The sequence below is a fragment of the Protobothrops mucrosquamatus genome, unplaced genomic scaffold (assembly GCF_001527695.2).
Source record: "Protobothrops mucrosquamatus isolate PMUCROS unplaced genomic scaffold, P.Mucros_1.0 scaffold164, whole genome shotgun sequence".
Classification (NCBI taxonomy): domain Eukaryota; kingdom Metazoa; phylum Chordata; class Lepidosauria; order Squamata; family Viperidae; genus Protobothrops; species Protobothrops mucrosquamatus.
Genome location: NW_015386527.1, coordinates 505,963 through 578,051, shown reverse-complemented (window position 1 = coordinate 578,051; position 72,089 = coordinate 505,963). Strand labels below are relative to the sequence as shown.

The following is a 72,089-nucleotide window of genomic DNA, read 5'->3' as shown; positions in this document are numbered from 1 at the left end:
TTTAGCCATCAAATGAATCACGGAGAGTCTAATCCTCCATAAATCTGTTCAGTATCCTTTTAGAAGGCATCCACTTCACCTGAGATTACCAGGTAAAGTCAGTAAATGACATGAGTGGCTTGCCAGTAATGAGAAACAGATACTGAATTAGCAGGAAGAAGAGAAAGCTGAATGCTTCTGTAAGACCACTCTGTGGATATCAGCTTCACTTCATTTAAATGCCAGAGACTTCTGTTATAAAACTTTCCCTGACCTGTTTTTGATCAAGCTTATTTCATTTCTTGATTGTAGGGACCCAACCACTAACATCTGACCTTTGCATTTCTAACTAAGAGTTATCAGAGGGGAGAGGAGGGGGCAGTTAAGAGGGGAAGGTGGTTAAACAAGGAATGATACCCAGTCCTGATGTATGCGGAGCTTATTTATTAGAAAGCATATATACTCTCATTCAAGGGGCTCATGAACTTTCATGAAACTTTCAGGCATTAAGGTTCCCAAGGAATAATATCCCCCCCCCCCTAGTAAATGAGAATTTGAGAATTTTTTGCAAAATATTCTCTTAAATTTTGAAAACATGAATAAAATGTAAACAAGCAAGAAGACAGGAAAAAAAGGAAAGGCAAAATGCATGAGAAAAGTGCAACATAAAGAGGAAAAGTCAAGACAAAAAAAAAGGAAATGACTTTCTACTTTTTTTGATACAGATATAGATGAAAAATACACCCAACTCTAAAATTAACAATAGTTTACATTACTTCTACAATCCCATATAATTCTAATTATCAAATCCCAAAATCAAAATTACATTTCAGTTAGTTACTCACACAAAGTACCAAAGTAGCTTCATTAACAACTCATGACTGAGAAATTTTTGACTGGTCTATATGTTCTGGTTGAACCACTTTTTTTAAATATGTAATAACTAGTATAATGAGAGCTGGTTTGGTTGAGTAGTTAAGGCATCAGGTTAGAAACTGGGAAAAAGAGAGTTCTATTTTCCCCTGAGTTGTAATATAGGCAGCATAGAAACTTCTGAAAATATTGGCAAGAAACCTGCATGAAGTAGTCCAGGCAATCATTAGGAATCAACACTAGCCTGAAGACACAAAAATAAATAAAAATGAAAAAAATAGTATAATAGAACATTTCTTTTGTATACCTATGCTTACCAAATATTGTTATAAGACCAATGATTGTTGAAAAACCAATGATCCAAATATGGCTGGGAAGGGCAGGAATCAGAAAGCATTAAAAGGTGATTATATTTTGTGCTATATAAAAAGCAAAATAAAATTTAAAAAGCAATCACAGTTAAATTGTCTTTAACCTCCGTTCCTCTTTTTGTATATCGTCATAATAAATCTGAAACTACAGTGCTTCAGAACTTTAAGATTTCTAGTCTTTTGAAAAAGGAATTGCACTAACAACCTGCTATTTTGGCAGCTTTTCTATTTTCAAAGTAAAGCCAGAATGGAAAAATACTAGTCTCTATTAGCTGCCATTTTGTTCAAAGTGAATTGCATTGGCAAACAAATAATAAAGTCTTCTTTAAATTCAGCATGCCTCCTATTGCTTTCCTAATGGACATGTCATTTTCATGGTAGGAGCACCAAAGTGATTTGCCATTGCCTTCTTCAGTGATATTTTACAAAGTATCTCAGTAAAGCTTCTGGTCCAAATATTATTTAGCGGTGCCTGAATCAAATACTAATCAGCATTGCTTTTTTGGAAAAGCAAGCACACTTTTCTAGCATTTTGTTAGCTGAGCAGATGAAAGAATGTCATTCTTAAATGATCAAGTCAAGCAATTGGTGGAATCAATCCAATCCAGTTTATAATGAATGAAATTCAACTGACAAAAATCCAACTGTTAATTGGGGATGAAATATTGCTTTCTTTTGCTCATTGAGAAAGTCCTTATGACACTTTTCTATTGAGTTGACAACCGTGACGAAGCAAACAGTCATTTAAATTGAAAAGAAAAGCCCTGTCATTGTTAAAAGACTCAACACATGGCTCAGGCAAGGGCATATAGATTACACTATGTTCCTTTCATATTACCATATTGATCAATTGTCAAGCCAAATATTGTTAAATAGCATACTTTCTATGGTTGAAGGTACCAAATATGGAGGAATAGTAGATTATCTATCTGTCTGTCTGTCTGTCTATTTAATTTTATATATATTTATATTATATATATATATATATATATATATATATATATATATATATATATATATATATATATATATATATATATATATATATATATATATATATATATATATATATAATCTTGAGTTTGGTGCACCCTGTCAGCCCAAATATTCTCCCATATTTGGGCCGACAGTGTGCACCAAACTCAAGATAATTCTTCTCCCCTGTCTCATAGCTGACAAAGTGAGAAAGAACCTGTGGCTTAGAGGTTAATACATCTGCCTAACATGCAGACAGCCCAGGTTCGAATCTCAGAAGGGTATGTCTGGTTGAAAAGAACTAAAAAGTTCGAAATGGCTATTCCAGTTCTCCCTTAATTCTTTGTTAGCAATCCAAATTTTGAAATATATATATATATATATTTGTTGAATTATTTGTTGATGAAATGAATTATTGTATCCTAATCAATGGAAATACAGCAGCACAGAACGTATTGTACTAATTATATAGTGTAATTGGATATGTATGATGGAAATGTAAGGAGAATCCAACTGCCAAGACTTCTGCACAGGATTACCCATTACTTTATATTTTGTGTTTAAACTATCCTTCTCTGTGATCCGGATAAAATAATGACTCTGTAATGACTATGTGTATTCAATAAAGTCAATATGCTATCTTGAGGCTGATGGGGATTCGGTAATGAGAAGAGCTCATGTTGCCTATGACTGATTACAACATGGACACAGGCACAGATTTTCCAAGCTATATTTTACCTAAGGATATCCCTGGTACATGTAGAGGTTAAAATGAAATCTGCCTGGAATCATGTTGGGAGAATATTTTATGCTTTGTTTCCAGTTGATGCCAAGGCTGATGGACACCAGCAGGAACAAATTTCATCTTCTGTCTGTTCTTTTGTATGGGGGAAAATGTGGAGAAGGCATGAAGTTATTTTGAAAGTGGGATGGCCAAGAGGTTTTCAAATAATTTAATACTTTAAAATTTATAGTGTGATGCAGAGCAAAACTAAGCCTTTTGAAGAGGACAGTTTCTTTTTTTTAGAATTTCTGTATGACTGGGCTTTAAAGAATTTTTTCTGTAACGCTGGGCTGATGGATATTCAGAAGATTTTTTTTTTATGTAAGCAGGAAAGCCAAATTCAAAGCTTTAACAAGCATCTTTTGTAAAGCCAGTTTAGTAAATTATTCAGGTCACTCTCTTAGTTTGTTATTTGTATATCCCTTTTAATTATTAAGACATCAGCCAGTTTCTTTTGTATGTCCATATTATTCTTTTAGCTTGTCATTTTTAACTCCATTTTCAGATCAGTCTCATTCTTGATAATAAAACTTGTTTCTCTTCCATAAGACCTTTTAAGCACAGTCTATCTATACAGACGGGCACTTTTAAAATTACTGTAGCTTCTGGGTCTCGTTGTTCAAAAATATTTTTCAATATGTCCAATGTTAAAATAGTCTGCTCCATTCTATATTGGTAAGCAAAATGTAAGTGTTCTTCTAACCTTGAGTTTCTTCTAGTTCCATCTAGTGTCCAAACTTCAAAGTCCCATCATATCACTTTTTTTAAAAAAAAGAAATAAAAATAAAAGCATTTTTCCACAGGAATGTTTCTTATAATTAATTCTAAATTTTATTACAAATTTATCTGGATCCTTAGTCTATCCAAAATCAAAGTTTTAATCATTCTTTTGCTGTTTATTCCACATTTTAAAAAGATCCTTAAATTTGTATTTAAGACTTCCTTCACTAAGGATTGAAGGGAAACTCACCAGGTGCTATAAAACAGGTGTATCCAAAGATTCCTAATGGCTGAAAAGCAATTATCAAGATGCTTCCAAAAGTGATTAGAAAAGAAAGTATGTGATCCAGGTGTCTTTTGGAAGGTGCCAATTGTGGGTTGAGTAAATTGGCTATTCCCTTGACTTCTAGAAGTCTGAAACTGCCAGAGTCAACAATCTTGTCATTTTCTCATGGGAAGCAATTTTATGGAGCAATTGTGGGTGATCCTTTTATTCTGGCTACCAATGAACTGGAAACTTTGTTGGAAATGCAAGTTACCCCTAGTTGCTTTCTACTAAAATGGCATAAACTAAATGATCTGGGATTGTTTTCTTCTTTAAAAATGTATCATTTATAATTAACGGTGAAACAATGTTGCAAAATATCATTTCAAATTCCTATAAAACGGAGAACTGATAATTAGGTTGCCTTGAGCCCCAAGATGGGTGACATATAAATTTAACAAATAAATAAATAAAATAAAGAGGTTAGCAGCAATAGAAGCAAACAGTTAATGGGGATAAAATCTCCCCCTCCCAGTTTTAGAAAAACTGTCCATCTTCTAAAAAAAAAAAAGGGAGGGGTCACAAGAAGAGAAAGACTTAAATGGGAGAAATGGAACCCACAGTCAATTGACTCTATGCTACTAGCCTAGATTTAAAACCAAGAAGAATCATGAACTAAATAACATGTCAAAAGTATTACAATTGCCTGTGATGGAATATTCAATAAATAATTTGTTGATGACAGAAGTCAGAAGGATTTTATTGTCTTTTTTTCCCTTTCTGTCCACACTCTTAATTACTAGTTTTGTCCAGGCTTTAATTGCAAGAGTTGATGAACAACATTATATCTATATCCACATATAAAAACAGAGTACATTATCTATTGAGCAGCCTAAATGAAAAAAAAAATATTGATATTTTCCATCTGCCAAATACATCACATAAATCACTTTCTTTGCTTTGAAGTACACAAGTTCAATTTACCCACTTCCAATTTATACTAAAATTATTTGGAAAAGATTTTTTTTCTTTTAAAATTCCAAAAGAGTCTTGACACCAGCTAGAATTTTAATGAAAATAAATATGGTTTCAAAACAGAGATACTGTAGCTGTTTATCCTGAAAGCCTAATCTGCTTTTAGATCTGCAAGAGCCTCAAACAAGATTATAAAATTTCCACAAAGCTTCTACTTACCAATCACTGGAAAGTCCTGATCTTTCCTTTGAACAGCTGTGAGTTCATTCTGCAGGACTTCCCAATCAATATATAAAGAACAATGCAACAGTAGTCTTAAGGCATATAGCACCTTATATTTTATAGTCATATGTGCCTATCTAGGCCCAGATCTTCCTAAGAGCTTTTTTATTAGATGATAAGCAATGTCATATGTAATATGCATTTTTACAGTATGTTATAAGGATTCTTGCACTGAGCACCCTATGATTGTATGACCTTGATGGAGATAGGAGAGCTACATTATCAAAACAACAAGGAGGAAAGCATGGTTTAAACATCTCAGAACCCCACCCATTAATTGACATTAGTACAAGAGGGAGAGCAGAAAAAGTACAATCCTACTTGTAACTGTAGTCCATGTTAGTAAAAGTAGGTTTTAGTTTTCCATATCATTTATTTCTTGGTCTCATGCACCTCTCAGTGATGTTTTTATTGAAATGTAGAACCATAGGAAAATAGTGGCATTTAAAATTACACAACATGGCGTTTCTCACAAAGGAGGCTTAAAGCAAAAATTGAGCCTACTTTCACAAGGAATTCCTGTTATTGATAGTTCTGCATTCATCAAAGGGTAGAAATGTACAATCACGAAGCTACTGGAACTTCAAAGCACTATTGTTGATTTATTGATCTGATCAGATCACTTTGATTCAGCCAGGAAACAATGCTACACAGTAACTCCCCAGTATCCATCAACATTACTTAAATTCTGTTATTTCTTTAGCCTTTACTATTGCCATTTGCTGTGTCAAGCACTTCTTCTTAACTATGTACATTCAATTTGTGATTTATTTCTAAAAGATAATCTAGCAAACATTAAAGTCATACTCAGAATTCAGTGCTAAACATAGAAATGGTAAGGGAAGGAAATGAGAGACAAAGTGGCATGGCTTTAGGTCAGCTTGATAAGAACCAAAATGTCACTCTAGTCTTAACATTAATATTCTCCAGTGCACATTCTTCTTGACTGCAACTTAATCACAGTTTGTCCAAAAGGTGCTTTTTCAAAAGGCAACTGGGCTTTCTTTGTTTTGCTTGAAGACGTTTCGCTTCTCATCTGACAGAACTGAAGAAGCTTCTTGGATGAGAAGCAAAATGTCTTAAAACAAAAACAAAGAAAACCCAGTTGCCTTTTGAAAAAGCACCTTTGGGACAACCATGACTCAGATGACTGAGAATCTTCTTAGACATTAATCATAGTTTATTGCAAGTATTTTCCAGTGATACTTTTCTATCGCATTTAAAATTACAAATCAAGAAAACACCTGAGGCGGCACCAAATTTTTCAAGCTTTGGATTCTGGGGCCTCAAGTCCTCCTTTAGTTAGACAATTATATGGAACAGGGAAGATTAATTATGAAATTTATTATTGTTATTGTTATGTTTATTTGCCACCCTTCTTATAGTTCGAGGCAACTCTGGGAGCAACATGCCCTGTTTCTTCTTGCCGATGATCCTGTCTCTATGATCAGCCTTTGCTTGACTGGCATTCTTCAGTTGTGACTGACAGTTCATCAATTGTTTCATCCCTTCAGAACTCTGGGTAGTAATTTCAATTACTTTCTTCAAAGATCCCTGAAAAAAATGATACCTGACTAAGAGGGCTGCCATTTTTAATTCAAAATCCCAACTAAGATTACAGAGAGTGTCATTCTGAACATTACTCTCCAGAAAATTAACCTCAAAAGTAATGAGTTCGATTCAGTATTTGACATTTACTTTGAAGCAAGTGGGAATTCAATTACAGATGTAACACCTTTGCTTAGCCATTAGGTTCCAAGAATGATACATAAATTGCATCATTTATTACGATGCTAAAATACTGCTTTATCTTAGGCAAAAGAAAGATCTGACCCAAAGTTAATGATCTGTAATTAAGACATTTGAATCTTAAAAGAAAATGAGGGGCACGTGTAATCTGAGATACTTTCTCTTGTAATAAACATATTTCCAAGCACAGGAAAATCAGGAAGTCTAGGCAGTTCAAATGAATACAAAGGTTTATTGCAAGCTTATGCTCTCTACAAGAATCTGAACTACTAATAGTCAAAGCAAATTGGCGGTAGATAAGAGTCAATGGAATTCAAGATGGGCTGGACTTAGATCTCTTATGGGAGTGAAGGGACTTGAGACTGATGACACGTTTGACCCCATCCTTGGGCTCAGTCTGATCATCTCCTACACATATCCTCCAATGAGATACTATCATATTCAGTCTAGCTTGGAAAACGTGTTCATTAAGAAATAAATGAGACATTACAATTTAGTTATCCCTGTATCATCCCTATATACGTAGCATCTACTTATGGTCTCATTTACACACTCATAAATAGCTGCTATGTAAATTAGCAGTTTACTGAAGGCTGAGGAAATAACAGCAGACAAAGAATACAAATCAAAATGAAATCTCTGAAAAAAGAAGCTTTCTTAAACGGTTATGTTTTTAACAGGAGCATGCAGAAGAAGACTCAACATCTAGATCAATTTTCAAGAGTCGTGTCATGGTGGTCAAAATTTCATGAGCCTAATCCACACCAATGTCACACAAATGCTGGATATCAGACAGTTGATTTCAAGGAAGGATCATGGATCAGGACTCCCTCTTAAATCAGGCTGCAGCCAATTGTCTTTAATCAAGGGATTTATTCCCTTGCTTGGCAAGGAGCCTCATACAATGTCTTTGCTCTTTGTTCTACTTGCTGGGGTTGGGGGGATGGGGTTGGGGGCTGGGAGGGCTGACATTATTGCCATCTGATGATCCAGTTGCTCGGGTGATGCCTGTGTTTGATCAGCCTCAGATGATTCTTGGTTTTGTGCCCCTGAGGCTGATATTCCACAGGTTTTACTGGAGCCTATTCTTCAAAGTCAGTGCCAGCATTTGAGTTCTGCCCCAGGATTTATAGCTCAATACTGAATTGCAGGAATGTCTTTTGCTTTACCATGTTTATTTTTCCAATGACTGCCTCTATTTTTTTTCTATTTTCTCCTTACCTCTCTGCCTTCAACCAAAGATTATCCCCCCCCCCATAACAAAACTTACCTGCTGAGAGTTAGGTGGCCTGTCCTTCTGAGACATCTTGCTATCTTAGCAATCAAAGCAAAAAGAATCAGGAGAGGAATCTTGCAGTTCAAAAAGCCTTTACAGCACATATCTTGCTCAACAAAGCCTGATGAATCACACTAAATGGAAGTATCCAAGCAGAAAAACAATAGCTCTCAATACTACTTGCAAGCATGTAATTTCTAAGGCAAGTAACATGGCATTATTCCAACAAGTTAAAAATAAATTCACATAATCACCGATAACTGGATTTCCCTTATAAATCTTTCCCATGTTGACTAAGAATTCTGGCAATAGTGCTCCAGTATATCTAGAGATTCTCCAGTAAGGGGAATGGGACCCTATACATACATCTATACCACACAGGGATAACTTCAATCGGGAGATATTTGTGGAGAAACAATCCAGAGTTTAACTCTGAGGGGAGGAAAGAATCATCTTGAAGATACTATTTGTATATCAGTATCTTAAGTGATCACATGGGATGTTCAGCCAAAGGAAGGGGTTTTTTTTTGTCTATGGTTGTCTACTATTCCTAATGTAGAGAATTTAAAGGTGAAAGCAGCTTGCTTCCCATACATCTTCTGTAATAATTCCAACCTCAAACCTCCCCATGAAACATGGGAAAATAATCAGCCCATTTCTTTCACACTCACCAGCTTTCCAGAAGGTCACCTGTGCTCTTCCAAATAACTGCAGGAATTATTACATCTTGGGAAAATTACATGCATTTTTCTTTTTCTGGCAATGTTCAATGTTTTCTATTCTGGTTTTGTTCTGAGGAGGCTCTAATATTCCCTTGAAAGTAAGACTAAGATTATTCCCCACTGTATCTTTGCAGTGAGGAAAGCCGTATTAGATTTGCTGAGAATATAGTAATGGAACATCTATGTAACCCCTCTGGAAGGCTTGCCACTTCCATAGAAGTGATGGAACCATAAGAAATATAAACCATTCTGAAATCCATATTAGACAGCTGGCATGTTAGTATCATCTGAAATTCAGAACTGCTCAGCCACCTTGTTCTTTTGAATCTTTAAACCAAATCCTTGGTCTTTTATTAGACTGTATATAATTAATTTCTTGCCTAAGGCATTCATTTCAGACCTTATTCTCAATAAAAGCTGCTACCATTTTAAATATTTAATCTTGACAAAAAATTCATTTTAATCATATAGTGGTCAAAGTACAATGACCTTCCCTAATTAATAATTTAAGGCTATCTAAAGGATGGATATATGGAATTTCTTTGTAAAAGTAAAGGGGAGGGCAATTAATTTTCCCAAGAGGTCACACAAGAAACTGGGACTGTTGTGGAGGGCTGCTCCCCTGGCCCCCTACTGCTGTCCGGCTCCCTCACCTCTACTCCTATTGATGCCACTCTGCCCCTGCCACTGATGCCCTGCTCCTGGCTGTGGATGAATTCCTGCTCTTTCCTGATGCTGGCCGGAATGGGACAATTTATGGGCTGGATGTCTCTCCCAGGGTCCCCCAGACTGGAGGCTAAAACATGTAAGGAATGGTTGCTAGAATTGGGTATGCCTAGTTTAATGAAGAGAAGGACGAGGGGGGACATGATAGCAGTGTTCCAATATCTCAGGGGCTGCCACAAAGAAGAGGGAGTCAAGCTATTCTCCAAAGCGCCTGAAGGCAGGACAAGAAGCAACAAATGGAAACTAATCAAGGAGAGAAGCAACCTAGAAATAAGGAGAAATTTCCTGACAGTTAGAACAATTAACCAATGGAACAACCTGCTTCCAGAAGCTATGAATGCTCCAACACTGGAAGTTTTTAAGAAGAGACTGGACAGCCATTTGTCTGAAATGGTATAGGGTTTCCTGCCTGAGCAGGGGGTTGGACTTGATGACCTCCAAGGTCCCTTCCAACTTTTTATCACCATCATCATCATCATCATCATCATCATCATCATCATCATCACCACCACCATCATCATCATCATTAAATGTCTCATAAAATTAATTAGAATAAATATCTACAAATTGGACAGTAGAATTTCCATATTTAGAACTTCAAAGGTATTCAAAACAGATGTCCTTTCCTTTTTCCATAACTTGGGCAATTTACAAAAAGTTTCAACATACTATTTACAAAGCAAAAAATAAATAAAATTGAAAAACCTTGCCAAGAAAACTTCAGGGACTTGTGCAGGCAGTCTCCAAGAATCGGACATGACTGAACGGAAGGGAAAAGAAAAATATTCTCATAGTGTTACACTTTTTTGTGCCAAAGGTCAAGCATAATCTTCTATCCCTGGAAATTAGAGAGCTGTGTTTCTCAGAGGGATTTATTAATTTAGAGCCAAATTCCACTTTCAAATTTTCTTCATTCAGCATTAGAAGGAAGCTGTTATTCTGTGAAATAATAACAACAAAAACATTTGGAAAAGTATCCTTTAGCATCATTAGCGTTGGTGCAGTAAAACAGAATGTGTATCTACTTTAGTTTCTTTTAGCATATGATCTTTTCCTATAAGGAAGTGTGTTGATTGGGAAAAAATGTTGAACGAATAGAACAACTGAAGTATTCTGTGTTTGAATGGAACAAAGCTCAAAACATTTTAGTATTCTGGTCATATGAAAGAATGCCATCTTGGAACAAATTCAGTACCAGGTTTGGTACTGAAGGACCGCAAAAATAGATGGAATTGTAATCCATGTGGCTGGTACATCCATCAACACGCACAAAACTGGCCAAACGTGTGATTTTTAAAACAGTTAGAAAATAATAAAATAAATCCCCCTTAGGAGACAATAGTAGTTCTGCTGTTCTCTCACTAACTGAAAAATCTGTTAGTTTTTTTTATTAGAATCAATTATTGGAACTCTTCTTAACTTCAACACAACCTTTTCTATTTTTAAATAACCCTGAGGCACTGAGACAACATATTAACAGGGCAAAAAGATAAGTAGTTTAAAATTCCTTTCATTTAACACCTCTCCCAACCTGTAGATAAACAAGCCATGTAGGTAGACATAATGTTTTAATGTTTTCCTTTTTTTAAAAAAAAAAACCTCTTATTGAATTTTTCTGTTGGTACTGTGCTCACTTTCTAGCAGTTTCAAGCAACAAATTCAGCATGTGCTCCCCCTCCTTTTTTCCCCACCTATTTGGCAAAGCCCCATCAAAAACAATCTTGCATACAGAGATGACTGCTACCTGTAAAAAAACCAAACCTTTGTGCTGCTAACTTTCATGAAAGGAATTAACATATAATAATAGCATTAAGTACAAAATGCATGCCTATAATCAGGAATCAATCCAAGCTAGTATATTTTCATTTTTATTTATTCCTCAAAGGTCAACAGCCACATTATAAGAGTAAACACAAACTCACACAAACAAATCATCAACAAACTAATCAAATCAACATTACATTTTTTGCATCTGTATTTATCTTTGTGTTTATATAACCTCATGAGTGAAATGCAGTAATGCATGTGTACACCTGTTCTTTAAATTATCTGGCTTCAAAAATAAAAAAAACCCCATAAAACAAATGCAAAGTCAACTCAGCCATATAGAGGAACTAATCTGCCGTAGCAATAAAAGATCCTAGTGGACGATCACTTAAACATGAGTCAGCAGTGTGCGGCAGCAGCCAAAAAAGCTAATACAATCCTTACTTGTATAAACAGAGACATAGAATCAAAATCATATGACATATTAATACTGCTTTTTAAAGCCTTAGTAAGACCACACTGGAATACAGTTTTGGTCATCACATTACAAAAAAGATGCTAAGACTTTGGAAAAGTGCAAAGAGCAACTAAGATGATTAAGGGCCTGGAAACAAAAACATGAAAAATGGTTGCAAGAATTGGGTGTGGCCAGTCTAGAGAAAAGAAGGACTAGGGGTGACATGATAGCAGTATCCCAGTATTTGAGGAGCTGCCACAAAGAAGAGGGGATCAACTTATTTTCCAAAGCACCAGAAGGCAAGACAAGAAATAATGGATGGAAACTAGTCAAGGAGAGAAGCAACCTGGAATTAAGGAGAAACTTTCTAACAGTGAGGACAATCAACCAGTGAAACAACTTGCCTTCAGATGTTGTGGGTGCTTCATCACTGGAGGCTTTTAAGAAGAGTCTGGACAGCCACCTATCTGAAATGAAATAGGAACTCCTGCTTGAACAAGGGGTTGAATTAGAAGATCTCCAAGGTACCTTCCAGCTCTATTCTGATTGATTGATTGATTGATTGATTGATTCATTGAAAAAAAAACAACCAGCAATGATTTATTAGACAGATGACCAGGCATGTGGCTTGAACTTCAACTCCATCTGTTTGATCATATATTTTAATGCTACTTTTTTCTCAATTCTTTAGTTCCACATCACCCCATCTTCTCTAAATCAACAGTAGTAGAGACATCAAATGATTCCTGCTGTTTTGTTTAACTTTTTTTAAAAGAAAAAAACCAGTGCAAAAACAAACCACCCAACAATAGTCCAATCATAGCAGTCTTAATAGTTGGCACACTTGAAGTGATGCTGCTCGCAATCAGTGTTAAGTTCAAAGTATGTATGAGATGAGGAATTACATATTTGTTCCTATCTCAAACCCAAACTTTCATAATACATTGTCTTTCTCCCCCAAGCTTCCCAAGTGTAAATATAGGCAGCCCTTGACTTACGACCACAATTGAGCCCAAAATTTCTATTGTTAAATGAGACATTTGTTAAGTGAGTTTTGCCCCATTTTACCACCTTTCTTGCCACAGTTGTTAAGTGAATCACTGCAGTTGAACCAGTTTAGTAACCTGGTTGTTAAGCGAATCTGGCTTCCCCATTGACTTTACTTGTCAGAAGGTCACAAAAGGGGATCACATGACTCCAGGACACCACAATGGCCATAAATATGAACTAGTTGCCAAGCATCTGAATTTTGATCACCTGGTCATGGGGATGCTATGAAGGTCATAACTGAAAAACAGCCATAAGTTACATTTTTCAGTCACTAAATGAACTGTTGTAAGTCGAGGACTACCTGTATAGCTACTTCAAAGTTGGAATTTCAAGATGAGAATGTTTTACACATTCAGTATATAATCCTTATGATTTACAACGCATTCTATATTTCTTGTACAGTCTCAATGTCTTTGTCACTTTTAAACTTTTAAATTATAAGAACAAAATGAAACAAAATACAGGTGATCTCCATGAAGAAAGAAGGCAACCAGTCTGGACAATTCAGCTCTGCTTTAAAAGGCTCTTCTGAACTTGGAAAGGTTACAGTTGCACAGTAGGAATTTAGTAATTATCAACTTACTTTCTACATTTTTTTTTTTAAAAGAGTATGTTGTTTCCCCAACTTTAGAATTGACTGGCATGTTTTACCTGCATTTGAAGATGATAAAGATACTCAAATAATTTCTCTTTAAACACCACAAGCTCCCTTGGCAACTGCAGTCATCCTCCACTGGTTCATGAAGTATTAAGCTAATGAAACTGGTTGACTCGAGCTGACGACCGAATGTTCCTAAAGAGTGGTACAACAAAGGCTATATTGCTCATGTGTCCATTGCCCACTGGCTGTAATAATAACTGTAAAATCCAGCAGAAAAGTTTTCTTCTAAAAACATTATTTTCCCAGTGTGATCAAAAGACATTAGAAAGAAGCAAGGGAGCAATAAGGACTTTTAAGAAAAATAAAAATATGCTTGTTGTGCCTGCATATGTCTACAATTTTCAAAGGAACACCTGCAAAGTTTTAGAACATTCCCCCCCTCCAGAATAAGCAAAAAAGTGGAAGTTATGTAGAAGTTGGACAAAATAAATGTCAACTACATTCATTCCTTACACTTGAAAGATTGCAGAAACATGACTAAGTGGGTTTTTTCTTTTTAAGTTAAGAGACAGCAATTAGCACAGCTCTTCTAATTCTGGCTTTTAATGGATGCTTTCTCATGGACCACATACATTCTGGAAAACCATATGCTCATCAATTTATAATATATCCTTCTAACATGAATTGTATTGTATAGATGATACTATCAGTCAAAGGAATTAAACCCTGTTAAATGTAATAGTTACAATATTTTTGAAAGGTTTTAGTACTGGTGTTTATATTTCTCTAATAGATAGCATAAATATAGGAAAGTACACTGCATATCTGAGATAAAATTTTAAAGAAATATGTAAAGAAATATTAAAGATATAAAGAAATGTTTATGAGCCTGATATGCATTTTTAAGAGTCTCCGATTTCAGAGAAGATATAAGAAGAAATAGAGTGCAGACCCTAGAACCAATAGAATTTTGGACCCATGTTTTAGAATTTCTACAATAAGCAAAAATATGACCAAATAAAATACTTAATCAGAATGAGTCCTTTCTTTTTCCTCTTACATTGTCTGTGTGTATTGGGGGAGGGGTGACAATAAGTACACAAAACACTATGGAGAATCACACAGATGAATTTGAAGAAGGAATGCAATGGCTGTTAGCACATATGAACCAAACTCAAGAAGGGTTACATTAGAAAGATGGGAGCTTAAAGAGACCCTGCCTTGATTCCCTTTGGTACAAGAGAGATAAAAAATATCAGGCTTTCAAGATGGTGTTACTATAGCCTGCCCTATATCAATATAGCAGAGTCCCAAAATTTGTGGTGGAATCCACTTTCTTGACCCGCCTACCTCGCATGGCTGACATCAGTCTTGAAAACCTCACAGTATGCTTCCTTCTCTCCTTCTTACAGCATCATTAAAGGGCTGCTAATGGATTTTAAAGCATAGGTTAATATTATGTATGCATCACATTATATATTCAACAGTCCTGTCTCATTTCCCATGATCAAGGACTTGAAATTCAGAGGGTGTCATTCTAATCATTCTAAACAAAATGCACATAGTGTGACTTTATGCTTCTAACAAGATGCACGTCACAGCAAATGAACATGTCTGGTTTTGTAAGTATAATTTGTCGCAAGAAACTGGTATTAATCTTCCTTAAGAGTCGATTAGTAAGAAACAACCAGATAGCAGATGTTTCATAGCACCAGCCATCTCGGCTAGAATAGATTTGCTGTGATTTTGTATTGACAATAATTCCTGTTGTTTACTGACCATCCAACCCAAAGCCTTTTAAAGTCTAGATTTTAATTTGGCACTTTCTTTGACCTCTTACGCAAGACCTTACATAGAGTGTCTTATGCTTCCTTCCCAATAATGAAGATATAAGCCAAATGAGAATAGAGTGGCTAAAAATCTAAATCATGACCAATATTTGAGACACAGACCTGCAGTTCTAATACGTTGGCCTTTCCTAATTACATTAGGACAGTTGAAGAGAGGGCTAAATTGTTTTAGGATTTAATGATAGTTTGAAGCTGAGTGATAAAGTGTCTGCGTACATTTAAAAGTACATGAAATTGTGTTTCTGTTAAGATTATATAATTTAGTAGTTGGTTCATGTCTAAATATTGACTTTAAACCAATGTTCCAAGACAATAATAGTTTTTATGTTCTGTGAGATTTCTGGTCGCCAGGCTATCAGAATCATTCTAAAATCTGCATTATCTGTATTATAGCAATTATTATATTAAGTTAATTAAGAAAGAGATGTTGTCTGCATGCTTCTGAAATCTTTCAATCTCTTTGTCGGGAAAATTGGTAAATTAAATTAAAAGGATAAAAATGTAAAAAAGAGTGCATCATTAGATAACACCATTTAGTTAAAAACATTTAGTTAAAACCATTTAGTTAAACCTCCCTTTTATGACTCTGTAATCTCTTAATTTGGGGTATAGTCAGGGTGACTGGATGGAGTTGAGTTTTTACTGGTTAGATGTCCTTCCTTACACAGAGTTCACAGCAGATATTTTTTCTTTGCGCTCTAGGAGAGAAATATCTGCTGCTACCTAGAATTGAACTCTCAACCTTCTGAGTGGGAGGCAAGCGTCTTTACCACTAGGCCACCACGCTGCTCAAATCTTCCATTTAGTTATTGTCTTAAAAATGGGCTATGGAAGGAAGCTGGTTGTTCAAATGAGACTCAGCCAAGAGTGCAGGTTTCCAAATGGTGAAGAAACAATTACAAGTAGTCCTTGACTTATAACCACAACTGAGCCCAGAATTTCTGTTGCTAAGTGAGATAGTTGTTAACTGAGTTACTCCCCATTTTATGGCCTTGACTTACAACCACAATTGAACCCAAAATTTCTGTTGCTAAATGAGATAATTGTTAAGTGAGTTTTGCTCCATTTTATGACCTTTATTCCCACAGTTATTAAGTGAGTCAATGCAATTGTTAAGTTAGTAACATGGTTGTTAAGTGAATCTGGCTTCCTCACTGACTTTGCTTGTCAGAAGGGCACAAAACATGATTATATCACCCTAGAACACTGCAACTGTCATAAATGAGAATCAATTGCCAACTGTCTAAATTTTGATCAAGTGACCAAGGGGATGTTGCAATGGCCATAATTGTGAAAAACTTTTTTTTTCAGTGCTGTTGTAACTTCAAATAGTCACTAAATGAACTGTTGTAAGTCAAGGACTTTCTGTATATTTTCCACTTGTTTGAGGAAAACAAAATCCAGCTATGGCTTGGATCTGCAGCCATGCTTAAGTGAAATTTATTGTTTTTGGTGGGTAAGAAAAAGTAGTAGCGGTAGACTGTCAAACTTTAGATGTATGTGTATGCATGTGTACAAGCCCACACACCAAAACCTGTCTGATTATGTCTGATATGAAGTGTTGTTAGTTACTGATGCCCAGTTCTAATTCTCAAATATGACTGAAGCTACAGACAGGCTGAGTAAGTATCTGAACTCAGCAACGCACTGGGTAGAAGCTAACAAACTGAACCCCTTAATCCAGACAAAAATAAAGTGTTATTATTCATCTTGTTCAGAACATAGTACGCACAAATAATTATCCAATTTTTTGGCAATGCAAAATTTGGGTGAGTTATACCACTATATATATATATAAAAAAATCCCCCGCTGCAGAATGATTAACTGATCAAAAAAGAACATTTTGTTAGTTTTAAAATAATGTTGGTGCGGGCATCAGCCTGGAAATACTGCCATCTATATGTGCACATATGGGTATCATTTACTACACCAGTAAGAGTTCTGTGTTTTGTATTGGAGGTAAGTTTTTGTCTCACATATGATGCTATATATCACCAGATATTTTGCTTGGACTCTCAATTTAGCAGTTCCACTTTTCTCCCTATCCACTGCATCAGACTATCAGTAATCTTAAAATGAAAAAGTGAATGGAATAGGTACAAACTTGCAGCAAGTGAAATCTTTTAACAGGCGGTTTCTCTCTGCTGTGGATTTTTCACGGGTTCTGATGAAGCCATTTCACAGAGAACGAAGTGTCACTTTAGTTCTGTTTTATTAGGTAACAAGGAATGCGTTGCTCTGTTAAACTTGAAAAAAGAAAAGAAAAATTGGCCCTTTAGAAGCTTGTCAAAATAATAAATAATTCTGTCCTCTGTGAGCCATTATAGGAAGAATTATTTTCTTCATTTTCACAAGGGAGACATTTGGAATTATTTTATTAGGTCAGATATTTATTTGCACCTTTTTCTGGTTACTCATACCTTGGTCACTTTCAATTTAAATTACTGTGCACGGGGCTTCCCTTGAAGACCACCTGGAAGTTACAATTGGTTAAGAATGCAGTGGCATACAGTGTTGAGAATCCATAGGTTCACCCATACTACATTATACTATACGGATGATGCTATACTGCATCCAGTTTTTTCCAAGTGCAATTTAAGGTGCTGACTATTACCGTAAAAGCCCTAAACGGCATGGGATTGAGTTATCTCCCCCCTGAGGGCAGCTGTCCATCCGTCAGAGCATATAGGATGGACATGTCTCAAGTCCCTTCCCTTAAACATTTCCATCATATACATCCTTGGAAGCGTGTCTTTTCTGTTGCAGTCCCTGCCCTTATGGAACTCTCTCACCCCTGAGATATGAAATATGTCTATCTTTCTATTCTTCTGGAGACCACTTATATCCTGGTTCTTACCCCATGTGATAGGATAGGTAAAGGCCAATGTGGCACGAGAATGTGGGCATATTACTGAAGTTGTATGCGTGTATTAGAGAAGTATGGGTGCAGTGCCAGGTTTTTCTGATTTTAGTTGTACTGTTGTGACTTTTATACTGTTTGATATTGTTTTACAATACAATACAATACAATACAATACAATACAGTTGTTTTTAGGATGGACAGCTATATAAATGTTTTAAATAAATAAATGACCAGACTAGAAATTAATCTTAAAAGTCAATTTGCTTTTGAGCAATATAGTAATGATAGTCTAGTTATCTAAAAAATACAATCAAAGGCAGTAAAATGTCCTACATAAGAAATATCATTATTTAGTTCTAAAAATTGTTCGCCCTAGTTTTTAAATCCACCACTTGAATGGGATGAATGATACAGGCAACAATTATCTGAACTACTCTAAGTACTCTTTTCCATCAAAACAAGCACAAAAAGGTCTACATGATCAAACACAATATTTAAAAATGTCATCACATATACAGAGCAGCTGTAACATGAAAAACTGGAACCCCGCAGAATGGTTTTGGGAATTTGTATTCATTACTCCATTATTTCTAAGTTATTTAGCATGCACTGAACAGTAATATATGCTAATAAGTTAAAAACTTCATACTTACTTCAAGTTGCAAGTGTCAACTTAAATAAAAAACAGAACCCCTTCACTATACCACAGAAAGAAAGAAAAACTTACTCTATAAGCTAAAATGCCTTCTCTGTTTAGTGACATTATAAATATACATTAGGCTTCAGTAGTCAGATAAGTGGAAAGTAGACCTCAGAAGGAAGTAGCTGTGGCAAACACTTCAGAAGGGACCCTCCCTAGCTTTTTGGGGCCTGTAAAAGGGACAAGGAAGAAAAGTCTTTGGAGATTCTCAGTCATTCAGGTCATGGTTGTCCCAAAGGTGCTTTTTCCAAAAGGTAACTGGATGTCTTGTTTTGTTCTTTAAAAAAATGTTTTGCTTCTTATCCAAGAAGCTTTTTCAATTCTTCACTTCAGAACTGAAGACGATTCTTGGATGAGAAGTGAAACATTTCCCAACCCCCCCCCCAAGAAAGTCCAATTGTCTTGTGGAAAAAGCATTTTTGGGACAAGGAAGAAATGTACTTTCAGACTTGCAAGTTTCTGTTAATGTAACCTTACAATAAAATAAAATTGGTTCATGTGGACTGTGCTTCTTATCTGATCTACTTCACAAAGTTGACACAAGAGCACAGTGCTGCTTTTATTGTTTTGATAAAAGTATTGGTAGATATTGCCTAGGGTTCATGTTTTCCCTTTCTAAAACTAGGAGGAAAATGAATAAAATAATAACAAATAAAGAATAATTTTACAAAAGCTTTTCCAAAGAAGACAAAACATTTGTTCTTGGAGATGTGAATGGAGTGTCAAATTGGACTGTATCAAGGGAGGAAAAATAAAAAAATCTTTCATCTATATAGATGAATTGGCCTTGACAGATCTAGGGAGATTGCAAAATCCAAGAAATAGACTATACTTTCTTTTCATTAAGGCATCAGTCATACGCCACAACTGATATGTGTGGGTCATTAAAATTCAACTCTATCCATCAAAGAATACAGTTTCTTTCAATGGCATATGCAGATCACAATTCGTAATAATACATCACTTTGGAGAAAAAACTATCCTGGAAGATGAATGACTGGTTGCTATTTCATGGCAATGTTCTATAGAAATGTAAAGAGAAATTGAAAATTTGAACACCAGGAATCTCTAATGCTACCATTTGGGAAGCAACTAAAGTATACAAGAGGGATTGTTACATTTGTTTAAAAAGAATGATATAGCAATTATACTCTAGAAGTTACCTGTTGCATTTTGCCACAGTGAGGAATTTTTTGTCATGTTGTGGCTTTAATGCAGGGTTTGTTTGCGGGGGTGGGGGTGGGGAACAGCCCAATATACTGTTTACAGTTTGGTTGAACTGCATTTAATACTATTGGAATTGCAACTTTGAGTCAGCTACCTTGCAGCGATAGATTGCACTCTTATTCTTGCTTTCCACACACAGCTTCTGTCTGCAGTTACTAAATCCTTGTGAATAGCAAGAAATAACTATATAATTCATAACCCATGACTTAGCACTTGGGTTTCTGAGAGCAGCCTGCAAAGGGAGGATTAATATTTGTATGTTATCATTAGTTTCACATGCTGCACCACAACCAGGGACAGAATGAATTTGTAATCTACTTCTGGATATCCTGCATGGTAAGATTAATTTGAAAAGCTTTATTTGGGAAATTTGCCATGAAAGAAAAAGCCTTTGAAAAACGTATAGCACTTTTAAGCAAGAACACATATTCATATTTTGTGTAATGTCCTCTGAAATAATTCTTTGTCCTTTGATTAATTTTAAGTTAATTCATTCTGCAAACCATATGTCTTAACTGAATGTATAATAATACCGAACAAGTTTTCTCTTTAGGTCACAGTAAGGATAATGATAATCAATCACAGGAGTACTTAGCCTTTCAGTTACTTTCATAACCATAAAATCAAAGATAAAAAGAAAAATGACATTAAAATGTGCAGATTTCCAGAGCTGTAGAAATTAAACTTTCCTGACAGTTCCATGATAATATATTCTTGCTATATCAAGAATGCACATTCAAGTTATTATAATCACTTGACTTTTAGCAAACGTTTATTCATTACATCCAAATATATTGTACTGTATTATTAATAATTCAACAATATGCAGGGGTTTTTTTCTCATAGAACACCCAGAACGGAGTTCCGGCACCTTTTTTGGATGGAACCTTGTAGGGTAGGCAAGGCCGGTTGTATGACGTGTGTGAGTTCTGGCACCATTTTTTTTTTTTTTTTAGAAAAAAAGCACTGACAATATGTATTTATTTAAAGCATGTGTAAATTGTTTTCACTTAAAAATCTCGGCAGTAACATAAACAATTAAAACATTCAACTCTTGGTCTATTTAACAGTAGTATGATATAATTCATTATTTTATAAAGGAGAATATCATGAGGCATTCTGTCCAAGATTTTGCTGAGATCCACATATATTATATCTATGATATTCACTTGCTCAGTTGAGCAAGCATTTTTGTAAAAGAACATAAAATCGGTCTAGAATGAACTATTTCTCCCTAGTTGTAAGTTGCTTCTCTCCTTGATTAGTTTCAACCATTGTTTCTTGTCTTAATTATTGGTATTTTGGAGAATAGTTTGACCCTCTCGTCTTTGTACAAGCCCCTCAAATATTGGAACAGTATTTGAGGGGCTCCTACAAAGATGAGGGGGTCAAACAGTGCCATCAAGTTCCCCCCTAGTCCTTCTTTTCATTAGATTAGACATACCCAATTCCTGTAACTTTTATTCATATGTTTTACAGCCCCCTAATCATCCTTGTTGCTCTTCTCTGCACTCTTTCCAGAGTATCAACATCTTTTTTGTATTATGGTGACCAGAACTGGATGCAGTATTCCAAGTGTGGTCTTACTAAGGCTTTGTATAGCACTATTAGAACTTCACATGATATGCTCACAGATATGCTGCTTGATGATCAGTTTGAACATTTTGCTCAGTATACATATGATATGACTGGATTTTTTTTTTGAGTAGTCCTCATTTCCCTTTTGGAAAATGGGAATGACATTTACTTTTCTCCAATTTTCTGGAATCTTTCTGCTACAAGGTGATGTTGTTTTTTCTGATTGCTACGGAGCCAAAGAACAGGTATGTTTTACAACAAATTGGTAGTGTTTCTGGTACTGAATAAAACAAGCCAGCATAGGATGGCTGAAGAAGAATATGAAGATTCAGGTGTTGTATTCTCAGCACAGGTCCTATATGATTAAGGCACTTAACTTTCTCTGCTCCTTACTTTTCAGAGTAGAAGCCTAAGAGGCTGTATTTCTATGTTTAAGAAGTCATGCAGTTGTTTTGTATGTTGATTTTTTCTCCCCCCCCTTTTTTTTTTACTGAGATGGAAAGCTTCTGTTTCGCTCTGTTCACTTCTCCTAATCATTCTGCAAAACTGCCTGTCATGATGCTCTGTGCTTGACTGAAAATTGACGTAAGAGCTGCCTTTAATAGCTTTGTGAAAACAAATATATTTTTGTATACTACTAATTATCCTGGTAGTATATACTGATGTTTTATAATATTAAGTTGGTGTGTTTCATTTCAACATTGTTAATTTTGTTTATTAAACAAAAATGTTAAACATTTTGCTCTGGCAATAGTGTATCTCAGACAAGAAGGAGACTGACTTACTGAATGAATTAATAATACCTAAGCAATATATTTAGCTTTTGAAAACTGCAAAAAGAAGTTACACTAAAAGTGGTAGTAATAAAATGCTGTTCTCATAGTATAATATATATAGAATATGCTTTCTTAAAGGACTTCCTTACTTCCCCAAAATGGAATATTTCCTTTTGGTAAAGATGTATAAACCAACAGTCTTCTTTCATAGGGTGAATAAGAATTCATGAATGTACAAGACTGAGTGTTCAAAGTTTAGATTGCATCCATATCAATTACAGCTGGTATAAGTTCTGCCCACAGAAGTATTTAAAATGTACAATGGTTTGTTGTTAAAACCATAATAAATAAACAATGAAATTCTATTTATGTATAAACTTATATTGCAACTTTATTGATAACTAGTCAAGTATTCCTCTACTTCACCGAGAGACTAAATATTTGCTGCAGAGTGTTTTTGCTTCAAGCAGTAAGACAATATAGCATTTTGCAACTTAACAGGTGCAGTTGGAAGATCATGACTGCAGTAACAATGCAATATAATAGGTTTGTTTGTTTATTCATGTCAGAAACATTACAATTAAAATAAGGCATACTATATGATATAAAATTTTAAATATAAAATACAGATTAAAGTTAAACAGATCTTGACCAGCAAATAGCAACATTAATTGTGTTCTGTTGCGCTGCCATGAGGTCTCAGGTATATACTGATCAGGACACAAATAGCAAGTGTACATATGTGTTGTTGTCTACAGGTCACCACAATTGCAAAGAGTAGAAGCCACTGGATAGGCCCATTTGTTCAGAGTGTCTCTGGATTTTGTTGCACCTGTGCACAGTCTAAATATAATAAGTATCAGCAGTATTAACATTGAGTTCCAATCTCCTTGTAATCAAACCATGCACAGATAAATATATCCACTCAGTCTACAAAGTAATAACAACTCTTAATACTTTTATTCAGATCTTGTCATTAAGTGGCCTAGTAGCATAAACCAATCCTTTGTCTCTTAGTTGCCATTATTTAATGCATATGTAATGAGAAGTAATACACACAATTGGAAGTTTTAGAGTCTTTTAACTTGTTATTGGTTCCTTTGTTGTTAGTGTCTTGAATGCTAATTTGAAAAGTAGAGCATGGTTATCTGAACTATAACACTTATTTTATTAAATAAAATAAAGCATTTTTGAGATTCGGGAACTTAAATATGGGTATTTTCTTTCCATATTCTTGTGAAATATTACACTGAAGCTGAAAACTTTAGTGACTGTTAGTGGTTTTACTCTGCAATAACCTTAGTTAAGTGTAACATGATTTACTAGCTAAATGTATACAGGGTTGCTATTTAATGCAATCTATTCAACTTTGCACACATATTAATCATCTTTATTAAGTGATACACATTAGAGTTGTTCCAGTTTTGGTGAGCGTATTTTATTCAAGGGCCTCTAATCCCATTGCTTGAAGTATCAAGAATTTGGTACCCTTTTAACAGTTCACTTTAATTCATTTAAATATCCCTTCATGTCAATTGGGCATGTACTCAGATATTTCCAGAAGCTGGATAAGATCTGAAACTAAACTATAAATGCAATCAGCTGAAAGGGTGCACCTACTATTGCAATTCCTGTAATTTGTAGTTTTATGTATGTAGTTTGAGTCTGGGTATACTTGCTGAAGTGTGGTTTCTCATTTTTCAGATTTACAAAGTAAATTCACAGACTCAAATCATACTATACTCTTTTTTTCAATGCAGAACATGCCATCATTTACACTGAAAAAAAATATTCTCCAGGAATAAATAGGCCCATATCTAAGATGAGAAAAAATAATTAAAATAATCAAAACCAGTGACAAAATATGTCAGCTCCCAGAATATTTTTAAATAGCCATTTTTGAATAAAAATATTTTAAAGACAATCATTAACATGACAATGTTGTGAAATATTTTATTAGGGATCCAGCTCTGGCTTAAACAAGGATTACAGGGTTGTTGGTTTTTTTACAATACTGTATGTGTAAATCAGTTCATTCAAGATTGTATTATTATCTAGTTTTAATTAGGAAAGCCTTATTTCAGATCCTCTTATAAATTTATGAAACATGTATAACAGCACATTTTCTGTTTCAACAGAAATCGAAAAAGAAATGTTTTAACAAGACAGCTGAATTAATGACATCATTCCGCCCTACATAATGGAAAAATCAGTATCTAATTATCAGAAAATAAGTGATTACTTGACTTTCTTAACTCTTATATTTTGGATTCTTATTGGGAATAACACTTCAAAACCTCATGATGAAAATATTAGACCTTTTTAATATGGGACTGAATTTTGAGACTTGAAGGAAGTTTAAATGGATAAAATGCTTATAAGGAATCATGACAATTACTGTCTTTTGGTATGTCACAATTTAGAATATAGTTAATGTTCTACATTTAGTACATACAATGTCACAAAAAGCTGATCCTTGATCTTCTATATAAAAATATTTTATTGCATAAGAAATTTATTTCACAAATGAATAGAAGTGATTTACAGAACTGAAGCTCACAGCCTGAATTAAAATGGGCATTAAGCATGCTTGTCACATACATTGAGTCTCTGTCAGCAGAGCCCTGTATGTAAGTATAACCACTGTGTTTATCCTGCCATCTTCACATCACTTACTGTATAACTGCTCTGTATTCTTAGAACTTGGGATCATAATGTCAAAACCCTCCAAGCAAAATTGATGGGAACTTCCAATCTCTCATTACTTCTATCCTGATTATCTGTGGCTGGGAAAGTATTAGATTAATCCAAATCCAATGGGCAGTAATGATTACACTTTGCTAAATTTGATAATCTGCTTGATCTGTAGCCTCACTTATTGTTAATTATTAAAAGAGAACACCTTAAGAACTGCTACATAAGTATGTACACCTAGGTTGCTTCCATTATTTTTAATGACTTTCATGAGTTGTATTTTGTGATGAAATCTTCAAGTATTTTCACCACAGAAGGACTTTCTTTCTATGACTAATTTTATTCCATAGAGCTAATTACGTTTACAGAAATAACAGATGACAAGTGGTTCAAATTATTCACAGTATCTCCAATTTTAGTGTAATTTTGGCGATTGCCTTCCCCAATATAATGTAGCAAATGATGAAAATTACTACCGCATTACCAATTGAAATACATTCAGAGATATTGGCTTTATTTCAAGAAGCTGAAGACTTGAGTTCCTCAGTCATCGACACTGCTCATTAAGCAGCTAAATGTGAACAAAAACATACAGGTACAAAAAAGTTACAGATACAAGGAATGGACATCATGATTTATTCATTTTCTAAGACATATTCCTTAACAACCATGTTTGAAGACTGGAATCCTCTTGCTGGCCTGCTAGACAGACTCAGTGGCAAGGATGGCCTTTTATCAAATTTATCTGATATGTCCTTACCTGCAGAAGAGAAATTTAACTTTAATGTACCAAAACCAATTAGTAGTTGCTTTACCATTAGCAGAGAATCCTTCGTATATCAAAGGTGAAACTAAAGCTGGTAACCTAGTCTCTATCGTTATCTCTCTTACTAAAAAGTACTTTATAAAAGCATAGATTGTCCAAAGACATAATAGGCATTGTGCATGATGACCCAAGCATCTATACTTTGCATAAATTTATCATTGCGTGATGACTACGAATCAGCAAATAAAATAAAAGGGGGAGGGGGAAGGAACATTTGTGTTGTGTGTCTATGAAACTGAAGTGAAAGAATGCTGGAGTGATTTGTCAGAGAATGGATTGAAATCAATACTATAAATGCTAATATCCAAGACAAAGGGTTAAATAGCAAAGTCAGAAATGTTGTGAGTGTTGAAGAAAAAAGAAGGCTACAGATATAGATGTTATAATTCAATAAATATTAAAATATTGGTTTATGGAACATACTGTACATTTGACTGGTTTAAGGTATGTTGGAAAACTGAAAAATATCTGATGGTTCCCCTGTAGAAAGGGAAATGTAGAAAGAATAAACAGAAACATCAGAGAAGATTTAGTTTATTAAGTTTGCTGGGGAGGCTATTTAGCAGAACACCAACTGAAAGGATACAAGAGGTGAGAGAATGAGAAAAAAAATCAGGATTTCAAGTGTAATTAGCCTTATGTAGTCTGGTGTAATAAAATATTGTTTGCCTAAAGAAGCAAAAATGACTGTGCATAACAGCTTGCTCTTGCAGACATTGTTATATGAAAATGAGAACTGGGTATGATATAAGAAATAAAATTACACCAAATGTAGTAAGAATGGAGTACTTTGGACATCTATACTTTAAAACTAGAAGAGACAGAATCAAGCATGAATGGATGTTGAATAAACATAGACTGAATGTGAAAGTGAGTGACCAGTATCAACAATGTAATTGAGGTGATATGGACACAGAGAGAAAATACACATTGATAAAAATGTAAACCGAACTGTGAAGGAATAATAAATAGACTGAGTGAAAGAAGAATATTGAGAAAGTCATGGCTGTATAGACATGATTAGAACCTAAAATAGAGGGAAGTAAGAAGTTTAAAGAAGAAGAAAAAAATCTAAAATGGTGTATGGACATGTAGAAGCAAAAATGAAAAAGTATGGTGCAAAGGAATATTGAAGGCTTTTGTCAAAATTATTAAAGCTTTGTGATTCCCGTATCCTCTCTGTCTCTGACAATCACCTCTAGTTTTGAGAGATATATTGAAAGATTTGATGTAAACTATTTGCAGTATTTTTCCTTTTTGTTCCTCCTCCTCTTTTCTTGTTCAAAAATTATGCCTTAATTTTGCTTATATTTCTTACACATTTTCTTTATTTAGCATAATGTTGCTTACTAAAAATGGTACACACACAAATATGAGTACATACCGTACAGTAATAAAAATATCTTGGGGGATGTGTTCCCTATATTTTTTGAATTAAGTTATTTAAGACATGCTGATTTAGCTTAATATTCAATTTTTGAATTGAGTATTAAGGCTCATGGGATAAACTGAAGAAGAAAATATACTATCCTTTATGGCAAATAAGAATAACATACTCAAAATTTTGAAGAAACAAAAACATAAATATGTATTTTATGTGATTTTGTTATTTACAAAAATTTAATGTTTCATCCAGTTGTCTAGAGAGCATATCTATATGTTTGTTTATGGTTATGGTTTGTCATCCTATCTAAATTTTCCCAAACTCTTCAATATTTAATGAATATATCAGACACAAAATATAGTATATAGTACTGGTTTTGGTTCAACTCCTATTAATGTAGGAGAACATGCAAACCTTTGAGAAAATCTATAACTGTGTGTGTGTATATATGTATGTGCATGTGTATGTGTATACATACCAGTATATACATACACATTCAAACACAGATATATGTATGAACTATACATACATACATACATGCAAACATACATACATACATATCCTTCTGGTCAGTGTCTTACCTACATTGCAAATGTTGAAATATTATGAGTAAAATCCAGTACAGCATTGGGAAAGCTGAAGTGCTAAATCACATATTAGTTTCATGAGCGCAACTAATGAATCATTAAATTAATAAAACTAGGACATTTTAAACAGTGCTCCAGGACTAATAAGGATAGAGTTGGGAATGGAAGGTTTTAATCAGGACATTGTCTTGCTTGGTATCTTCTTGCCCCCAATTTGCATTATTCGGGCTGCAATTTAAATGTTTACAAACTAAGAAAGAAAAGTTAATATTCAGTTTGACTCTAAAAGTACATTTTATGTTTAAAAGTAAGTTTTGCTCTTAGCTGAAAATAATGAAATTTATTTTGTACAGAATCAATCACTTGACAAATTAAAATTTATAACTAATCTATTTATGTAGCTGAAAATGTGCTATTCTGTCTATTAAACTGAACTGTGCAACACAGCTACAATATTATTACTAGCAGTAGGTAACTAGCTAGCTTTTAGATGTTAGCTAATGAACTTGGTCACTAGGACTAATGGAAAAATGGAGAAAGCATTATTGTTATTGATTACTTGTATCTTAAGTTAGCAGTATTAAATAATGCAGCCTACTTATAAGACAGGTAAATTGCACTAAATGAAAAATAGCAATAGCACTTAAACATATATACCACTCCATAGTGCTTTACAGTTCTCTCGGAGCAGTTTACAACATCAGCATATTGCCCCCAGCAATCTGAGCCCTCATTTTACTGACCTCGGAAGGATGGAAAGTTGAATCAACCTCAAGCTGATCAGGACTGAACTCCTGGCAGTGGGCAGAGTCAGCCTGCAGTACTGCATTCTCACCTCTGCACCATCATGGCTCTTATAAAATCTAATATATTAGACAATTTTTCTTAGTTTTGTTAATCAATGTCCCTATTCCAGCATTTTGGAAAGATTTTTTAAAAATAGCTAAAGTTTGCCAAACTCGCTTCCCCTTAACTAATAACTTCATTCAGGGTATGCTTTCAGCTTTTTGAAAGATTGTACCAGATTTTCTACCTGTATATGCACTATTCAAATTTTAGTATCAGGTCTTAGCAATGTTGATGTTAAAGGTCTAAATCAATAGCAATAGCATGTTGAGTACCGTGCACATGAAACACCCCTCCCCCAACCGAAGCCTTCAGTGTATTCCCTTTCTTTCAAAAACTCCATAATTAGCATATTTTCATTTATTCATTCATCAAATTTATGCCCCAATCCAAACAGATTATGGATTACACATAATAAAATAAAAAATATATAGTAGTATCTCCTGCAAAAAAAACCTTGCCAACTAAAACAACCCTTTATTAACACAGCTGTGTAGCACATGTTATTGAAAAGCAAATACATTGCATATAGATGAGAAATAACTCCAGTAATCTACATTTCTGGGTAAGAGAAAAATAGAAAGATTGAGTGAGAAGTTATTGTTTAGTTATGAAAATAAATGTCCAACTTGAAATGTTGCTGTGTTTTGATATGAAAAATGTCAATAGAACTGCAGTTCTGCCATACCATACAGCAGAGACATATCAGTATTTCCAGCTAGAAAAGATGCTATTATAATATAAAAGAGGTTAGAAATACAAGGGACATTATTAAAATTGCATTCCATGCATACTTTCATGAATGTAAATTACAATGGTGCCTGTGGAGCTTATTTTGAAGTAAGTATTGATAATCAGATGAACAACCACTGAAGATCAAATTATCTGAGTTAAACTTTAAAGCATTTGATAGTGAAAAATAAAATGAAAAGAACATCTTATATGAAAAAAAGGATGAATAGTAATATGAATTGTGAGGACTGTAACAATGTACTTTCATTAATATTCAATTAATTCAATTAAAATTGAATACTTAACATCTCATCAGTTTTATAAATATTATTATGAGCAATTATTTTACTCAATTAAATATATGTCCGTTTAAATTTTTTTATAAGCATCCCTTCTTTAAAAAACATCACCAAATGTCATTTTTGTTAAAACTTTGCTTGCTCCATCTATGCATTTCTATTTAAACAAAGATTGATGGCGACCAAATTTAAGAAAAATTGCTGATAATGACTACGTTTAACAGTGTCTTTTTAAGTCTCTGACTTTTAAGGATATTCAAAATGTACTTTTTATTCTAAAATGATGGCTCTTTAGCCTTCCTGCTATCTTATTAACATAATATACATTTTCACTTTGAATGAATCCTTTTATCAGCTTGTGCATCTTTTTTGTAAAGCCTCACAGCAGTATATAATGCTTGTCGTATTTCAACCCTTTATGAATTTTGAAATGAGACACCTTTTCTTGAAAAATCTAGTGCAAATGCAGCATCATCATTTGCATGAATATTGTGTGAAACAAAAATAATAGCAAATTTTAAAGGTTTTGTAATGATTATTTCCCTATCATTAAAAAAAACACAAACCCATTATATCAGCTTTTGTAGAAGTGGTACATGCATACTATAGCTCTATTCATGTTCAGATGTCAATTTATTCACCACAGATTACTCTTTTTATTAGGACTAGCTAAAATGTCATGAAATAATGGCAAATTTTCTGAATTCTGTCAGGCTGAAGTTCAGTGAGACAACTACAGGCTAAATGTATATATAGAATCATGGTTTCAGGAGAGAAGAACTGAAGGACAGAAATGAGAAGCAAACTGAACGGTTTCGATTTTTAGATTTTGAAACTCAAATACTATACTTGCTGATTTGATGTAGTTGATCCATGCTTCATTGATAACAAGCTATTCAAAGAAATTATTTAAATCTTTGAGAAACCTAAAGTAGGAAAGGATCCTCCTGGTAGCAGAAAATTCGCTCTAAATAAGGAATAGTGTGTACTAATGCACAGGTATGATACATGAATCATCCAGATCCACAATCCTGTGTAAAAAAAATTGTCATATGTAAACCTTAGTCAATGTTGAGAATTGGCTTGCTTGCTTCTTCCTGAAGTATGAGTATGTGATGAACTATTGTCTCAGTTGAAGTAAAGAGATGAGATGCAGCTAGTCAATTGTTCAGAAATTGTGTGTGTGTGTCACCTAATGGTTTTGTTTCCCAGAGGCATTCCATTTACATTTCATCAAAGTAACCAATTAAAGTTCAGCACAATTGTAGTAATTAAGCAGATAAATAATTGCTTAAGTCTTTTTCGTAAAGAATATATATTACAGAACTTGCAGACAGTGGCAGTTGATGTGCAATCACTCTGTGGGTTACTTTGAGTGATTCTCTAGACTCAAGGGAATCAATATCAATATAGATGAAGCCAAGTGAATCTCATTATCGTCCTCTTTTGTAAGATCCCAAAACCAAATAAACCTTGCATTATGACAGCAACAAGTTGACTATTGTTATACTGGCTTTTGCATTGGAAGGAAAAAAATCTATGGCCTTATAACCATGATAGCCAACCCAACTTAATCCAGCTGTTAGGTATACCATTCCTTGGACAAAGTTGGGTACTTGAACTGTCAGAAGCACAGTTTGTCCAGAGTTTGAAGTAGAACTCAGTCTTAAAATGCCTGCAATATTAATGTTTTTAAGGATTGGATAAGAATAAAAAAATTCAACCCATGTAAAGTAATCCTCTGAATACACAGGAATGACTGATTGCGTAGAAAAGCCTTGGTTGGTGAATGAATGACATGGTTCTTTGGACCTTCTTTCTTTTTCTAATATAGCTACTGAGTCTAAGAGACCCTTACTGCAGAAGAAGGAAACTGAGGCAAGTAATTCGATTCACACCTTAAAAAGGAAACTGTCAGGCTTACATTTGTCTGTAAAATTGACAATATATTGTTCAGAAGGCAAACTAGACAATTAGATGTAACATCATTAGCACAAATTAGATACAATTTCATTAGTGCAAAGGTAGGTGTTAAAGCCATTTTAAATTAAAAAGGCAACAAAAGGCCCAGAGTTTTCTTAAATTAACAAAGGATAGACAAAACCACAAATTAAGATTTTTTTTTAAAAAAAAAACTTAAGGAAAATAATAAAAGCAAATACATTCTTAGATTATTATCCACAGCTGAGCATTCTTCAAAGAATTGACAAGAAATCATAATTTTAAAAAAATAAAATCTACAATCAATCATTTTAAAAAGGGAAAGTCTAAAATAAATAGAAATGGGATCTATTTCTATTTTCAGATAACTAAATATTCAGATAACTAAAAAAAATAAGAATCACACTGACCTTCCCAGCTTTTACAAATGCTTTTTGCTTTGGTTGTTATTATTGGCTTTTAAAAGCAATCACATTTCTGGCTCTGTGCATGTGCTGAAGAATACTTGACTGACAAACTTAATTGGATTAGAATAGTATCCGTATATCACTCATTTTCTTTTCTAGATGGTGTGACTGAATATCACCAGAAGATGGGAAGGCAGAATAGCTTTATTTACAATATATGTGGTGTTTGGAGGTTACTTGTGCTCCTGACTAACTGTCCTTCCAAATATTGCACTAGAAATAATCACTCTTGGTGATTTAGGTATAGATGCAAATTCATTAATGTGCAGTTGCAGGTTGGCTTTTAATTAGTTGGACAGTGCTTGTTTTTGATGTGCTGCAATGTGTAAAGTAGTTGGCAGCAACAGAAACTTTAAAACTTATTGGATGATTTGAGCTTGGGAAGAAACAAACAGTACCATGGATCTATGGGGATTGTCATATGAGGAAGATCCCCCAAGAAATGGATCCTTTTTCTATTTGTCTCTATTTCCTTTTTAAAGATTTCCCCCAAAGAAGTCTTATAAAATATTGATTATTGAATTTGTATGCTGTCCAACTTCCAATGATTCTGCCTTTTACGATGAAGTTAGAAAGCTTTTCTTCATTACCAGACAGAATAACAGAGCTGGGAGGGACCTTGGAGATCTTCTAGTCCAATCCTCTACTCAAGCAGGAGACCCTATACCAGGGGTAGGCAACCTCGGCTCTTTTATGACTCATGCACTTCAACTCCCAGAATTCTGGGAGTTGAAGTCCATGAGTCATAAAAGAGCCGAGGTTGCCTACCCCTGCCCTATACCATTTCAGATAAGTGGTTGTCCAATCTCTTCTTAAAAACTTCCAGTGTTGAGCATTCACAACTCCTGAAGCTGTTCCACTGATTAATTGTTCTGTCAGGAAACTTCTCCTTATTTCTAGGTTGATCCTTTCTCTGGTTAGTTTCCATCTACTGCTTCTTGTAAGGATGATGTGATCAATTACTACTTTAAAATGCTCCTGATGAATTGCCTTACAAATGAGTCTTCCCTTGAAAATGTAGACATCCTAACTATAGTACTTGGGAATTCATAGTACTACTGCTGAGGACCTGGTTTTTAAATATAATTGAAGAAAGAAAATAAAAAGATAAAGTACTTTTATCTATTTATCAGAAGTCCAAAAGACACAGAACTTAACACATTTTTTAAAAAATATGCTAAGAACATTGGAATAGATTAGCAGTCATACAATCCCACATACAAAGGAATATTTTTATTGATAATTTCCATACATAGATTAATAGATGGATACATGCACACACATAAATTTACTTAATTCACATGCCACTCACAATTGAAGAGTATACCCTGATTTTGGGGAAGAATAGATAACAAGAATAAAAATTTCAAATAAAAATACATCAAGTCTATATTTTCTAGTTATTTATTATTTATTGTGTAGAGTCTTAGGGCTGAATTCATTTTAGACTTTCATGCTATATCCCATATTATTGTACAAACTAAATCATGCTATTGGGCAGCAGGCAAGAATTGTGAAATGAATTGTACTGACTTATTTTAGTCTTTGATATTGATACTGATATAGTCTTTGATATATCAAAGACATAGGTTTTTTTCTAGTACTTAACAAACAGTTGCAAAATGACAGTAATGTGTAGAGTGCTAATGGATACAGATTGTCTTGTGCTGGCTATTGAGAACACAAAATGGAACTTTGGTGACATTTTTAAGAGAGAAAACAAATCCAAGGGCACTGTGTTCTGAGGGGAGAAGGACAGTCACTACAAAGAACTAAATAACTTAATAAAAATAAACAAGATAAAGTTTGCTTCAGGAAAACATGGGTGCAAAAGATGAAGGTATTTTTTTTCCCCTTGTGTTCACATTTCTTGTTTGTTCATTCATTAAATAACCGAATGAAGTTGCTTTAAGAGAATCTTCTAAGAATGCATTTACTTTTAATGAAAGGATTCTTAGATTTACAAGTTAAGATAGGTCACAATACAGAGCATGGATTGAAAGGAAAATGCAGTATACAATTGATCCTATAAAAGCAGATTAATAGAATAGCAATAACAAGGTATCAGAACAGCAAACTTTTTTTCTACCAGTGTTGTTGTGAGATCAACCACAGAGAGAGTTTTGTTTTATTTGGTTTTGTTGTTTTGACATTGCAACCAAGCAGAAATGAAAAAGATGATACCATTATGCGGCAAAACTTTATGTGTTTTGTTTCTGTATGCTAAAATGATATATTTCAACTTGTCAGCAAAAATAAAACCCTTAGTTTTGTGCTAACAACTGACCTTTGGTTGCATTTTCTGAACTGGGGCTATTTTCTTGTCTCCTTGGTGAAAAGAGAGAGTTACAAATCTGAATTAAAAAAACCAGGATGCTTTCATGCTTCTTAGCTTGCCTTGTTCTGTCTCTGTCTCTCTCTACCCAACCTACCTTACTGGGTTACACCCAGCATATGATGGGAGGGAAAGCTTACATGCAGCTCTGGGCTTCTTGAAAAGAAACACATATTGGAAATAACAAAAATCCAGACCGAGTTACATTATCCTGAGTATAATTTACTATATGCCTGGCTAGGTTGAGGTGGCCTCGGCCAAAATGAAGAGGAAAGGAAAAGAACATCATAAAAGGAACATGATAGATCTTTTCCCATCAATCCCACCGGATTCTTGCATGGGCTGATTCCAGGCAGGGGAAAGGGCAGCGTTTCCTTGGAGAGACGGGGTGGGGGGGAGATAGTAGAGACCCGGGTTTTATTCACTGAACGTGGGTGCAGGAAACGTGGGAAGCCGACCTGGCCCCTGATTTGGCTGCCAGAGTTCACCCTACGTCAAGCAAGCTGAGGGAGGAGCGTGATATTGGGAGAAATGAGGAGGAAAAAGCAGCGAGGGCGCCAGCCAACACACGCCGGCTGCTGCTGGACAGTCGCTGCCTGAGTGCCCGGCTAAGCTCCGCGTTCAGCTGCTGGGGCCAGGAAGGCGGGGAAAGGGAGGCAGCCAAAGCGGTCGGGCTTTGTGAACCTCAGGAGTCTGACCCGGGTGGCGTCCAAGGGCTGGCAGTGGGTCCCAGAAAAAAAAAAAAACAGAAGTCTTTCCACGCTCAGCTCAGGCTCAACTGTGGGAAGTTCCCCACTGCTAAGGAGCAGCAGGGCAGGGACGGACTGAAACGAAGGACAGCGCGGTCGTGGGAAAGCAACAGCTTTGGGCGCGCGTGGAGCTTCTTTGACAAGCAAGAAGCAGCGCCGGCTCGTGTCTCCCCTTCCCTCCTCTGAGCTGCTAGTAGGCGCGGGGGGGACCCGGAGCGGGGGCGAGGCGAGGAAAGAGGGCTCAGCCTCTGGATTCTCCCCGCTGAGTTTAGCGAGGGAGAGCGGAGAGCTTCGCCGGGGCATCTTTCCGAGAGGATTTTCGTGGGAGCCACGCGGGACCCGTCGCCTTCCGAGTTTGCTTTCCCAGACGGCGCGGAGCATGGCAGCAGAAGCCCCCGCCGCTTTCAGCCACAGGAATCAGAGCTGGGGCTCGCCCCCCTGGTTGGACTTCAATGCCTCCCGGTCCTCCCTCCCTCAGTCCTCAGAGAAGGAGAAAGCCGGCTTCCTCTCTGAAATTGGCGTCGAGAATTTTATCACCTTGATTGCCTTCGGCCTCATTTTCACCCTGGGAGTGATGGGCAATTCTTTGGTCATCACGGTGCTGGCCAGGAGCAAGCCGGGCAAACCCCGCAGCACCACCAACATTTTTGTGCTCAACTTGAGCATCGCTGACTTGACTTACTTACTCTTCTGCATTCCTTTCCAGTCTACCGTGTACATGTTGCCCAACTGGTCTCTGGGCACCTTCATCTGCAAGTTCATCCACTACTTCTTCACTGTCTCCATGCTGGTCAGCATATTTACCCTGTCAGCTATGTCTGTGGACCGCTATGTGGCCATCGTGCATTCCCGGCGCTCCTCATCCGTGCGGGTGTCCCGTAATGCGCTCTTGGGGGTAGGGGTCATCTGGCTTCTCTCTATTGCCATGGCTTCCCCTGTGGCTCACCATCAGCACATTGTCCATGAAAAATTCCTCAACCAGACTTTTTGTTGGGAAGTGTGGCCCAATCTCCAGCACAAGAAAGTGTATGTCTTGTGTACCTTCATCTTTGGCTATTTGCTACCTCTGCTGCTCATCTCCTTTTGCTATGCTAAGGTAAGTGAGGCTGATAAGGACAGAGGTTCTGCCCAACAAGTGCATGAGATAGCCTCTCTCAGGATCATGGGAACTCAGTGCAGCAAAAATAGACAGTAGTTTATCCAGTGTCTATATCCAGTGATAATATGGAAATACGCAACTTGTATCTTACCTCTAATTGTGCTTCTTGCTATTTCTTTCCTGTGATGTACGTATAACGCTAAAAGCAAACAACAAACACTTGTGTGAATAGTTTGAGAGAGGATTGTTCAAGGTGCTGTTCAATGTTTGAACAACACTGTTTAGTGCTTTTCAGTTCCAGCACATAAACTTATGCAGGATACATATATAACTATATATTGAACAAACATGACAAGGGTTAAAGTTCCATTTGCGGACATTCTGTTGAGCACATAAATAGTTCAGATGTATAGATGCTTAAGGAAGTTATAGATGAAGTATTTTTGAGGACAATTTGGAGCAGCAGATTTCAAGTTGTGTAGCACTCTGATCCCTCAAATTAAAAATGAATTTATGTCAGATTCTCCCTTAAAAATTAAAACTAATGGATTTGTTAGAATTAGGTTTGAAAAAGAAATAAATGTAACACTCAATAATTAAATGTTAATTTTTGCATCAGAGAGGTTATTAAACTTTGTAGTATCATAGCTGCCCATCAAAGGAAGAAGCATAGCCCAGAGCATGTTTTCCATTGCTCCCCTCTGCCTGTGTTAGGTTAATCAGGTTTGTTTGTTTGTTTGTTTGATCGCCTCCCTTTAAGTTGGTCATGAATCTCTGTTTTTCTGAATCACCTACTAGGAGCTGACAAAAAGTAGAAATTTCTTGAAATATATCCCAGAATTGCCGTGACTAAATGAATGAAATATTGACTGAGGTTTGAATTAACTACCAGCATTACTATCAAGGGAAATTTTCTGTTATGTTGGTAAAGTATGAATTGTGACATCAAGAAAGCCAGCTGGTCTATCTTATCCTAATGCTGCATCATGACTATCATTTAAAAATCTGCTAATTGATTTTAGTGTTCAGGATAGGAGACAGTCTACTGATGAACTCATTTGTATATCTGGCTGAAAGAGAGAGAATTAACAGAAATCCTGATAACTTAAGGGATCTAATCACTGTATTCTGATTGATGATTCACTTTCTCTGAATCTTGAATCTGGTTCTGCTGAATATGGAACAATTCACACAATTCTTTCTCTAGAAGTTAGTACTTGTTGCTGGCATGCAAATAAACTAACACCTACCTGAAATCATCACAGCTCGTAATATTGATAATTTATCTTTGAAGCGCTCGCTTCGGCAGCATATACACTAAAATTGGAATGATACAGGGAAGATAATTTATCTTTGAACAAAGTTTCTTTCAACTGCATAATGAAAAATCAGCTAATTTCAGAATAATTGTAAGAAGTTTCACTTGGGATCTCTGTAATTCCACGTTTTCTAATGAAACAGAAAAGTTGAACACCACACACCTGTCCTGATTTACCATCTGCATTAAACAGGCAATCTTGATAGCTGGAAAGTTTTTTTTAAAAATAAAATAGGAGAAACATTCCATTTTAAAAACCAGAAATATCAGAACAATCTTTTTTTTGGGGGGGGGGGGGAGAGAAGGGAAGGGAATATGCCCATGCACATCTTTTTAATGGAGAATGAAGCAATAGAACTCTTCTGCTGATCTATCTACAGTCTTATATAGCAGTAAGTAAGCAGTAAGTAACATTTAACATAGAAGTCTCAAAGCTTTCCTTATGTAGCTGCCTGCCTTGTGAGTGGTTAGTAGAAAGTCTGGCTAATGGTATCATGCTGGGATCTTGCCTGGATTCTCTTCAAGATACATGTATGGGGAATGCTTGAATGGAATTATATCCTGCTTCTGGAGACATATCTCTATTTAAGTAATGGCCAGTGAGGTGAAACTGTTGGTATCCAGTATGTAACATCTGAGTGGAAATTCCATGCACATACCTTTACGTATTGGGTTCTTGATATTCTCTAAGCTTGGCTGGAAAATAACCAAGCTTTGAGAACACCAAGAACTCAACGGTTCCAACCCGGAGCTACATATATTTTTTAGTATTGGATACCTTTACATGCTAGAATTAAAGGATTATCTGATTAGCAAAGCAAAAGCCCACACCTGCTGACTCAATTTGTAACCAGTACAGCCTCTTGACAGTATTTGGCTACAATTTCCAACTTTACTATATGTATAAATGCTAAGGATATCAATGATAGGAGAAAATGATTTGAATGTTAGATATTTCCCTTTAAGATCTTCTATTAAAACCAATTTCTAGCTTTCTTCTCAGCAAATGAGAAGTCTTGTGAAAGATCAACGCAACAGCTGTCTATTTTTAGATAACACTAATACTACTTGCAATATCATTGAATGTAATGCTCCAGCAATACAGCTTGTTTTGCCTATTCTCCTTTTACTTGCTAGCACAAGATATCCTTGAATTCCATAGTTACAATTACGCAATTCTACAATTATGCACATGTTGTTTGGCCACAAAAGTTTTGCTTCAGTATCCATGATTTGATGTTGTTATTTGTGAAGTAGTTGAAGGTGTGTGTGTGTGTGTGTGGGGCGGGGAAACATCCATGCTGACTTCTGTTTTCTCCATCATAACATCTGGAATTGTTACTAATTTTTGAAAACGTCATTAAAATAACATCATTTTTAAAAATCTGGGAAAAGAACCAGATATAAATGTGCGTAAAAGATTTTTTTATTTTTGCTATTCCCCAGAAGCAAAAGGAACTATATACTTAGTAATTATTGGTTCTATTCCTCTCAACCCATGAAATATCTCATAAGAAATTACTTCATATATTTATGTCTTTTTATAGATAAATGTGGGATATTTTTAACTTTTAACTTCTAACTTTAAGCATAAAATGGATGCTGGTGAGGAATGGAAATGTAGTAGCAGAATTTCTCCACTTACCCTTAATTACTTCTAAAGATGATGACTTATGATTTTGTTTGGTTGCCATATCTAAGTGTTTTCTTCCAGTCCATCACAGACAGTGTCATTAGAAGAGAGAACTGAATGTCAGCCTCTTCTGTTGAAACTTACCTTATATCTTAATTATTGCACTCGAGTGACCAGTAAGGTATCAAAAGATGAACAGGTAGGATCAAAGTACGGGATATAACTATATTTAAATTTTATTAGTGTAATAGTAGATTTATCATGAAAAGTAATGAGAGTAGAAATGCGTAGAACAACATTAAATGATTAACAAGCCGTAAAATGAATAAGCTTAGCTATTGAGGAAAAAGAAAAAAGAAAGGAAAAAGGAGGAGATGACCTAGGAAATTGTTATAAACAGAACTTCAGTCACCAATCACATTGTTTGAAAGTCATTCATTTCTCCCTTTAAAAAAAAAGAAAGAAATTCAGATCTTAACATCAATGCTGCCAACTAGGTACAAAGCTATATTTTCAGATTTCTATAATAATGGTTTTATCCAATCCTCGGCCTGAAAATTTGCAATTGTAGATTATGTTGATAAATTGTATATACTGTGGTTATAGCCAAGAAGATATGCAGTCTTAATGCAAAGCAGTTGATCCAGAATCAAAAACCAATAATCCAACTAATCTTAGCCCTCAATGCAACAATAGTAGGAAATGACCAAATCACATAGGTTACTATTCCAATTTCAGAATAACATTTCTAACAGCAGAGTGATTACCACCAACCCTATTAAATAACCTCTGAAGTGTCCAGGATATATGAAAGAAACTGTATTAAGCTCATTTTCAAGTCATAGGAAACTAATTTCATGTTGTGCATTGATTTTCTACTTCTTTCGATAAGCTTGTTATAAAATGAATAGCTAATATTAATTTCTTCAGTTTCCCCAGAAAGAATGGCTTAAGAAATAAACATAATTTCTCCAGAATATCTCTCTACTATGGAGGTAGAGTAACATTTGTGTCTAAACCAAGTAAAATAAACATGTGCTTAAACTGAATATGTAGCCCAGAGCTAAATCAAACTCATTTGTCCATTTGACAAAAGTTTTAAATCCAATTTCTGCAGCACTAAGTTGACCCAAAGAAATTACATTATGAGAGGAATGGGTTATTCACTGCCTTCCCAAACCTGATGTAATCTCTATTTTTAAACTGGGATTATAATATATGCTTATCTTGGGTCTTTTCATATATAGAGGATTGAAACTAATTCCACAGAAATTAGTTATAATTGTAGTAAAAGTGGTTTACCTGCATGAGATAGAGATAAACAATATTTATACAGAACAGAACAGAATAGAATTTGGCCAAGTGTTATTAGACACAAGGAATTTGTCTCCAGTGCATAAGCTCTCAGTGTACATACAAGCAACAAAGTGATAAATCATAAGATGCAATCATAATTCATAAGGTACAACCAACAAAGTTATATAGGAGTAGTATAATAGAAAGATGAGAAGGATAATAGTAATAGAGCTATTTTTGAATATACAAAAGATAAAAAACCTAAGAAGGTAACAAAAAGATTAGAACACTCTATCATCCAACACTCAAATAAGCAAGGATTAATACCAGGCAAATTATCAGAAAACAATACTCTAATCTCTAATTACCTCTGCCAACACTGGCAGGCCAAGCTACTGTCTATAAATGAGGAGCAAGCCCCACACTCACTAGCATTGATGATGTTACCTATCTGGGAAATGAAATGTCTGCAAGCAAATAACAAAACTCAGAAAGCACCAAGGACTCCACAGTTCAACATTGAGGTATATATATATTCTCTTCTATTTGAAGTGATAGTGTGACTGAAAGAAGTTGTGGTAGGCTTACATGTTACTACCATCTTCCCACTAGGCCCTGTGCAGGTTATTTAACCTTGAAGGAAGTAAAACATCACTTTCTACTAATATTTAGTGATATATTAGTGGAATTATCTATCTTTTGGCTTACACAGAATCCACTGTCTCAGAATAAGATATGATATAACTGAGAGCACCTCATAATTTTAAATTCTTTTCAATCACACTAATAAATATAATGCAATATATTGGGCCAGTCCATGCATTGTTACTTAATTATAGTTCATCAGAAGATACTCTGTTTAATCCTGTGCAACATTTTCCAACAGGCCTATACAAATTCTAAAATGAACAAGTAGCCAATTTTATTTATTTGCTAGATTTATGTAGTGTCTTTCCTTCAGGAGCTCAAGAGATGACTTGAGTTGGTGAGCACCCTGCACTCCACTGTTTTGGCCTAAAATAGTTTTAGCAACTAGCTCGTAGTTTATTTTATTTACTAGATGTTTATCCTGCCTTTATTACTTTATAGGTAAATCAAGGCAGTGAATATACATAATCCTCCTTTGTTGTCCGATTTTTCCTCACAACAACAACAATCATGTGAGTGGATTGAACTGAGAGATAGTCACTGGTCTAAAGTCCCAGCCTGCTTTTGGGATGTAAGAGGGGACTAGAACTTACAGTCTCCTAGTTTCTAAGCCAGCACCAAACTAGCTCTATGCTTCTGGTTCCAGGCTCAATGTCTTCAAGAAAAGCACATTAATAATGCCTCTTTCAAAGCAAGTGATACTATCTCTTTTCAAAGAGAAGTTTATAACACCTTGGTCAGTGGTGGGATTCAAATATGTGAACAATCGGTTCTCTGTGTGGATGCCGCTTCTGGAAGTCCATTCTGGGCCTGGGCAACAAAAAATTAGCTACTGGTTCTGCCAAAGTGGTGTGAACTGGCTGAATCCCACCACTGCCCTTGGCCCTAACTAATAACAACACTGGAAACATGGAGAAAGTAGAAGTACTGTTCTTTTTCCATTTTATTTACATTGTTTTCTTTTGAGTTTGTTTAACCACCCTTTCTCCAAATTTAGTTGGCATTAACAGGACATTTTTATGTAAATCTTTCTTTCTAGTAGATATCCTAGTGTTGTAGGGTATCCCAGTGAAATAGCATTTTAGTAACTTTGCAAAGAGGTCTGTTTCTAGTGCTAACTAATAAATAAAGGTGGATGGTAAAACTGGTAATTTAGGAATCAGTCACAAATGTTGAAAGCCTTTTTACATTGAGGTGAATTTCTCTCAACTGGAAAATAGCTGAATTTGCTTCAATCACCAATTCTCTCCATTCTCTGAAACAATCTTTTTTTCTTATTTTACTGGGCAAGCAGTGATAAATTACTTTAGGCTTCTGTTAGCAGTGTTAAAAGCACTGACATCACTTGTAAGAATGCTTTATTTTAGACAGTTTAGACAATACTATTCAGATATGTCCCAAAGTTGCTTTTTTCATGAAGAAAGTGGACTTTCTTGTTTTTCTTTGAAGATGTTTCGCTTCTCATCCAAGAAGCTTCTTCAGCTCTGACTGGATGGTGGGGAATGGAAGGATTTATACTCCTTGCAGATAGTTCTTCCATTGCCCACTATCCAGTCAGAGCTGAAGCAGCTTCTTGGATGAGAAGCAAAATGTCTTCAAAGAAAAACAAGAAAGTCCAGTTGCCTTATGAAAAAAGCATCTATGGGACAACTATGACCTGGATGACTGAGACTCTCCATAATTATTCTGATATGATTATGATAAATTTACTATAGTATTTAAATACCAATTAGGCAATTTATATACAATTTATTATCTTACATTTTTCCAGAGATAAAAAGGTTTTATATGTATTTCTATTTATTCTTGACTCTGAAAACAGCATTATACAATTATCTCCTATTCATTCGTTGATTCATAACCTCAACAAACAATTTAAGTTCCAGAAAAAATAGTTTTTAAAAGCAGTTCTTAGTCTGAATGCTGAAATGATAGAGGAGGATTAGTTCAATAATCAAAATGAGCAGAGAACTGGATCCAAAGAGCTTTGTATATGAACAAAAAGTATAATTTGGCTATAGATAGGGAAATTTAGACTGTTTTCCTTGGAAATGTTATGGTATTGTACCACATTTTGTGCTGGAAACTGTTAGAATGGCTGAGATCTCACTATACTCTATCCATGAACAGAAGCTACTATGCCCAGTATAATATAGACTATGGAAGTAATGAAGTGGTAAGAAATTGCACAATATATAAATCACAACAAGAATAATTTTGAATAATGATCCTTTTATTTTTTTAAAAAAACTTGCTGACTTTACAGATTTAAAAAACAGTAATTTAAAATAATTGTAAAATATTATTAATGGCCTGGAGTACTTTTTTAATCTTATTACCAAGAAACATATTTTTGCTTCCTGACAAAAATGCCAACTTTTCTTTTGCCTACTCTATATATTTTTCATCCTTAACATTCCAGTAATAAAGTTTTATTACATTAAAGAACATTGAGTTAAATCTCAAGCAGCACTTTTATAAGTGGAATAAATTTCTCTATTAAAGATAAGTTCCTTCTAATAGAAAACTGTCTTTTAATGAAATCTGTTTTGATCCACTCCTGTATATGAAAATGATCATCAAGTTTTCCTAAATTCAAAGAGTAGGAAGGAAGCAAATATTGAAATATTTTGTTAGATTGGTTTGCGATGTCCTACAATGAGACATATTTAAGTTATCTCTGGCTATTTTATTTTATTTTAAAAAAAAAACAAAGTCAACAAAAGAATATGTTAACTCTGCTCTCAGGAAAGGATAAAAGTCTAAATATGTAATATATATATATATACAGACATCTATCATACATTTATAGAAAAAAGATCTATAAGAGGGATTTTTCTCTACAACATGGAAATTTGTAAATAAAAAAAATAATGGTTATGGTGAAGGTGAAGTGTGGAAAATATGGAAAATTAATGTGATCCTACTAAATATTTGAGAATTACACCTGTGTATGATTTCTTAATTTTATGTATTATCCATTCTTTTGTCAACTGAAAAAAAAATCAATTTCCCCCCCGGATTCTCTAACAGCATAGTCTACTTGAATTAAATTCTATAGGATTCAGTGCACATATTCTTCAAATTATACTTCTATGCTCTTGTACATACAGTATCTATAATAATCTATAACACGCAACAGATGATCATAACATATAACTGTATTTATTTCTAATACAAGGATTTGTTTCTATTTCAAGTGAATAAAAATAATGTAGACTATTTTTGCATAGCTTTATGCACCTCTCCCTCACTGCCAATAACCTCAGTAAATTATCTTTTCCTTATTTCTAAGTAACTATAGCCAACTGACACATATTTCTGATATGGTAAGCTTATAGATGTGAGATGTAGGCTTGGGGCTGAAGATTAAAAAAAAACTTGGGAAAGAAGGAAATATATCTCTCTGATTTTATTTTATAAGAAAGGTAAGGGATCTGAACGGACATATAATGCTTCACTTTTATACTGAACTAAAATGTTTATTAGATAGCCTTAAATTGTTTGTATAAACACAAATCTTTTTCAGTTTTAAAATTATTAAAGTGGCAAATGAGTCAGAACTATCTAGTTTTTCTTACTAACCATAGTAAAGTTGCTGTAAAATATTTGTACTATTCATTATCCTCAAATAAAAGTATGAACACTGCATCTCCATATACAATAAAATAGTTTAAATAAATTTTGAATAGCATATACATAATTATTATTATTATTATTATTATTACTTTAATTTATATCCCGCCCTTCTCCCGAAGGACTCAGGGCGGCTTACAGGCAATAAAAACGGAACTATACAATAAATATCTAAAAACAATTAAAATATATATTAAATAAGCCTGTTATTTTTAGAAAAGTTATAAAATCCCTATTAAAATCCCTATACAATCCCCCCCCTAGGCCAATCCCGCTTGATGGAAAAGCCATGTCTTGAGGGCACGGCGGAAGGAGGGGAGATCCGGAATAATCCGGATCTCTGGGGGAAGTTCATTCCACAGGGTGGGGGCTCCCACAGAGAAGGCCCTCCCCCTGCGGGTCGCCAGCCGACACTGTTTGGCCGACGGCACCCTGAGGAGGCCCGCTCTGTGGGAGCGTACCGGTCGATGGGAGGTAATCTGCGGCAGAAGGCGGTCTCGGAGATACCCAGGTCCATAATCTTATACTTATGATGAAACCAGCCTTTCTGTATCTATTTTTATATTATAGTGACTTGTGAAAGATGCATTAATCCTAATGCTTATCACATTTTCAAATTTCTCCTTTCTTACATTTTCTAATATTAAAGCCTTTAAAAGCATTCTGAGTGGAGGCAAAATTACCTGCATATTTTATTTTTGCACCAAGTACAAAACCTGTAGACAGTGCAGCTTCTTTGAGAAGGAAAGTTAAAACTTTATTCTTTTTATGCATAATACATAATAATTTGCTCATTTGGGCATTCTGTTGTATTATTATTTAACATAATAGACTTCACTAATTTAGTACCATCCAAATTTTTGAACTACAGTTCTTATGAGCCTCAACTTGGCAGTTAGAAAGGCTGCTGAACGGAGCATGGGATGTACCACCTTGTTGAAAGCAACACTCACATCTATTTCTCTAATCTGTTTTAGAAGTACACTTTCCCCTCTATGTTTCTCAAGTGCTTCTAGCTAGGTTAGAGTGTTTTCCGTTTGCTTCAGTCTAGCCATAGTACAGTAGTTCAATGGCTACTCTGCAGATGATCACCCATCAGTCAATTGCAAAAAGTAGTTTTAAGTACATCCCATGACGATACCTTCAAAACCATTGAATAACATTTGCCTATCGCAAGTCCTTGGGAACGGATCGAAAGGTGGATAAAAATATCAAATACAGTCTAAACCAGGGCTCTCCAAACTTTGCAACTTTAAGACTTGTGGACTTCAACTCCCAGAATTCCCTAGCCAGCATGGATCTAAACATCTGACTGTGCTAACAATTATACTAATAATAATTTCTGAGTCTCTTCCTTTTTTCCCTAATAAATACAGTTCCACCACAGCAACAATTTCTAGTTATCTGAAAGAAAGCCTTCAATCTCAGCTTCTCAAAATCCCAAGGACCCTATAGGCTTGTCTGGAAGCTTAGTGAAACTGTTTTATCTCAGGTAATTAGAAAATCAGTGAAACAATGGAATCACACTTATTAGATAAAGCAAAGGAAGAATGACAAATAATAATAATTTAAAAAATCATTTTCTTGATGGATTTTTAATTAACAAAATTTGCTGGCATGATATAAAAAAGAGTTTTACTGACTATTCTATTCTACAAGTATAATAGAAGCAAAACAGCCTTTTGAAGAGATGTAGAGGTAGGGAAGATTTGTTTTAAAAAAACAACAACTTTGTCATGGTTGCATCTATGTGGATTTTGATAATTTTGCATACATAAATTTAATTTAACTTTGTGTATGTGAGTGTTATCTATACCTGTGTCAATCATTTATATATGTGTGTATGTATAAGTTTGTATGTGTGCCTGCAGACATAAAAATACTGATCTCCAGGAGGATCTACCCATAGAAATAAAAGGGGTTAGTAATCATAATTGGAAAATACAAGTAGGTGGATATAGAAACAATGGGATGAAATGATAGCCTGAAGTATGAGGTGAACATTTATAAACTGATGCCAATTTGAACAGGATTTTTTAAAACTGGCTTAGGATCAGATTTGATAGGCACACAGGACAAGTATGTTGTGCATATACAGTATGCTCTTAATGAATGCGAATGTGGCAACAGGTGAATAGCAATCATGTTAAGGTGTTGTCATTATATAGTGTGAATGTTGTGGGATGAACCAAATGAAAACATGATTTATTTACTGATTTGATTATAATTTATACAAAAATGATTTGGAACAAGAGTTCCATTTTTCCCCCAATAGATTTTAGCAAACCGTGCTTCAAATATTATTTTTCTATGTTTGAGGAGAATTAATATAGTTAGCAAGTTAGAGATTACAGTTGTGGGATGTATTAGATATTTTTGCTGAGAAAAATTGATTAGTATATATTTGAAAGAAAATGCCAAATAGTGCAAATAAACTAATTATATGAAAGGTATTTATATTTTTCAGGTCCTCAATCATCTGCATAAGAAGCTGAGGAACATTTCAAAGAAGTCAGAAGCATCCAAGAAGAAGGTAAACAGCTTTTCTTATAAAACAATCTATATCAGAGCAGCATATTTATTAAGCCAATTAGTATGTTACAAAGTAATTTGCATGTTTGATTTCCCTTTGTCATACTATGATAAAACAAAGAAAAGAAGGTGGGAAAATGATAGCAATCAAAATTAGAGCAGCAGAGTGAGGTAATAGGTAACAGATATTAAGCTTTATTGCTTTCTGGGGAAAATTCTTGAAAAATAAATATACTGTCTTGAAATGCCATTTTTTCTGCCTCCATATATTAACTAACCCTAAATAGTCCATCAAATTAAAAACAACTTGTTAATTTACCTTGTAATTTCAATATTTTTCTCAGAAATCCTGTCCAGTTGTAGGGAGATCACTCCATTTCAATACAGATAGTCCTTGACTTACAACATTTCATTTAGTGACTGTTTGAAGTTACAATGGTGTTGAAAAAATGACTTATGACCGTTTTTCACACTTACAACCATCACAACATCCTGATGGTCATGTGATCAGAATTCAGATCCTTGGCAATTAGTTCGTATTTATGACAGTTGCAGTGTCCCGGGGTCATGTGATCACCTTTTGTGACCTTCCGATAAGCAAAGTCAATGGGGAAGCTAGGTTCACTTTAACAACTGTGGTACTAATTTAATAACTGCAGTGATTCATTTAACAACTGTTGCAAAAAAGATCATAAAATGGGGCAAATTTCACTTAACAAACATCTCATTTAGCAACAGAGCTTTTGGGCTTAATTTTGGTCGTTAAGTCAAGGACTACCTGTATGTCATCAACACCACCTTTCATAAGAAAAGTCTAATAATCTCTCCATACCTTGTTTTTAAGAGATGGCTTTCACCTCATTTGGGGAATAGAGTCCAAACAGTTTAGTTTTAACCCCATGTAAATTAATGTCTACCCCAGGGGTAGGCAACCTTGGCTCTTTTATGGCTCGTGGACTTCAACTCCCAGAATTCCTGAGTGAGTTGCCTACCCCTGGTCTACCCCAACAAATCTGCTGTGTTCATTAGTCAATACAAGTTGTAGTTTAGTTTTAGTTGAAGGTTAATATAAAAAAAACAATTCATTTTCTCTTTTTCATTCAAGGATTCTTCATTCAAGGATTTTATAAATGAAATATTTCACATCATTCTTATTATATGAATCTCTTGTAAACAAATAATGTCTTTTTTAATTTTAAAAATTTCCAGTAGGTGTTGACATTTTCCAAGATAAACCAGAAATATAACATGATTTTCAGACCTCTCTCCTCAGCAGATACACCTGTGACTTTATTTAGCAGATCAGTGCCAATCATCAACCATGCAATCAAATAACATTTCCAAGAATTATATTTATTTTCTGCCTTACTTAAAAACAGAAGTTATGTCCTTGCTTATGAGCCCTATACAGCAGTCTAAAAACAACATGATGTAATAAAGGCACAACACTTTAAAAAAGCTCTCCCCATAAGAAAAAAAGATCTTAAATTCTTCTTAAAACATTTTTATTTTTTCCCCTTTATGTCATAATGTTTTTTTATTTGTTGAATACTTGCAGACAAAAAACATATAAGGAATGGTTGCTGGAATTGGGAATGTCTAGTCTAATGAAGAAAAGGACAGGTGACATTATAACAGTGTTCCAATATCTCAGGGGCTGCCACAAAGATGAGGGAGTCAAGCTATTCTCCAAAGCACCGGAAGGCAGGACAAGAAGCAATGGATGGAAACTAATCAAGGAGAGAAAACAACCAAAAATAAGAAGAAATTTCTTGACAGTTGAACAATTAATCAGTGGAACAGCTTGCCATCAGAAGTTGTGGTTGCTACACCACTGGAAGCTTTTAAGAAAAGACTGGACAGCTATTTGTCTGAAATGGTATAGGCAGTGGTGGGATTCAAATATGTGAACAACTGGTTCTCTGTGTGGATGCTGCTTCCGGAAGTCCATTCTGGGCCTGGGCAACAAAAAACTAGCTACCGGTTCTGCCGAACTGGTGCGAAGTGGCTGAATCCCACCACTGGGTATAGGGTTTCCTGCCTGAACAGGGCGTTGGACTAGATGACCTCCAAGGTCTCTTCCAACATTAACAACAACAACAACAACAACAATAATAGAGTTGGAAGGGACCTTGGAGGTCTTCTAGTCCAACCCCCTGCTCAGGCAGGAAACCCTATAGCATTTTAGACAAATGGCTGTCCAGTCTCTTCTTAAAAACTTTATTATTATTATTACTATTATTATTATTATTATTATTATTATTGTTGTTCTTATTCTTGTTGATAATAATAATAATAATAAAAAAAAAACACTAAAAAGGATTTGAAGAAGTTTATCAGCACTGATCATTATGAAAGTAGCTTTGAGATAAATTCTATTTCTGCCACATTATCCAGCTTGCTTTTAGGAAAATATTCAAGATAAACATCCAGGTCGCAGGATCGTTATTGGCCCTGGGTTCTGGCTATTGCTGTGAACACCAGATTGATCTATAATAAAGTTGCCCTTAGGAACAATTTGATAGTGGATGAAATGGCCAACCTGGCTTGTTTCAATGAAACTTGGATGGACCTCTTGGCCTTGTGCCACCTGGGTTTTGGGTTTGGCACTAGCCATGACTTCAGAGGATAGGAAGTGATGGTGGTTCTCTGCAATTCGTTACTGGCTTTCAGAATCTCTGCCTTACAGATAACTGAGTATGAAACTCTGGCTGAGAGTTATGCTCTAGGGCAGGGGTTTCCAAACTTGGCCGCTTTAAGACTTGTGGACTTCAATTCCCAGCATGGCTGGCTGAGGAGTTCTGGGAATTGAAGTCCACAAGTCTTAAAGCAGCCAAGTTTGAAGACCCCTGCTCTAGGGCATAGAGCAGTGGTGGCGAACCTATGGCACAGGTGCCAGAGGCGGCACGCAGAGCCCTCTCTGTGGGCACGCGCGCCGTCGCCCCAGTCCTAGGCTTTCAGCTGGGTTTTATAAAACCTTTTCGCTTTAGGCCTCCGCTGCCGTGTGCAAAAAAAAAAAGGTTCAATCAATAAGTCAATTTCAACTTCTCACAGGAAAAAAAAGATCTTGCAAAGTTGGAATTGATTGATTGAACTTTTTAGTCCCACCCAGTCTGCCGTTACCATCGTGGCCACGCCCACCCAATGGGCCACACCCACCCAATGGGCCACACCCATCCGGCACTCAACAATGCATAAGTGGGTTTTGGGTTGCAGTTTGGGCACTCGGTCTCTAAAAGGTTCGCCGTCACTGGCATAGAGGGACTGTTGCTGTTGTATCACTCTTGGGGGTGATATGCGCCTTCCTCAATCTTGGGTCCTGCATCAGAAACCAGGAGGCTGGAGGGTTCTGCACAGTATCTTAGCTGTTCTGAGCACTGTACTCTTTTGGACAGAGAGCTCTGGTGCTGTTCTTGGGATCTGTTGAAGTCTCTCTCTAAGTTTAGGAGTCCCAGTCCTGAGTGCTCCTACCACCACTGGGAATACCTTGGTCTTTACTTTCCACATCCTCTCCAATTCCTTTTTCAGGCCCTGGTACTTCTCCAGCTTCTCATACGCCTTCTTCCTGATGTTGCTGTCACTTGGTGCCGCTACATTTACCATCACCTCTGTCTTCTAGATTACTAGATTTCTATATAGAAACCTATATATGGGTTTTTAATTATAAGTTTCTCAGAATCATTTGGGAGATGGGCAGTATATAAATTAAAACAAACAAACACACTGAGTGGATAGGGACATTAATGTACTATTCAGAGATAAGTCATGCTTAATTATTTAGGACTTACTCACAGACATATTGTGTACAATATAAGTCTCCTTGCTGAAAATTAACCCATGATAACACCAATGGTAAATTCAAACTAGAATAATACAAATGGCTGAAATCTTGGATGATATCTAAAATGTTAGAGTCCTTATAAGATTGGGGGGGGGGGGGAGGAGTTTGATACAAATAGGTTTTACAGCCTGGGTTTGATGTGTAAACATAAATGGTTTTAAAATGTATTTGTTGTTTGGGAGAATTACTCTTCACAGGTTTTGCTTTTTATAAAATTTTATAAAATTACAATAAGTAAACAATAACAATAGTGTAGAATCTCCCCGGTTGCAAACCATATCAATAACAGTATAATGGCTTCTGCTGTAACATAATACGGTTTTTGCAAGAGATTTTCAGTTTATTATATACAATTACTATTTTCAAAGGGCTCCTTTCTCATTATTTTAAACTGTCATCAGTTATAACATATACACCTCAGAGTTTTTAAAAAGGACAAAGGAAAGATACCTATAAATTAAATGTAAAGAAATATCTTTCGTTTCAGCTAGGTTTATAGACAGAAAGAATTATGGTTCACTATTATCAACAGATGATACAACACAGGTTGGTTGATTTTTTTTTATAAAAAACCTCCTTAGTTAAAGTTGTGACAATCAGAGCTTTTTAGATGAAGATAAATTATATTTTTTATATTTATATTTTTTATAATGATATCAACTGTGAATTCAGATAACCTATGGAAAATTGGTTAACTGGTTATCCGCATATGCATCTGACATAAAATTTTCTGGACCAGTGATTATCATATCTTGGTCTGAAATCTCTTCATGGTTAGTTAAGATCCGGGAGTCTGAAGGGGGCTTTGAGTTTTAAATGTTTGGACAAGGTTAATATAGAAATTTCAGCACGCCAATGGATAATTTACAAAGCACTCCTAAGGCTATAACTCAGAATTGAATGGCTCTTACTTCAACTTAAGTGTTTTTAGGATTTTTATCATAAAGTAATACCTTGCTCTTATTAAACCTCTCAAGTTACTGGAGGATTTGCTTAGACATATCCTTTCTATTTTCATTGCTTTTATGATGCATTAGTAATTATTAGTAATCGTGTGACAGCCTTTTCACATTATTTATTGTTTTTCTCTCTCTCTCTTTCTCTCTTAGACTGCTCAAACTGTCCTTGTGGTTGTGGTGGTTTTTGGGATATCTTGGCTACCACATCATGTCGTCCACCTCTGGGCTGAATTTGGAGACTTCCCCCTAACTCAAGCTTCATTTTTCTTCAGAATAACAGCACATTGCCTGGCTTACAGTAATTCTTCAGTGAATCCTATTATATATGCATTCCTTTCTGAGAATTTTAGGAAGGCCTATAAGCAAGTGTTTGAGTGTCAGATTGGTCACAATTCGCCTCTGAATGAAGTTAAAGATAATAAGAGTAATATTGACACGCCTCCAACTACTAATTCTACACATGTTTGAAGAATGAATGTGGTTGGCTGTTCTGCTGCTGTTTCATAGGAATGGACTTGCTCTAGCTGCTTTGATTTAAAAAAAATGCAATTCCCAAACTGAGCAAATATTTCAATTTTGTATGGGTCATTAGTACCCAACTAATTGAAGTTCAGTTTATTTTGTTGCTGAAAGGAGTAAGAAAATCTGATTCATAGATAAAATACTTTAATGCCTTCTTACTGAAAGAAGTTTGAATAAGAATTGTTTTTAAAAATTAAAACAATTAATTGAATAAGATTAATATATAATTCCTCTTGCTCTAATGCATTTGTGTTATGCTTAAAATATTGGGTTTTTTTTCTTATACAAGTTTATTAATGTAAATCGCTTAAGCCATTTGTAAGTTGTAAGTTGAAAACTTTCTGTAGAGTAACTCTTGCATAAAATTAGTTTGTATAGATGCATTTTTAGATTTTTGAGGAAAGTAATTCAAAACTAATAGTATTAATTTATATTCTGCTTCCGTCAATAATTTTATGCATAGCAGACACTTTGCTTATTTATTTAAACAATTCTGTAACTTGGATCCATGCTAACTATTTATCTGCCTGGTTTATGATTAGAGTTGATTTCAAACTATTTTTTTTCTGGTACTTGATATTTACATAAACTGTACAACGCCAGAAATACAAATTATGGGCAGTGAATTTGGTTATTTACTATAATTGCAAAGAAGGTGATCAAGCAATCATGCTTCATATGCATTTCTAGAGGAGGACTAGAATAAGTAATGAGCTGATATATAGCTGCTTTCATTCAAACCTATCAGTTACTACTACTTCTAAGTGGTGTTTGACAAAGGCACAGGATACATTCCTGTACATTCTGTGATGAACCGAATGAAAAGGACAATTATATTGGAGAATTCATCCTATCAAGCATTAAAAAATATATATGTTTGACTTTTAAGAAGGCTAGACTTCAAATCTGTTCTATAGATCTGACATGTTGAATGAGGGAGTAAGTACACGGTACATTGTGGCATATTACAAAATGCTATTTCTCCATTTTGATGAGTTCCTTGGCTCTGATCATTCTGAAACAAAAAGTCAAAATGCTCCAAAGTTTGTAGAATAATAATAATTACAGGTCAGATGCTGGAACCCCAGCTGTAACAAGGATGAGATCATAACAGGCAGCGTTAGAAAGAAAAGATGCAGAACTAAAAATACAGGTAATCCTCACTTAATGAATGCCTCATTCAATGACTGTTTGAAGTTATAACAATGCTTAAAAATAACTTTAAAACCAATGCCTGCATTTATGACTTTTGCAGCATCCTGCAGTAGCAGTCTTCCATTGTGGAATGGAAAGACTGAAGAGGAAGAGATCACAAGAGAGTAAGCAGCCACCCAGTGGGGAATACACATTGAAAAGAATGCTGTGGTGCTTGCAGCCCCAAGCATGTTTGGAGCTGGGAGCAGTGAACTGGCTATGCAAACATAGAGTGACTACTAGACCAAGGTCACCCAGCCAACTTTCATGTCTAAAGTGGGACTAGAACTTAAGATATCCCAGTTTCTAGACCAAACTGATTGTATATCAGATGGATATGTCTTGCAGACATATTTAGGTATTTATCTCACTGATATATCCATGTGATCTGGAAGGAAGCTTGTCAGGAAAAGCTGTTAAGCACAATGACTAGCTGTGCTAGAATGTAGGGTGAGGTAAAGCATCTTTGGTATGCTAGACACTTTTTTAAAACAAGAAAAAAGTGACGTAGCAGATATTTTCTTCAATATATCCCATTCTCTTGTTTCTCTTCAGATTGATCATATCCCATTTTGCTCAAGGATTCTGTGAAAGTGTTAGTTACTCAAGGTTACTTCATTATTATACCCAATTAACCATTAATATCCAATAAATGGGAGCAGAAGAAGACACTTACTTTAATCTTTTGAAATCTGTGTCCTGTACTGTTTTTCTCTAATGCTTGATATTGCATCAGCTTAACATTCCATGTATGCTTGAATTTGATCATGAGAATGTCTCAACAAACACCTTCGGAGCAGGTTGTTGATGCTGTCTTATGGAAGCATTAAGAAAATGGGCTTTTTTTTAGAGGGAGATCATAGTCAGGTGCATAAAAGTTTTGCTAAAATAAATATATAAATAGACATGCCAATTATAATGATATTAATTAAGAGGAGCTCTTAATATCATTATAATGATATTAAGTAAATATCATTATAGTAAAATTATTTTCTCTTAAAGTAAAATTATTTTCCATCTTGAATGATTCAGTGATTCAAATAATTCAGGCAGAAGAAAATGCATGTTTATGAACATTACTCTCTTTTGGATACTTACAAAACAATATTTTTCATGGCTGTGCATCTCATAACCTGAAGAAAGAAGCATCACTAACATGTAACAAGTAAATGAGAAGAAATGAATGCTGCCAAGACTGAATTTAATTCAGAGCTGTGCAGAAAAGATCACAAAGCAATGACTTTAAACAGATTGCATTACTTGTTTAATTTCTGGTGTTTGTTTTCCCATTTAAAAAATGCATATGTATTTCTGTACCTGACTGTATAACACAAAACATAAACACTGCTTGATACTGCATGTGTGCCTTAATATTGCATTTAATTTTAATGCCTCAGGCATTTTTATGAGTTTTTAAGGTACTTAGTCACTGGGTAGCCATGTACAAAGCTTTGTAAAGGCGCATCTTTCTGCATCATCTTACTGGTCTAAAATTTCTTGGCCCATGTATATATTTCTACAAAAGCAGAAGTTCTGCTCTACCATTGATATAAAATGTCTTTGTCAAGGCTGAGACTTCCTTTACATACAGATGCAAGTATACATGTAACACAACAGTACAGATAGTTCTTGACCTACGACAACAATTGAGCCCAAAATTTGGCTCAACTGTTGCTAACTGAGACATTTTTAAGTGAGCTTTGCCCCATTTTATGACGTTTCTTATCACAATTGTTAAGAGAATCACTGCAGTTGTTAAGTTAGTAACATGGTTGTTAAATGAACGTGGCTTCCATATTGACTTTGCTTGTTAGAAGGTTTCAAAAAGTATTCATATGACCCTGGGACACTGAAATAGTTGTAAGTCAGTTGTCAAGCTTCTGAATTTTGATCATGTGACCATGGGGATGCTGCAATGATCATAAGTGTGAAAAAGTCATTTTTTCAGTGCTGTTGTAACTTTGAACGGTCACTAAATGACCTGTTGTAAATTGAGGACTATCTCTACAGAAGTGCTTTAATACTATATACAGACTAATGTGCACCATGTACCATGGTACCCTTCTAGATTCTTTATTTTTTTTTCTATTTTATTTTTTTACTTCCCAGTGTATCTCATAAGTCTGGTACTCTCTGGTAATGTGCTACTTACATGGCCCAACATTATTAGTGTTTAGGTTTAGGTAAGATAGCCTGATGATGCAATTCAAATTGAGACTCAAACAACATTCAGGGTTTACATATAACAACAATAATTTCATTTGCACCAATGAAATTAGTGCTTCTACATCACACAAACATCTAGCTTTATAACTATGATGCGTGAAAATTGCCTACCCTGTACATATCTATTTCTGCAAAAGAATGATAAGTAAATGTGATGAACATTGTTTTAAGCTGAAATTTCTAATTGTTCTTTTTAAAGTATGATAATAGTGCCAACTATTATTGCTATGCTGTTTGTAGAAGTTTCTGCTTCCAAGAGTAAGAGAAATAAACAGTAGCCATCAAATTGTATTGTAGTGACTTCATTGATAAAAGGGTAAATAAAATTATTGCAATAGCTAAAACCTATTCAAAAGCATCTATCTTGGAGCTAAAAAAAGGAGAGAGAGAGAGAGGGGGGGGGAGGGAGGGAGGGAGGGAGGGAGGGAGAGAGAGATATGTTAGTGGGCATGGGATTCACATTATTTAAGTACAGTATATGTACTTCCCTCAAAGGCATATTTATGAATGTGATTTTAGAAAGGAGGTGACATTTGTCTTTAGTATTTGAAAAATATACTAGCATCACATAATGCTGAATGTGAAAAACACCTCTATTTAAAACAGCTGCAATCACCCACTGAAACATTTGCAAATGTTCTGGAATTACAGTGTGATAGAGAAAGGTATTTAAGAAATTATGATGCAAACATTTGTGGTGATGAAACCAACCCGGGATTTCAAGGAAAGGATACTTATCAGGCATTCATTTAATTGCTTCTGTTGTATTTGTTCAGCAATAAGTTTTAATGGCTCTACATGTAAGATGGCTTCTGTTATTTTGAAAAATGACCTATTGCCTTCCTGATGATCTATCTATCTATCTATCTATCTATCTATCTATCTATCTATCTATCTATCTATCTATCTATCTATCTATCTATCTATCTATCTATCTATCTATCTATCTACCTACCTACCTACCTACCTACCTACCTACCTATCTATCTATCTATCTGATGTTCATCATGACATAAATTGGTGTTTGACAGATATTTACCTCGGTTTGTTATTTGATATTTATTTTGGTGTTTGACAGATATACGTGCCTTTTGAAAACCACATCTGTCTCCCTCCTGCCCTTTTTGCCTTATGTAATACATAAATGCATGAATCCACTTTTTTTCCAGTGTCATTTCATCATGTGTTAAACTAATCATCGTTTCAGAATATGTCTTATCATATTTAACATTTATTCATCATTCTTTGAATCTCCTCTTACCTGCTTCCAATTCTGTTTTTATCCAGCTCTATTCTTCCACAGGTGGTATTTTTTGTTTTCTATTTCATAATAATGTCAGCAAACAAATACATGCAGAGAGAGGGAGAGAGAGGGGTAAGGAAGGTGAGAAAAATAAATGCCTTATTCTTCAACTGACAAATGTGTTAGTAAAAGAAAAAAAAACAGCTATTTTGTTGATCTGAATGAAAATCAGATCTTAGATTGGCAATTTGAATTCACAACCTGCTTCCCTTTAGCACTGAGTAGAGATTTACTTAGCTTTGTTTCTCAATTAAGATGCCATCCTTAGGAATACCATCAAAAATTTAATTTTTTACTGCCAATAATTAATTTTATGTATGGATATGTTAACTGTATACTGATTAATATATGTTAATAGTTCACAAATACTAGAAGAGTTGAATAGAATATTTTTTATAAAATGATAAATATATTAAATTATGTTTGTAGGCCTAAGTATGTGATAAGATGCAGCATAGAGATGTTGCACATTACATTTGAAGAAGTAGTAGTAAATATTTACTGGATATGATTGAGACTCTTCAAAGATGAGAATATTTTAGCTTCAATAAAGAATGGAGATGATGGGTGTACTACCCAACTAAAATTTGACTGATGATTATAAATTCTAATTATGCAAAACCAAGAAAAGAGAGATGCTAGTTAGGAGGGGAATATTTTCTTAATTTACTCTCAGAATTTATTGGAGTTATTGATGTAACCAGGCAAATCTGGAATGTGGTTCAATTTCAATAACACAGGAGGTCTCTCTCTCTCTTTCTCTTTCTCTCTCTCACTCTCTCTTTCTCTCTCTCTCTCTCTCTCTCTCTCTCTCTCTCTCTCTCTGTGTGTGTGTGTGTGTGTGTGTGTGTAAAAGAGAGAGAAAAAAGAAAGACGAAAGGAAAGGGAAGGAAAGAAAGAAAAAGAGAAAGAAAAAGAAAGAAAGAAAGAAAGAAAGAGAAGAAAGAAAGAAAAAAGAAAAAGTTTATATGTGCACAATATGAAGAGGATCCTTTTATTACAAATTTTATTAAAATATAGTAATACTGGGAAAATATTCTGTATGTCCATTTACAATACTTCATAATTAATTCTATACCACTATGTCCTCAAGGTATACTGTACATTTGGCAAATGAGTTGATATATTTTCTGGTCAGCTTCAGTATAATCTACATTAGAGTGACCTTTCCATTTGCAATGTTGAACAGCCTGGGTCCCATTATAGCTTTGGTCAATTTGGGCTTTTATATACTACTATTAATCAACTTACAGAAAGTGTAAACCTGTGCCATATTCATTATTTCTTGCTAATGAAAAAGACAATACAAGTCAGCATGAATGTATTTTTAATAATATAACAATAAGCACAACTAAAGCCCAGTTTTACCCCAAGTGTCTTCCTACCAACCTATGCAAGTGTCTATGGAGATTCTCAGCCATCCAGGTCATGTTTGTCCTAAAGGTGTTTTTCAAAAAGCAACTGGACTTTCTTTTGTTTTCTCCTTGAAGATGTTTCATTTCTCATCCAAGAAGCTTCAAGATAAGAAGTGATGGATGAGAAGTGAAACATCTTCAAGGAAAAAACAAAAAAAGTCCAGTTGCCTTTTGAAAAGCACTTTTGAGACAAAGTGTGCAAGCTAGGATTTTGAATCTAGAGATTATTTTGCTGTTGTCCTTTTCCCACATGGTAAGAGATAATGTTGAGTATTGACTTGCTTAAAATGCACAAATGTTTCTGTCATTCTATAATCCCATTTGTATGGATTTCAGTAGTTTTTACATCTTCCTTTATTCTTTCCAATTGCCTCTATTAAATCTCTTCCGTAATTATTCTTCACTATTTCTATTTCAGTTATAACATTTCTAATTAAATCCATTCTCCTGTTATTGTTATTTTCATTTATTTGTTGACATTCTTGATTGAGATATCTGTCCTTGTCCTTCCTTGCATAACAGTGCAAATTTGCATTTGACAGTCACAAGGCCTTGTTTCCCAAGGCCTTTATTTTCTATCTTTCTTTTGCTAACAGCTTATTCTTTTCATCTGAAGTGTGGGGATATTTTTTTCTGCTTCTATTTTCACAATGTCGCTTACCTTTTTCCATGGTTCATCAGGGTTTGTTTTTTTTTCTTATAAGTCTACTGAATCTATTCCTTACAGTGATTCCATATTTGGATCGGACATCTTTCAAGTCAAGGCTTCCATTATACTTTACTGTTATACATTTTTCTCTGTATATTTCACACCATGAGTTCATCCTCTGTTCGACAACTGAAACAATCACATAGCAATAAACTTTCTGTCACTTCGTTCTCTCTTGTGGTTTTATGCGGCGAACAATCCATAGAAGCACCTGATCTGAAGTGCCTGTTCCACTTCAACTAACTTCACTTAAAATACCCAATTTGGTAAACTATATTTCCATAGTTCCATAGTCAATTTCAAATTTTCCTTGGATCATATGGTTTTTCGTGCTCTATCCGTCCTTTTAAAACAAGAAACTCCGCTTTCATTTTTACTGTCAGTGACCAGTTCCTTACAGTCTCTGGAACTATTTGTGAAAGTGATGTTTCACCCAAATTTCTCTTAACATTTTCAACTATGTTCATACCGCTTTCTAGGTAGCAATACTGTATAGCAATGGGTTGCCATTGCCTTTTGGATCTGCCTTTCCCCACGACTACTTTATACCATACTGGCAAGAGTGAGCCTACTAAAAACTCCCGCTCTTTCAGGTCATTGAGACCATAGAAGTCTCCCACAAACTCACTGTGATCAGCTTTCTGGCAGAAGGTGATGAGGTTACATGCGCTTGTCAGATATTGTTAAGGATTATATTTGACTGTGACTTTTTTCTTTTATTTTAATTGGCAATTCTCATTTTTCATGTTCAGCTTATGTTGTTATATTGATATAACTTTCTTCAGAGTCATTTATTTGAGATGGGTGTCCACATAAATTGAATAAAATAAAAATAAATTAAATATCTTAGGAAGGGTTTGTGAATAAATGGCTTTGGCTTCAAAATATTGTTGATCCCGCAGGGGCAGACTTAAGAGAATTTTTTTTAAAAAGTAGATATTTTGCAAGTAGCCTGAAAATCTAATATGTATACATTGTTAATTAGACCACATATTGTAGCATATCCATTTATCTAAGGATGAATATGGTACCAATTTTTGCTTTTCTCTATCTTAAATGCATGGCTTGTTTCTTAGGCTCACTATATAAAACAAAAAAAGAATATGCACAACTGATACTGATCAAGCCCTTTGAGAGGGCTTTAAAAGATACGTTGTGCTTCAGGAGTGTAGCTTAATTGCGAGATTGGTTAAAGAAGTGCAAATGCATAGACAGTCTGAGAGCATCTCATTATTTTCATGGTGTTATTTCTTTTATATAAGTACAGGTGCTGAAAGTTCACAGGAGACCAATCAGTGTAACTAAAAATGTTTCTATATCAAATAGCATCGTCTTCATTAATGGGTAAAAAAATAATAAAAACACAATACAACGAGAATGTGACATATGGTTTATTTATTTAGTTACTGATTTATATGGTTGCCCAACTCACGAAAAATTACTCTGAGCAACTTACCATAGGTTTATAAAATATTTAAGATATTAAAATATTTAAAAAATAAAACCACAAACGCTACAATAGGACAGCAGATGTTAACAACAGTGGAGCCACCTTGGTACCTTACTGGTTGCCGGGCCTGAAGGCATAACTAGATTTTAAGTGACTTTGGGAAAATCAACAGGGACGAAGTCAGCTTTACTCAATGTTGCATAAGGGGGACCACAGCAGAAAAGGCCTACCCTCTGAGGCCTGCCCATGTAGCTTCCCAGCAGATGATATCTGTAGCATGCCTCTTCTGCCCGATCTGATAAGATGGGCAGATATAATCAGGGAAAGGTGGTCCCTCAAATAACCCAGTCCCATGTCATACACAATTTTAAAGGTAAAAAACTGTACTTTGAATTGGAACCAGAAGCAGATTGGCAACCAATGCAGCTCATGGAGCAGAGATGTAACATGCTGTTCTATAGGCACACATAACAGCCCATGCTGCTGCATTTTGCACCCAGCTGAAGTTTCCAGATATTCCTAAGGGCAACCCTATATAGAGTGTATATAATACAGTACACTCTACATGGGGATTATAGAGTCTCACCAGGAGGTGGCTGGGGTATGAGTGATTGGGAGCAGAGACGCCCTAGCCTATGAATGGGTGCAACTGGCCCACAATACAAAACTGGAAAGCTCTCCTCGCCATGATTGCCACCTTCTCTTTGAGCAGGAGCTATGAATCCAGGAGGACCCTCAGGTTTTGCACCAGGTTTATTTGGGACAGCGCAACCCCATCTAGCACCAAAGATGGCATATTCCTAGAACAAGCAGGCCTCAAAAGTCAAAATCTTTTCAGGGTTCATCTGAAGCCTGTTGTTTTCCAAGCAGATTCACACCGCCTCCAGACAAAAGGAAAGCTTGTCCACAGCATTGCTTAATTCACCAGGGGAAGAGAAGTATAATTGGGTAAAATAGAGATACTGATGATTCTTCACCCCACGGTGATAGATGAGCTCCCCCAGCAGCCTCATGGAGACGTTGTAAAGGAGTGGAAGAGTGGCACACAGTAGGGTTGGAAGGTGGGATCTCTGTCCCTTAATCACTGTAAAGTGCAATAGATCCCAGATAAATGAAGCAAACCAGCACGATACAGTCCTCTGAGCCAATAAAGAAGGGCACAATGGTTAATGGTCTTGAAAGCCAAAGAGGTCAAAAAGGGCAAAGATGGATGCACAACACCCATCCTCCTTCACCAGAAATCATCCAAAAGCATGACCAATGCTGTTTCCATCCTGTACCCAGATCTGAATCTTAATTGAAAGAGATCCAGACAGTCCACTTCATCCAAGGTCCTCTGAAGCTATTGCACAACCACCTTCTCAACTACCTTCCCCCCCAAAGTAGAGATTAGATACTGGATGGAAATTGTCTATAGAGTTGGGACCAGCAATGGCTTTATGAGGAGGGGGTGAACAACTAACAACCTCCTCATTCAAAGAAGAATTCATTATTGCTAGAATCTACTCAATAACTAGTCCTCAGCACCAGCACCAGTTTGAGCACTTTTTTTTTATTGCTGAAGGCATCGTATCATATCCCTTCAGTGAGGTAAAAAATAGTAACACCCTCAATTTTTATGTACTAGACATTTCTACAACAACAGACTTAATCAGCAAAACCCAAAGTCAAAGTTTCATGTTTTTTCCATCTCAAGCACAAAATCCAGAAGCAGCTTCCAAGTCGAAACAAAGTTGGATTTGTTGTTGTTTTTTTCTTTGTTTAAAGTTAAGTTAGCCATCTCTGCCAATTCTGTCAGTTTTTTCATCCATTCATCCATTGTGGTAATTAAAATATCTTTCCATTTTTGTGCATAAAGCATTCTTGTTGCTGTCAAAATATCAACTGAGCCAATGCTTATTATGCACTTTAATAATTTCTATACCTTTCTTTATCAGTATGCTGAAATAGCACAGTGGTTCATCTTTGCTTCATGTGGAGAAGATTGCATGTTTGAAACCACGTAGAAATTTTATGCCTGTGTATTTTAATGCCTTTCTTTTTCCAGAGGAAAATGTATTTTCCTCTGGGCTTTTTGTCTTGTTTTATATTTAAACAATAGATTTATTGTTATACCATTGTTCTGGTCACTGTTTAATTTAGTCACCATATAAGCTATTTTGGTATTTGGGAGCTGGGACTGACCTCTGCCATCTCAAGTGTCTACAAATGCTGGCTGTTAAATGGTAAACTTTTATTTTCTAAAGCCTAAGGAAAAATCCAGATACTCAAGGAAAGAAGAATATTTTTTTTTTAAAAAAAGGACACTTCTTCTGATTTTTTGCTAACAGCCTTTATTATGATGAACTTATAACCCCTGCACTATTTTAGCAATGCTGACATAAAACTTATTAGTTCATACAGAAAAAAAGAAATCTCTCTCTTAAAGCTGCTTATTATCCCTATTTGTGTGTGTGTGTATGTGTGTGTAAAACTTTCAGTTAAGATGTTTTCATCCTGCCCTAGGCTGATTCAGACCAACAATAATAAAACATTTATAAATTCAGTAAGATCCAGACACATTAAAAATTGATTGCCATTATTTTCCTGGAAATCAAATGTAGGGACCCACAATAGCAGAACTGTTAGCTTGTAGCCTGGACTGAATATATCTTGTAAAAGTTGTTGGCAAAGTGCCTTTGTTTCTTCAGGTTTTGCTTAAATTGGCTCATGCTGGCATGAACATTGGACAAGCACAACTTAAATGGTAAGTGTGCCCTCTTAAACAGATGTAAATATTGACAAGCGTGCAGTGGGCTGGATAGCTGTAATGTGTGGCTGCCCTGGTCTGTGTTGTTGGATCTGTATATTTTTGAAGGGATAAACATGTTTGGTTTAATTTAGCATTTGTACAAATACAGGCAAACACATTCAGGGACTTAATATATGAATGCACTGAAGCATTGTTGAAAACGTCCCAAGTGCCCATTTGAAACCATTCATTTAGATGGTCTGCAAAAGGTACACACTCTTCCATTTCAATGAAGGCCAAGGGAATTTAATAACCCTCACATCCAGTACTGGATTGGGAACTGAGTTGCTGATGGCCATTAGTGTGAGCAAAAGCACAAGCAAGCTACACAGGCTGCTGAATGCAATTCTCAAATGATCTTCTGTTTTCTCCAGCCCTCTAGTGGTGCTTGAGGGAAAGCAAATGCCACTGAAGGGCGAGTTGGAATTACAGATTTGACTTGGATGGATTTCTCATTACACCTGAAGTGTACAAACAATTAAATGAAATATGTAGAGCCAGATTCTTAAGGCTGCTATTGAGCATGCATGGTTTCTGCTGCAGCCTACATAAGTGTTGTCTTGCCAGAGCTTCTGGCAGAATTAATACCACTAAATTACACAGTTTTATTCAGCTGCACACAGCTCTTGACAGAAGTAGTAAAATGCAATGCTTTCTAAATACAGACAAGTTTCAGGTCTAACCTGAAACAAAAAGAACACTGCAGATTCAGCTATTAATTCCCAAACGCTTATTGTTCTCTAGTCAAGGTGACAGATGTGCTATTTTTCTTTTCTTGTTGAGAAGTCTGAGATCCACTCAGAATTACAAACTCTCTTTTGAGACTGTCTCTGCAAAATTGGACTTTGTTTGTAAAAGAGGCTGAATTATCAAGCATCACCTGAAGGCAGGACGAGAAGCGATGGATGGAAATTAATCAAGGAAAGTACCAGCCTAGAACTAAGGAGAATTTTCTTGACAGTTGGACCAATTAATCAGTGGAACAACTTGCCTCCAGAAGTTGTGGGTCCTCCAACACTGGTAGTTGTTAAGGAGAGATTGAACAACCATTTGTGTGAAATGGTAAGGGTTTCCTGCTTGACCAAAAGGTTAGACTAGAAGATCTCCAAGGTTCCTTCCAATTCTGTTATTCTGTTATCTGTGTGATAAAGTTAACAGATCACTGCATACTTGTCCCAAAGCCCACTATTTTTTTTATAAAAACTGAAATTGATGTGATGCTAGGGTTTCATTCCATTAGAACCCTTCCTTTTCTGTTTCTAGCTTTAATTTTATTGCTATTACTATCAAAAGAGAAGGCTTTTGAAAAAGAGGAAGTTGCCTTCCATCTTTTATATAGATCAACAAATATTTTTTTTTATTTGTTAAATTTATTTGCCTCTTATCTTGCCGTGTGGCTACTCTAGGCGGCTTACAATAAAAAAGAAGAAAAATGAAAAGGCATGTAAACAGAGGTAAAATAATAGAACAATGAAGTAAACGATGACAAAGGAACACAATGAGAATAAATGCATCAATATGATAACTAAAAAGATGGATGGGTGGGGAGCAGAGAGCAAAGGGGAGGGAGGTGGAGTCTGACATCAATCTAGCAGCCCCCCCAATATGAAACCCTCCCCTCAATATGGTGCCCAGACTACTTGGCAGAGTCATGTCTTCAGGCTCTTGCAGAAGAATAGGAGGGTTGGGGCAGATGTTACTTTAGAGAGTAAGATGTTTCAAAGGGCGGGTGCTGTCACAGAGAAGCCTCTTCTTCTGGATCATTATAGTCAGAGTTCTTTGACCAATGGGATCTCTGCTGGCATGAGTAGGAGGGGTTTGTCCTTGTAGGGATGAGGCAGTTTATTCTATTAATATATTCTACCGGTCTACTATTGAAAGCGTTCTCACATATTGTATTGTGGTTTGGTATGCTGGCCTGACAGCCACAGACAGGAAGGTATTGCAGAGGGTGGTGAGCACGGCACAAGACATTGTTTGCTGTTCCTTGACTCCACTGGATGATATCGCCAGGGCCCGTTGCCTTGGCAGAGTGAGGAAAATTCTCAGGAATGACTCACACCCTGGTTGGTACCTTTTTACTCTCCTACCATTGGGTAGGAGATACAGAAACATAGCCAGCCGTACCAACAGGCTGAAGAACAGCTTTTATCCATGGGTCGTCAGGCTTCTTAATGGGACATAACTTTATAACTTTATGCATGACAGACTCGTGAGGCCGGCATGATGTGCAATTAGTTCACAGGGTGAAATAAGTTGGGGGTTTGTAGTCACCGTGAGTTTGTGGAGAGGGGGGGCACAGAGGGAGGCAGTTATGTTATACTTTGATAATAAAGGGTTTATTATTATTATTATTATTATTAAATTGATTCACATTGTTTCATTCCTAATGAATTTGATGCTGGTGCCACTTCATTTTGCAGCTTGAAAAGAGTAAGAATAGATTTCCAAACTGTGTCATGACTTTTAGCAAGGATGTGGCTATGGTGATGAGTTCAAAGGGTTTTAAAAAAACATTCTGTTGCTCAACTGCAAGCAAATAACATCTAGATTCTAATTTATGTACTAATAAAAAAAATGTGCTATCTCGAAGCCTAAAGTTGTTGTAACAATCATTGTTAAATTGATTCTTCTGATAAAAAAACATATATCTTGGGTCTGGACAATCAATTTTGTCTGTCAATTAAATAATTTAGAATTACTGGTTGTGCCTTAGAATCATAGGGATGGAAGGGATCTTGGAGGTCTTCTATTCCACCCCCTGCCCAAAGAAGGAGTTGCCTCATGAAAAAGCACCTTTGGGATAACTATGACCTGGATGATTGAGAATCTCCTTAGACAACATCTGCAAGGCATATGGGATCTTTGCAATCCAAATTTGATATAGAAAATGTAATCCAAAGTGAAATACCTGGTAACATGTCAGGATGAAAAATGGGGACATGGTCTATTTAATAATGTGATGTGTTATTTATTTAAGTATGTTGTCCAACACTACCACCATTCCATGTGACTTTTGTCTTTCCAGCAAAGAGAACAAAACTTTGACAGCTGGAGTTGAAGCAGCGTTTCCCACCACACAACATTCTCAAACCAACAAAATATCCAAATAATAAAAGGCATAACTGCCTATCAATTTCCTGAAAATATCATTCACCATTAATGTCAAACTCTGAAAAAATGGTCCTGCATCCACTGCTGTGTGGCTGTTCTGGACGTGTGGACGTGCTGAGACATGGTTGTCATTAGAAAAAAAGTTAATTGATTTTAATTTCATAATAATAGGGTTTTGAAAATAAAAGCATCCACTTGTATTGTAGATGACAGAATAACAGAATAGCAGAAGATCAGACTTGGAAGGGACCGTGGAGGTCTTTTAATCCAAACCACTGCTCAGGCAAGAGACAGTATACTGTACTATTTCAGACTAATACAGTAGCTGTCCAATCTCATCTTAAAAACCTCTAGTGAAGGAGCACTCTCATCCCTTCTGTTTCAAAACAATTCATGAACTGGAATAATAAGTAATTTCTGAAAAGGAAGGTCCTTAATGGCACATCTTTGCATCTGATCACACTGTGCCTTTAGCCTTCTCATGGCTTGTATATCTGTGATACACCCTGCTGATCTCCACAATATCCTGCTTCTTTCTGACTGACTTCTATATTTAAGTGATGTTTCCAAAGTGGCAACTGAGGTCTTAATCAGGATCAGGGCATTGTTGCTATGGGGTTCTTCAAGGAATTGGTGAATCTCTTTCACATACCTCCTATAGAGTATTGCTTTTGAAAGCCCCTTAGGAGCTACCCACTTTAGCACCTTTTCCCAAGAGGAATGATACACCCAAAGCCATGATACAGTAGTCCTTTCTAAACTGGGAGAGATGACAGATATAAAACAAGAGTTGTTTTGCTACTCACCTTTCCCTAAAAACTGCAGTTTTGTATGTTTTGTACCTGAAGCTGATGATTACTACATTGATTGACTGATTGTAGGCCATCAGGTCACTGTTGACTCTTAGCAATCGCGAAGATTTTCTCTAGGAGATGATTACCACCACCAACAAAACAAATGTGAATATCTTATGCAGTTCTAGACACCTTGTCAATCTTCCACAAAGCGTCTACTCGTCATGCCTGCAAGTACAAGGAAAATCAGTCATCTTGACATGAATATGGAATATATTTGGAGAATTAAGAAAGACAGGTGTATTCCAGGAATCTCTTTTATGTGTCAGAAATAAACTCAGATTTGATTTGTAGCTTCCATCCTGTTCATTCTAGCTTCCTTTCATCTAAGCACCTCCTGCAGAACATGAGAAAAGAACTGTTGCAGGGTTTTTTTGCTATTTAGTTCATGTGGTTCATATATATATTATATGTACAAATCAAATGAAATTGATTGTCACAGTTACAATATATTGGTTCTGTGTAGCTATGTTTCATGTGTATGTACAAATATGACTAAATTTCTCTTTATTTCATTTTTTATTTGTTCTTTTATATGTTAATTTGGATTGGTCTATGAATCTATGATTAATTTGAATGTTATTATTTTGAAAATAAAAAGAATGTTTACTAAAATGAGCAAATGGGTGGAGAAATGTTAAGATATGCACATGCTGCTAGAAAGCTGAACTGTGGAATGTGATCTAGTGCAGAACATTTTTTGAAAGAAGTGAAAATGCCATTATGGAAGACTGGAATATTTTTTCCTACTTTGGTATATGAAAGTGAGAATAGGTATGTAGGATAAATAACAACGTTCAATGCAATGGGATAGTATGCATAAGAAGTAAAAGAAAAAGAGAAAGGTTCAAGAATGAATTAATAGGTGCTGGATATACAAAAGTGAATTAGAATTAGAATTATTAGAATTAGAATTAGAATAACAGAGTTGGAAGGGACCTTGTAGGTCATCTAGTCCAACCTCCCACCCAAGCAGGAGACCCTACACCATTTCTGACAGATGGCAGTCCAGTCTCTTCTTGAAAGCTTCCAGTGATGCAGCTCCCACAACATCTGAAGACAAACTGTTCCATTGGTAATTGTTCTCACTGTCAGAAAATTGCTCCTTATTTCTAGGTTGATCTCCTTAATCAGTTTCCATCCATTATTCCTTGTCTGGCTTTCAGGTGCTTTGGAAAATAGGTTGATTCCCCTTGTCTCTGTGACAGCCTCTCAAATATTGGAACACTGCTATCATGTTTCCCCTGGTTCTTCTCTTTACTAGATTAGCCATGTCCAGTTCCTGTAACCTTTCTTCATATGTTTTAGCCTCCAGTCCCCTAATCATCTTTGTTGCTCTTCTCTGCACATTCTCTAGAGTCTCAACATCTTTTTTATAATGTGGAAACCAAAACTGGTTGCAGTATTCTAGGTGTGGTCTTACTAAGGCCAATGCACATAGTGTTTTGCATAATTATGAATAAGATTCAGTTCTATTTCCTTTTTAAATCTCACACAGTTTATTTATTTAAGTTTATTATTTTATACTTCCTTTCAGATCTTTTTATAATGTTCCTTACTCTGAAAGAGAACACATGAAGAAATATAGCATGTGTGTATCAATGTATGTCCACCAAGCCATTTTGTGCAATTATTACTTAGGAAAATATATAGAGATATTTATTAGACAAGGAGCTTTCAAAACTGTGATCATCTCAATAATATTTTGGTATTCAAACATAGGCAAGCTTCACAGAAATGGGTCATTTATGGAATTTTTAAATTGCTTTTTCTAAGATATTTTTGAATGTTGTATATTATATTTTTTCCTAAAGTACACAGGCATAATCTTTCAAAAACGAAGGATGATCATTCTCACGGTTTCACTAGAAGCAAGCTAATGTGTATGACTAGCAGCATGTACTAAGTAAATTAAAGGTGCCCTTGAGTTCAGCTTCATTCCAGGTGATTGCATTTATGCAATTTTCTTGGCACAATAATGGAAATGGTTTGCTGTTGTCTTCCTAATTTAATGTTAAGGTTTAAGAATTCCCTAAACCAAGCACTAAGCAGGCATCTCCCTACTTACCGTAGATATTGAGTTCAGCTAAGGTTGGTCATGTGACAATACATTAATGCAATATAATAATGATGAACACATCGTATCAGGCTTTTCCAACTCCCAAACACCAAGAAAACTTCATTTATTAAGCATCTTAATTTAAGGAGGCCTAAGCACTTAATGAATAACAGTATTAAGAAGGCAAAGATATATTCTATACATATACATTTCAGCTGAGCATTTTTATTTAACGATTACTTTTATACACTATTTGATTTTCAGCCGCAGCACATATAGTACTTTCAGAAATGCCAAAATACAAGTGATTTCTTTACTGACCACTAAATAACCTGGCGAGAATAATTTTAGATGTGCTGAATTGGTTTATGATCTGATATTTGATATTTGATAGGAAACCAGGCCAGCAAAAAACCACAATGGTTGGACCCCATCAAAGCCGACCTCAGCCAGAGCATTCAAAAAGTCAAAGAAGCAGTGCAAGATTGGAAGATATGGAGAGACCTGGCCAGAAGAATCACCAAGCATCGGACATGACTGAATTGTTATCATATCATCATCATCATCATCATCATCATCATCATCATCATCATCATCATCATCATCATCATCATCATCCCTCTAATTTTCCCTTTTGAAAGAAAATTCATCTGAAACAACTATTCTTTGTCCGTAGTCATTCTTTTTGTACCCTTTTGTGTCTTTGAATTTTATGTAAATTATTCCATACACATACATGTACAGTAATTGTATCAACAAAAAATAAGCTGAATGTGTAACAAACAATAAGTATTTAGAATAAAAAAAGTGTATTTTTTCAGTGGACAAAGTAAATCACTAATTTATAGAATGTAGACAAAGAATTGGTATCACATTTTGTAATATCATTCAATGTACAGTATATACAATACATATTCTATATTGAATTGAAAAGCAGAAATGCATTTGAAATAGAAATAATTTACAAGCTTGTAAAACTTAAGGTTTACTTTTATTATTATTATTTAGCACACTGATATGGCACTTTGGTGTTTTCAGAAATCCTGCAAATCCACATGATGTGTCAAAAGCAATTTAAATATTTTTATCCTATAATATAATGCAACTGGTTTAAATAGATAAATGCAATAAAATATATCCATGGCATTATCCAATTATGCCATCTTTGTACTTTCTATAGACTCTCATGCTTTGTTCTTTTTATGGTCTACATTAATCTTTTCAGCTTCTGTTAAATTAAATATCCTCTTCTCCAGTCATTATCTCTAAATTCCACCATAGACTCAATCTTTCTTTTACTCTAGCTGATTCTCTAATGCGTTCATATATGCTCATTGTCAATAAAAGAAAATATAATCTCTAGGCTCATCCTGCCCTTTTAAATTATTTCCTGATTTTTGCCTTTATCTTTTCCCTTTAAGCTTTAGAACATGCAGTGATGCTTGACAAATATGATTATTCATCCTCCATTCTACTTCTGAATTCTGGTTTACCTTTGTTAAGACTTTCCTTGAAGTCTCTCTATTGATTTGATACATTTCATTTCATTCCATCCATAGATTGCAACAGGCAACAGGCAAAATCACTTTGGTTTTCCATTAGAACTATTGACTTACTCTTTAATCAGACATAGAGAGCAAAATAGTCTCTTAAGAAGACAGAGAGAATTGTAAGAGAAGAACAGGCCTTTGACAGCAATCCAAAATACTGTGTACTTCCTGACTATCTGCTAAGATTCACACTGCCTTCTATTTATACTACTTCTGTTTTCCCTTCAAAAGTCTGTTTCAAACTACCTCTAATTAAGTGACATATAGCTGAGCTGAGCACAAACTTTTCTCACTTCCTTCTTTGATTATTTCCTGGTTTTTATTTGCTGTAATGGCTTTAAACCATGAGTTCCTTAAGTCAAATGCTTCTTTTTTTAAATCTTACACTATGAATCATCATGAGTCTAGTACTATTCTAATTGCCATTCACACACATTGCATCAAGGATCCTTGGTGCTCTCTGAGCTTGGTTGTTTTCTTGCAGATATTTCATTACCAAACTGTAATGTAATG

At 35.3% G+C, this 72,089-nt stretch overlaps 1 protein-coding gene across 1 annotated transcript; it reads left to right on the top strand.

Annotated features, from left to right (window-relative positions):
- The first annotated feature begins 35,806 nt into the window (after positions 1 to 35,806).
- Positions 35,807 to 52,857, top strand: GALR1 (galanin receptor 1). Its single transcript, XM_015813538.1, has 3 exons — positions 35,807 to 36,523; positions 47,525 to 47,590; positions 52,540 to 52,857. Exons 1-3 carry the CDS (start codon positions 35,807 to 35,809, stop codon positions 52,855 to 52,857), a joined length of 1,101 nt encoding a protein of 366 aa, XP_015669024.1.
- The last annotated feature ends 19,232 nt before the right edge of the window (positions 52,858 to 72,089 follow it).

What these genes read in the sequence shown, in the direction of transcription:
- GALR1 (XM_015813538.1), top strand. Translation starts at nt 35,807, where the DNA reads ATGGCAGCAGAAGCCCCCGCCGCTTTCAGCCACAGGAATCAGAGCTGG. An exon ending in TCTCCTTTTGCTATGCTAAG is followed by an intron (nt 36,524 to 47,524) that starts GTAAGTGAGGCT and finishes TATATTTTTCAG; the next exon opens with GTCCTCAATCATCTGCATAA. An exon ending in CAGAAGCATCCAAGAAGAAG is followed by an intron (nt 47,591 to 52,539) that starts GTAAACAGCTTT and finishes TTTCTCTCTTAG; the next exon opens with ACTGCTCAAACTGTCCTTGT.